The following is a 72,089-nucleotide window of genomic DNA, read 5'->3' as shown; positions in this document are numbered from 1 at the left end:
AACGAGTTACTTTTTCTCCAAAAGAAAACGAACATTCTTAGCGTCCGCCAAGAAAAGTAGTTTGTACATGGAGATTCCGTGTGTAATACAAGAGTTGAGTGATGAAACCTTCACGGAAGCCAGTATGCTCTCCTTCCAAGATATTGCAAGAAAGGTGATAATCAGCGCTTATGGAAGGGATCCTAATCAGTTTTCCCTCAGTGATTTACGAGTACACTTGTACACTCGTAAGAAGGAGCTGAAAGCGTTGCCTCCTGCAGAGGGGGCGTCTGTGGAACACTGTAAGTATTCTTACTATCAGCTTACAATCTGGAATGCCTCATTGATTGCAAAACCATGTCTGCCAAGCCCTTTGAGCTATGGATGGCAATTTTCTGCACAAGATGTTGTTCCTGCTCTTTCGAGCGCTTCCTCGCTTCCGTCAAAACATTCACAACTCTTTTGTGAGTGTAGGAAAAAGTGCCCCAAGAACTGTAAATGCCTTCCTCGATTTTGTGATGTTTCATCTGATTTGATGTTTCACCTCGAGAAGTTCATCTGATTTCCTTTAAATTTCGAGCTATCTTCGTGATATAGAGAATCAAACTCTGAAGTTTCATCCATATTAATAAGGTCATACAAAGTAGTCGAAACTGAGGCAACAAAAGGTAGAGTATTAATTCACTTTGCGACTGCTAGTTGGCTTGTTGTAACACCAACCAGACCAGAATTTCTTTTCGAATCAAGATTTATGGTGAATTTATCAGTATGATCCGGCGGCACAAGGTTAAACGAGCCTGGTCACCTTTTCATATTAAATAGGCCTCTTTCAAATAAGTCTTGCACCTCATCTGGCAGGTTCCTCATCTCCAAGATGTACTGTATCAGACATTTTGCATACTTGTGATGGCCTGCAGCACAGTGAAGGGTGGCATTAATTTGGCACCTAGAAGGTGGTCAGACCAACAGCCGGAGCGCTCACCATGATGGAACTGCCAGAAAACAATCATCATCTTCTCGTACTGCTTTCAAAACTTGAGATTTTGATTACTGTCACGAAAGCTTTCAAATTTTTCCAGCCATGGAGATAAAAGCTCTAGTTTCTCCTTGACTGCTTCAGCAACACCAGCAAAATTGTCAGAATTTTTAGATCTCTGAAGAACATTACTAAGCTCTTTAAGAATTCTTGTACAACCCTCATGTTCCTGACCTTCGCAAAAATTCTCAAATGCTTCCCAATATAGCTGGGTGATGGCTTCAAGCATATTGACATGTGCAGAAAAGGCAGGGTAATACGGCTTTCAGTCATAACTTTTCTAGCCGTTCCTTCTAAAAGGATTCCAGACTTAAACACAATTTTTTCAAATCCACTGCCCCTCATTACAATCAAACACATCACTCTCCTGCAGATGAACGCATACAAAGTACTGGAATCCTTACCTGTGTAGTGAAACTGCTGCAAAACCGAAATATCAGCTATTTCACTTAACAGTTAGTCAGTCCTTTGTTGGCTTTAAAATCTTCGATTATACAAAAAAGGTGATGATATTGATGTTCGTGCAATGAGATCGCGTTGCTAGGCAGCGCTCCCGTGAAATTTCCGCGAGGTGCATAAGTGTAGCGCAAAGAGGGTGTCTGAGCGTGGAAAGATCTGGGTCAAATCGGGGGAGTTAGGGTGGGAGAGAACTTGCAAAAATACTTAGTATTGCACAAAGTATAGCTATTTCTCGCTAATCTCGGTCAGTTGAGGAACTCGCGAATTCTTAATGCTTGCAACTGCAAATTAAGGCAAGGTTAATGTGAAAACTAGAATGGAAATATAATACTCTCCTTCTACTCTTGCAATCTTTCATTAGTGGAATTTGATAAGAAATTGCACTCATAGAGAGATATTCTACCTGACAGAATGTTCGAAAAAGCTCTCCATAATAAAAATATACTAAATCTTTGTTTTTTTCCTATTTCTGCAGATACGCCCTTTTTGCCATTGGCGCAGGGAATTTTGAATGCGCCACCAGATAGTCCTTTTCAGTGCTTGTTTCTGCCCTAGATTCTATATTCAAACATTCTTCAGCTCGTTGAAGCCTGGTAACTATTTTCTAGCAATCTTTCTTTATCGTGGGTCCTTGACTATGTCGAAGAAACTTCAGAAAGGCCTCATTCAATTGAAAATTCAAAGGGGTATTGCCCTTTTTAACGGGTGAAAGTAATTGAAGGGCAAGTAATCTCCCTCTCACGCCCACCTTTTCTCCACACCGATCCCAGCACAATTTTGAGCTAGCCATTTTGTTCAACGGGGTTTAAAGTTCAAGAAAGTCGGCCGTTGAGGATAACCCCCCCCCCCCCACAGCCCTCAGGGCAAGGATTGTAAGTTATGCCCTGGGGGCCCATAAAGTTTTTATAGAAAGCGTTGTCGTAGAAAGTTCAGAATGGGCTCATTCGATTGGAAATTTAAATGGCTAGTTCCCTTTTTTAAAGTCGAAAGGGATTGGAAGGCAACTAACACCCCTCCCACGCCCACCATTTCCCCAAACACATCCAATCAAAATTTTAATATAGCTATTTTGTTCAACGTAGTTGAAAGTCCTGAAAATTATATGTTTGAGCAGGACACTCCCCCCCCCCAGTCTTCAGGGGACGGTTTATAAGTTATGCCCTGGGGGCATATATTGTTCTTATGGAAGGAATGCCTGTATAAACTTCAGAGAGGGCCCATTTGATTGTAAATTGAAAGTTCTAGTTCACTTTCTAAGCGTCAAAAGATTTTTTCAAAATCTATCTTTTTAAAATTTTGAGATTGCTATTTTGTTCAAAATAGTTCAAAGATCATGTAGCGAAAATTCCGGTGTCAACACGACCCCCCAGGGCCCGGTGGCAGGCGTTATAAGTTATACCCTGGGGGCATATATGGGTCTTATGGAAAGGATGCTCGTATAAACTCCAAAGAGGCCTAATTTGATTGGAAATTGAAAGTTCTAGTTCACTTTTTAAGAGTCAAAAGAGATTGGAGGGCACCTATCCCCCCTCCACATCCTTTTTTCCTCAAACCCATCCAATAAGAACTTTGAGATAGCCTTTTTTTTTAAATAGTTCAAAGGCCATATAACGAAATCTCCAGGGTTGACACAGCCTTCAAGGGCCCGAGGGCAAGTGTTTTAAGTTATGCCCTGGGAGAATATATCGCTCTCATTGAAGGGATAATCGCAAAAACTTCAGAGGGGGCTCATTTGATTGGAAATTGAAAGTTCTAGTTCAGTTTTTTCGAATCAAAAAAGATTAGAGGGCAACTAGCCCCCCCCCCAACGCCCCTTTTTCCCCAAATGCACCCAATAAGAATTGAATATGCAAATCAAGCTTGAAACGAACAAAAATCACTACAAATAAGAGTTTGGGTATTACCTCCTCCTCTCACTGTAAAGTCTAAAACCTACTGCGTCATTGGCGCTTTACTGAAAACTATATGCGTCTTGAACAGTCTTGGAAAGTACAAACAACATCAAATTGAATATTTGATGTATTATGATATTAATTGTCGAAAGATCCATCAGTTCAAGAATTTATTTTACTGTAATTTTATGTTTATTGTCAATGCTATAAGACCTGGAAAAGAAAATATTTGTAAAATAATTTGTTTTCAGTTAAGTGCTAATGACGCAGTAGTCTTTTGGTTTTTATTTACAGTTAAGGAAGGAGGCAGTATGCTTGTTTGTAGTGAAATTATATTCGTCTTGAACAACTCTAGAAAGAACTAATAAATTAAACTGAATATTTGATGCATAATGATATAAGTTGCTGAAAGCTCATCAGTTCAAAATTTTACTATAATTTTAATATTTATTTTCAATATTAAGTAAAAAAGAAAATATTTGTTATAAAACTGGTTTTCAGTAAAGCGCCAATGACGCAGTAGGTTTTAGACTTACAGTGAGAGAAGGAGGTGATACCCACACTCTTGTTTGTAGTGATTTTTGTTCGTTTCAAGCTTGATTTGCATATTCAATTTAAGTTTGACTAGTTGATTTATTTATTAATTTACATCAATATCTATTGTATATTTGTTTGCATTGATTGTTTATTTAATTTCTGTTCGTTTTGGGTTTCATTTATTCTTTAATAGTAATTTCTGGTCGTTTTGAGTTTGAATTTTAACAGGTATTTGTAAATTCTTAGCTTAAGTTTAAAATGGCCTTTAATTTTCTTTTAAAAACTTATTTTTCGAAAAGTTTTTTTTAAATTAATTTCGGTTAAAAGACAGCTTTCTCTCCTGAAAAATGTCAAAGAAAATATCCTTTCCCTCATGGGTTTTAAAATGACGCGCTAGAACACATTTATCTCCAGAATTGTACTTAAAACAACACGCAAAAAGGCTAACTTAACAGGTTTTCAAGAAGATGCACTCCCGAAAGGCTTATCTTCTGCTCCACTTCCTCCCTGTCCTTTATGACAATCTGGAATTGCCTCACCGGTTTTACTGTTTGGATAAGATTATCCTTCGGCACCTACAGCTCCCTGCATAGTAGCAATGAGTTACAGATGTTGACACGGCCTTCATTTTTCCCATTTCGTATCTGTTATCTTTGGGCCCACTGACTATTTATCTGCAATCTGACATCACCTATTATTGATTTTTCCTCTAGAAAATTTTCTACGGGTTAAAATCCTAATATTAGCAATCCACTATTCAACAAAATGTAATCACAAAATATAAACCCCCCCCCCCTTCCCCGAAAGGCTCCATGGCCAGAGAAACAGGGAAGAAAGGAGAAAATCCATACGACTGAATCGGTCTGATTGCCGTCTTATATTTAAGTATTATTTGAAAAAAACTACGTTTTCTAAAGAGTTAAAGAGGCTGAGTTACAAGGTCGAACCTTAAAACGTACAGGGATTAGGAGGCACAGTTGGGGGGCTACCACCCCCAAACCCCCCGCTTTCGCAGCCTTTAAATATAAAAAAAAATTTCTTTAAACTGAAAGTAAGGAGCGACATTAAAACTTAAAAAGAACAGAAATTATTCCGTATATGAAAGAGGCTGTGCCCTCCTCAACGCCTCGCTCTTTACGCTAAAGTTTGACTTTCTCACAACTCTTTTTTTAAACAATAAAAACTTTAGCGTAAAGAGCGAGGCGTTGAGGAGGGCACAGCCTCTTTCATATACGGAATAATTTCTGTTCTTTTTAAGTTTTAATGTCGCTCCTTACTTTCAGTTTAAAGAAATTTTTTTTTATATTTAAAGGCTGCGAAAGCGGGGGTTTGGGGGTGGTAGCCCCCCAACTGTGCCTCCTAATCCCTGTACGTTTTAAGGTTCGACCTTGTAACTCAGCCTCTTTAACTCTTTAGAAAACGTAGTTTTTTTCAAATAATTTCTGCACGTTTTTGTACAGTTTATTACTTATTATTGCTTGACTAACTGTTAGCTGATCGTGTCAGGAGTTAAAGTTGGGGGCTGCCGCCCCCCAAACCCCCCGCTCTTGAACATTCTTGTGTTAAGGCTTTTAATTCCTGAATACTCAAATCACGTCGTACAGGGTGCCTCCTAATCCCTGTACGTTTTAAGGTTCGAACTTGTGACTCAGCCTCTTTAACAGCCCCCCGACTGTGCCTCCTAATCCCTGTACGTTTTAAGGGTCGACCTTGTAACTCAGCCTCTTTAACTCTTTAGAAAACGTAATTTTTTTCAAATAATTTAAAAAAGAAACTGAGTTTCTTTTCAAAGTATATAAAAAAGTTGCTCTGATGGTGAATCGAACCCGAGTTTTCCGCCTGAAAGTCTGAAGTCTCAGCCGCTGGACTATACAAACACAATAGTAATTGTTGTTTAGCAAATAGAAGGTATTTTCGACGCAAGCAAATTCCCAAAAATCTTGATATGTGGTTTTTGGAAAATAGGGAAGGAGTGATCAGATTGAGCTGAAATTTCGACGATAAGCTCCCAGGCCCCAGGAAAGCTTATCCTCTAAATTTCAGCCCGATCAGACAACGTTAAAGGGGGGTTGTGGAGGGAAAAATTAACATGGGCTAATATAGGAAAACGAGGTTTTTCGTAAATGTAAATTCGGGGGATAATTTTTTCGGTCTGAAAATATCAAAAGGCCCTAACAGGTCGAATTCTGCTTCGAATGAGTCCTCATTCAACCGGATCCGTTGCCAACTGTGGCCTGTAGGCGTGGCTAAGAAAAAAAAAAGAGATGAATTTTAAGTGGCTATATTTGGTTTTTTGAAAACAGGGAAGGAGTGATCGGATTGAGCTGAAATTTCGAGGATAAGCTCCCGGGCCCTAGGAAAGCTTGACCTCTAAATTTCAGCCCAATCGGACAACGTTAAAGGGGGGCTGTGGTGGGAGGGTCCAAACTTCCGGCCCAGTTTACCCCATGAAGATAAAGTCGGAGGAGGATGAAATTTTGCAAGTTTCTTAGTTTGAGCTTGGGCTACAAAATGCAATTACCGCCGTCTCTCTGCGACCTCTAGGACCTAAAATCGCTTAACATTGTGGTGGGTCTCCTCTTTATAGAGGCACAAGTGTGCCTCCTTGATATGATCTTATTAAGAGTCAAGCTATAGCTTTTTAACCAGCATTCGTTGAAATTCAATTAGGGATATATATAGCTTTTCGTGATTTTTTTTTTTCACAGCAGTGAGCTTTCGAATTCTGCCAGTGAACAATTATCATCTCCTAGGTAATACACCCTTTTTTCAGGGATAACGAGTGATCATACATTTTTAGAGCAAAGGGAACTTGTTATTTCCGCTTTTTGACAAATACTACTACTTCCCTCTTTTCAGAGCTAAACGTTGTCTATGTTTCTGTGAACAAATTGGGATTTCTTCGAGCATATGCTGTTCCAATTCAAACAGCGTTCTTAGATGCTATTCTATTAATAGGGATACTAGATCATCTGCACATGCCAGGCAGTATCCGGATCGCTGTTATAGCAAATTCAACAAACTATTTATGACCAGGCTGAACATATATAGGGACCTTAGCCTCCCACCCCCCACTGTGGATATCTTTTCTGAACAGTTTTTATTTCTCGATTCCCTTTGCTCTACAACTAGCTGTCGATTCCTGAGCACATGGGGATTCCATTTCTAAACAGTTTTATCTAGTATCCCTTCCTCCATGGTCAGTTCTATGGATTCAAAGGTGGTATTATCAGATGCTCCTTCTATGTCAAGGAGTATAACAAATGCGTAGTCTTTACATCCTAAGGCTTGCTAAATACGTCACATCAATTGGTGAACCTCTGCGTCTATAGAGCCTCCTTATCAGATATCATATTCTTGTGCTCCGGATTAATTATCAAGAACCAATGGATCAATCGTTCCATTACTTTTAATTGAAAGGAGGTTAACGTAATCATTCTATAAGACCATAGGTTTGAGTAATCCTCTTTCCTTGGCTTGGGTATGAAAACACTTTTGTCCTTGAGCCATATATGGAGGACATAGCCCAGAAGAAGCCATCTCTTAGCAATACCAATTTAATAGGTTTATATTTTTTCCTATCCTTTCTGGAGCATTATGAGGCAAGCCCTATTGGCTCCAGGGCCTTTACAAGGCTGAAAATCATCCACAGCTTTTTTGACCCAGTCCTCCCTCATAATCCGTGGCGCCAGCACCTCCCCCGTATTTGTGTTTAAAAAGTAAGCTGGCATAGGACTACTTTCTTCAGGGTGTTTGAAATGGATTTTAAGAATGTGGTTCAGGGTTTCCTCCGGGTCCACTGCGACGGTACCGTCTATTTTTGTCCCACTCCCCAAGCGTGCCCGGTGGTCTTTTTTTGGAGACTAAGTAATATACATCAAACAAAGAGAATGTCCTTGTCTGGTGTTTCAAAATCAATTTTATTTATCATTTAGAGTTAGGAAATAAAACAATGTGTGAATGGAGGGTGGAATTGGTCTGCTCTGTGCTTCATTTTATTTCTGCTGGCAGTAATCAACAATGACTCGATGAAGCTATCCTTTTGAGCAGAAATTTCATTAAATGTCAGGCGACTGACGCCACAGACCTGGACATTTGTAAAGTATTGTAGATTGTATTTGTAACATTGATACACCTTGCCATTATTGTCGTTGCTTCAGAAAATGTTCTTGTTTTTTCTGCTGATGTGAAGTAATGCAGACCTAATACAATTCTTAGCATATTATTTTGCAGTTTTTCCAGTTTGTCAAGTATTGTCTTGTCACATGAACCATAGGCAACTATTCCGTATTTGTGTACGGGAAGTTATTGGTTTCATGTGCCTTAGATAGAATTCCACCAATACCTTTGCAGACTTGGACCAATCTGTACTTCTAAGCCTTTTGAGAATTTATAGTCACGAAATCTAGCTCTTATTAGCCAATTAAGCGTAAGGTCTTCAGTTTAAACTGCTGTGTAGGGGGGGGCTCCAGGGAATTTAGACTTTTCGTTATGATACTAGCTGATATGTATAGAAAGACCTTTGGTATAGTTAAAGTTTTAGGTAAGGGATTATCGTCGCCGTTTGAAATTAGAAAAGGAGTAAAACAGGGTAGTAGTATTTCGCCTAGGTTGTTCACGTTGCATATAAATGATATTGTTGACCATTTTAAAAAGGAATGGGCCCCGACGGTGTCACTAGGGAACCTGGCGTTATCTCTGTTGCTTTTGCTGATGATGCGGTGTTGATAGGCAAGTCACCAGAGGAGCTCCAAATCTTATTGAGCATATTAGAAGAATATTTAGATAGAAAGAAACTAGTGTTGAATATCAAAAAGACTGAGACTGTGGTTTTTAGAGGAATTCGTGTGAATAATGATGATCAAAAAGTAGAATTTTATTATATAAAGGTGAAAAAGTAAAAGAGAGCGAAAATTTTAAATATTTGGGAGTAACACTTTCAGCAAAAGGAGGATGGAAAGAGCAAGCAAAAGAGATGATTAAGAGAGGGAAAGCAGTTTCAGCTGCCATTTTGCGTAATTCAAGGCTTTCAAGTATAAAAGATATAAAAATGCATAAATATGTTTTTAATTCTAGAGTTTTGCCTGCTATCCATTACGGACCTGAACTCTGGGGGCATGACACGGCACCACAATTGGAATCAGTTCAGCTGCAACACTTTAAGAGATTAATTGGTCTTCACGTAACGACCCACAATCAGGCAATAAAAAGTGACCTAGGTATATTTTCGCTGAGAATGAGTAGATTAGCACAGATGATCCGGTACTGGCTAAAAGTTCTAAGTCTGCCAGAAGATAGGTTAGCAAAAGCAGCTTATCTGGAGATGCTGAGGTCGAAACGTAAACAATCGTGGCCGTATCAAGTAAAAATGTTTTAGATGGAGTTGGAGTATCTTATGTTTGGAATGGGTGGCTAGGACCTTCAGATCAGGGTGAGTCGTTTTTGGCTATGATTATAGAAAGAATAAAAAGACCAGGAAGTCCAAATGTGGACCCAGACAGTTAAAACATCTGAAACATTGAAGTTTTATTCCCATGTAAAAGAGATATTTAGATTTGAATATTATTTTAAACTAGGATTACCGGGGGAGACATTGAGGACTTGGTTTCGGATCCGAGCGAATTGCCTGCCACTAAAAAAATAGAACACGAGTATTTGAAAGAAAAAGGGTGGCCCCAGATGCAGATTACTCTTGCCCCAGATGTAATCCGCATATATATATATATATATATATATATATATATATATATATATATATATATATATATATATATATATATATATATATATCAGCAAAAACTTTGCAACCCTATAATATGTAGCTCGAAGATTACGCCTATCACTCAGAGTAAAAATTTGCCAGCACGGACTCAAGTACAGCAAATGAGGGAGCACTATAGCGCTATAAAGTCGTGATTGAATATGGTGATCAAATTTCTGCTTATTTGCAACAATACGGCTATAGATGTAAGACACGCGTTTGTGGAAATGAACCATAAGGAGCCAAAGGGTTTCAGTAATTGAACTCCCGAACGGAAGACCTAGCTACACAATAAAATTAACTGGCTCAACTTCGGCATTATTTAATCGAACTGGCACGTGCTCACTTTCTTTTGAATTAAACAACAATACAGTAGATTTGTCAGCGTTAAACTAGAGGCCTGTTGTATGATTTTTCTTCCAGGCCAAGCAGAAAACGACTTAGATTAAAGACGTCGTCCGCGTAACCAATCAGGGAGATGTCGATCCCAAGAAGAATACATGTAGTCAGGGCATTAGACCGAGGTTTAACAATGCTATTGTTAAATGCCGTCGGTGAAGTAAGAGCACCCTGCCTTACTACTTTTTTACTGGCAACATAGGGTTGCCACATGGTGACGACTCATTGGCACTGTCAATTAATGGGATCTGTTCTGCGCCGATGGCCACAGGAAGTGAAAGCTCAGCTTATAAATGAACATTCATATCATACAGTTGCACCAAAAAACCAGGATCAATACCTCTGAGACCCATATCAAGTTTTATACCTTCATGTATCAACGAATCAGAAGCACGTCTGACGTCATGGGATGCTAGTGCTAGGATTTTAGACAGTTTTCTGCATCAATTAGACCCGAAATAAGAACACTAAGTGCATGTCCGCATCCAAGGCCAGTTTGAAAGCCAAACTGGTGGTCCTGGACATTGCACTTTGATTGTAACTCATCTATAATAAACAACTCAAAAAGCTTGCAAAAAGTAGATGCAACGGTAATCGGTTGGTATGAAAAGCACTCTGACGATGATTTACCCTTTTTCAAAGTCTTTGTCAGGGTACATATATAGAAAAATCAAGTACTGTTCCTACCTTAAAAACCATTTGAAAAAGTAGAACAAGGTGCTCAAAAAATAAATCGCTCCACATAAATAAATGCTTAGCCGAAATCTGATCAAATCCTCGCGATTTCTTTTCTTCAGCTTTTTAACAGCCAAATATATCAAACCTTCTTAATAATAACACCGGGACTTCTTGCATGCGAAAAAGAATCATCAAGACGAGTTTCAAAACCATCCTGAAGCTGTGGGTCTGGTAGCGAGAATTAATTTTGGTAATGTTCAATCCATGATAGTAGAGGAATTTGTGAAGGTGCATCTTTGTGGGAATCCTTAGATAATACCGACCAAAGCTTATTCGGATTTTAACGAACCGCTTCAGAATTTGCAGCAATTAAAGAACCATGATGCAAAGAAAGCTCCTTTGCAAATCGCCGTTTCGTACGAATCCGAATCTTATCCGAACCGGCTTCCTGCCTAAATGAAAGCCACAACTTAGCAGAATTACAAGCATTCCGTAAACTCTACATATATATATATATTTAGTGCCGGAGGCCCAGCGGCTTGGCCGCCGGGCCCTGGAACTCGGCAGGCCTCTACATATGTATTCTTATTGTCGCTTGTCTTCTAAACGCAGACAATTTGAACATTTTCTTGGTATCATGACGTCCAAATGGGCCTTAAGTTAGAAGTACTGCCTTTTTAAAATTACGTTTTTATTAGACCTTTGACGTTTGCCTCGGCTTGTCTTTTGTCATTATGAGAGACATATCGCCAAACTTTTGTTTCTTTTAATTGTTCAGGGGGTGGGGCAAAAACCTCTTTTTCTTCTAACAATTTATCTAGTCCAGGTTTTTGACTTTCAAAGGTACGGTAGGCATTGATGACCGACCACCTATGTTTCTTTTAATTGTTCAAAACTTTTTCTTTTGCCTAGGCTTCTCCTTTGTCATTATGAAAGACATATCGTCGAACCTTTAATTCTTTCAATTGTTCAGGTGGTGGGACAAAAAATATTTTGTCTTCCCACGATTAATTTGGTCCAGGTTTTGATTTTTAAAGGTATGGTAGAAATTAATAGCCTTATCCATGTCAAAATCCAAAACCGAATCATCATCGCTATCTTTTTCAATTCGTTTGGCTCGTTTTAGCTCGACTTGTCTTTCGTTATTATGAAATACACATCGCCGAACCTGTGTTTTTTTAAACCAAGGTATGGTAGGCATTGATGGCCTTATCCAGGTCAAAATTCCAAATCCAATCATCATCGCTATCATTTTCAATTTTGACACGTTTTGATTCTCGCTCTCAAGGTTGATTTTTATTGACTTGCTCACATATTCGTTATCGCTTGTCTTCTAACCAGGTGTGTCTTTGCTCTTCATCTTCATTTTAGACTTGCTCACATGCTCGGTGAAGCATGACTTCTAACCGCGCGTGTCTTTGCTCTTCATTTTCATTTTTGACACTACTACTTGCCTCACACTTTCATCCCTATTTTGCACATCCTATAATTTAAAATGAAACCATTGACCTTTGTCCATTTCAAGGTAATGGCCTAACGCCAAGACAGCATACCCTTCAAAATGATTTGTTGAAGTCCCTTAAGCACCAAAAACTACACTCTCAATTAAAGCATGGGTTGCCATGCAATACCCTCACAAGGAGTGGCATCAGATAGAAAAAAGCGATAGTGCTAGTCTGAGAAATACAGTTTTAACAGTCAATGTGAACAATAAGATGGTAGAGCACACTTAGTGGCTTCAGTGTAAAACAAGGAGCCCCTCTGCAAATGCAGGCGATTACTGCTTTGATGCTACCAGGATTTAATTATTAACAATGTTTGAAAAAAATTGGATCCCCTTCAAAATTTTTATGCACCAGCAGAGCTCAAATTAAGATTTTTTATTTTTTTTTCAAACTAGAGAAAGTATCCAAAACCCTTATTTCTATAAGCCACGCATATGAAATTACTTTTAAGGCAACTCTGGTCAATGAAATGCGCAGTCAATTTAAAAAAATTAAATAGATGTTTAGGTCTTGGAATGAAGTTCGTAGGCATTTGCTTATTTATCTGTTAACAGGCCATATAAGAAGTTTAATTTTGAAAAAAAGAAAATGTGAAGAATGGAAAAATTTTATTTCTCAAGAAATATGAACTTAGTTGAGTAAGTGTTTTGATTCAGGTTAGTCTAGGCTACTTTGTTTTTATATTTATTTAAAAAGAAAAACGGACTAAGCCATAGACTTGTCAGTAAATATGGAATAATTCACATAAATGACATACAACTACAGTGAACATGCCAATTGATGCCTTTTTACCTAATTACACTTGCTAGCAATAGGGTAAAAGACCACTTTTCTTTGGTATTCCAGAAAAATAGAAATAGGTTTTTGGACAACCCCTATTTTGCTACAGCATGATGCAATGTGAGGGTAGTACAAACCACCTTCTTGGAGAAATTTCACCAATTATTTTTCAGTATAAATTAAAATTGTGGTTTCTGTTTTGACTAGCAATTGAAAAGAAAAGGTTAGGTAAAATTCTACTTCAGCTAGGCCTACTTTTGGCTATCTTGGAAAGGGGTTAGAATAAGTAGCCTAGCCTAAATGAAACTTTCAGGGATAGATCCACAGGCTAAAATATGTCCTGGGAAGGTATTTTGAAGTAGGCTACCTATCTCTGTTCCTTCTCCCTCTAGAGAGTCCTAAAATTTGCCTGCATGACAGGTCTATATTGATTAAAATTTGTGAAGCAAAGTTGTGAAGCTGAAAATAATTTTGTTGTACTTCATTTAAGCGGAAAATCTATTTTGTAAAGTTCCAATTTTATAACACACAAATTTTTAAAGGTCATCAAAGGTCAGGACCCTCTAGAGAGAGAAGGAGTGGAGGTAGGTACTTCAAAATACCTTCCCCAGGCTTTAGCCTGTAGACCCATCCCTGAAAGTTTTATTTTCCTAACCTAACCCCTTTTGAAGATAGCCAAAAGTAGCTAAAGTTGAATTTTACCAAAAATTATATTTAATATTTGTGATTTCTAGAATAAATATAAAGCAATAAAAGTTATATTTTTAGAATCAGAAGAAAATCAGCTTTATGCTAATGTATCAGTAGAACTGAAGCACTGGAAGGATATATACAGGAGTGAAGCTCCAGCATTTTTATTGGGAAGGGGAGGGGGCAAGAAGGGTCCATATCTGGATAGTCAAAGGGCATGGAATGTATAATATTTTTTCTCTCCACATTATTGAGGGGGCAACTGCTCCCCTTGCCACCCCCAAATGACACCCCTGGATATATACATCAAAATAGGATGATTGGTATTTCCAAAAAGAGGTCCTTGTTGGTAAGTCAATAAACTAATAATTTTAATAGTAACCATATTGGCACATAGCTTAGATTTGTAGCTATTCATTGATATATAATTCTTCTCAAGTCCTCTTTGGTAACAAGGTGTGTGGGTTTTAGTTTTACATAACTAAAACCCACTTGATTATATACTGTTTTTTTACCCTATGAATGATAGGGCTACAGGACATCTGCTGCATCCCATTGTGTGAGCTATAGTTTTGCTGCCCAGTCCTTGTTGAGATTTGAAGCTGTTGATGGGTTTTTTTTCTGCTGTTGTCTCACTAAGACCATTCCACCAACTTAGGCTATCATGCAACTATAGAAGCAATGGTTTCTTTTGGGATAGCACCAGATGGCTAATAGAAAATAGTACAGTTAATAGAGAAAAAATCTTAGCCAAACACTACATATGGAAAAAATGTCTAGCCAACTAGGTGGCTAATATCAATGCCAGTTTATATATATATATATATATATATATATATATATATATATATATATATATATATATATATATATATATATATGTGTATATATATAATACACTTTTGGAATTAGCTAACTAGTTTGCTATTGAAGTCTCAGTTATATACACAAGTTTAGATTAGCCAAACAGTTGGCTATTGCTTAACACACAAACAGGGTATTACTTACAACCCTTGTCCTTAGGGCTATGGGGGAGGTTTGTCATCCTCAAAGACATAATTTCCAGACCTTTCAACTATGTTGAAAAAAAAAAAATGTAATTCTCAAAAACATAATTTCCAGAACCTTCAACAAAATGGTTATATCAAAATGTTGATCAGAAATGTTTGGGGAGATGATGGGTGTTGGGGGGGGGGGCAATTCTCCCTCTGATTACTTTCGACTATATAAAAAGGGAAATAGCCCTCTCAATTTTCAATTGAAAGAGCCCTTTTTGAAGTTTTTACAACAACACTTTCTATATGACATTATATGCCCCCAGGGCATAACATACAACCTTAGCCCTAAGGGTTGTTGGGTGTTGTCATACTCAAAAACATAATTTCCAGAACCTTCAACTATGTTCAACAAAATTGCTACATCAAAACATTGATCGGAAGCGTTTGGGGAAATGATGAGTATGGGGGGGGGGGGGGGAGTAATGGCCCTCTGACTGCTTTTGACTATTAATAAGGGCACTAGCCCTCTCAATTCCCAATTGAATGAGTCCTTTTTGAAGTTTCTTCAAAAACGCTGGCAAAGACCTAATTTCCAGAACTTTCAACTACATTGAACAAAACATCTATCTCAAAATTTTGATTGGATGTGTTTGGGAAAATGGGGGGTATGAGAGGTGTGTTAGTTGCCCTCCAATCCCTTTTGACTATTAAAAAGGGCACTAGTGCTTTCAATTTCCAATCAAATGAGCTCTTTTTGAAGTTTCTACAACAATGCTTTCTATAAAACCTTATATGCCCTCAGGGATAACTTACAACCCTTGTGCTGAGGGCTGTAGGGGCAGTGTCATCCTTAAATACATACTTTCCAGATTTTTCAACTATGTTGAACCAAATGGCTATCTCAAAATGTTTATTGTTTTTTTTGGGGAAGTGGTGGGCATGGGAGGGGTGCTAGTTTTCCTCCAATCAATTTTGACCATTAAAAAGGGCACTAGCCCTTCGAAGTTTCTATGACAACGCTCTCTATAAAAACCTTATATGCCCCCAGGGTATAACTTACAACCCTTGCCCTGAGGGGTGTGGTGGGGGAGGGGTATCATCCTCAAAGACATAATATCCAGAACTTTCAACTACGTTGAATAAAATGGCTATCTCAAAATTTTGATTAGATGTGTTTGGGGAAAAGGTGGGAACAAGAGGGAGGTTAGTTGCCCTCCAATCAGTTTCAACTAGACTATTAAAAAGGACACTAGCCCTTTCAATTTCCAATTGAATGAGCCTTTTTTGAAGTTTCTACAACAACATTTTCTATAAAAAACCTTATATGCCCCCAGGGCCTACCTTACAACCAATGTCTTAAGGCTGTGGGGGGGGGGGGTTGTTATCCTCAAAAACCTAGTTTCCAGAACTTTCATTGATGTTGAACAAACGCTTTCAATAAAAACTTTATATGCCCCAGGGCATAACTACAAAACCCGTGCTCTGAGGGCTGTGGGGGGAGGGGTTGTCATCCTTAAAGACCTAATTTCCAAAACTTACAACTACGTTGAATAAAATGCCTATCTCAAAATTTTGATTGGATGGGTTTGGGGAAATGGTGGGTGTGAAAAAGGGGGTTAGTTGCTCTCCAATCACTTTTGACTATTAAAAAGAGCACTAGCCCTTTGAATTTCCAATTGAATGAGCCCTTTTTCAAGTTTCTATGACAAAACTTTCAATAAAAACCTTGTATGCCCCCAGGGCATAACTTATAACCTTTACCTGGAAGACTGTGGGGAGAATGTCCTGCTCAAAGATATAATTTCCAGAACTTTCAACTGCTTTGAACAAAATGGCTATCTCAATAATTTTATTGGATGTGTCTGAGGAAATGGGGGGCGTGGAAGGGGTGTTAGCTGCCATGCAATCACTTTCGATTATTAAAAAGAGCACTAGCCATCAAATGAGCCTTTTTCAAAGTTTTTACATTAATGATTTCTCGAAAACCTTATATGCCCCCAGGGCATAACTTACAACCCTTGCCCTGAGGGCTGTTGGGGGGGGGGCGTTGTCATCCTCAAAGGCATAATTTCCAGAACTTTCAACTACGTTGAACAAAATGGCTATCTCAAAAGTTTGGTTGGATGTGTTTGGGGAAAATGTGGGCATGGGAGGGGGGGTGGCTGCCCTCCAGTCACTTTCAACTATTAAAAAGGGCACTAGCCTTTTGAATTTCCAATTGAATGAGCCCTTTTTTAAATTTCTACAAGAAAGCTTTCTATAAAAACCTTATGTGCCCCCAGGGCATAACTTACAGCCCTTGCCCTGAGGGCTGTGGGAGAGTATCCTTCTCAAAAACATAGTTTCTATCTGGAAATCAACTATGATGAACAAAATGGCTACCTCAAAATTTTGATTGGATGTGTTTGGGCGAATGGTGGGCGGGGAAGGGGTGTTAGTTGCCTTCCAATCACTTTTGACTGTTGAAAAGTGCACTAGCCATTCCAATTTCCAATCAAATGAGCCCTTTTGAAGTATCTATAACAACTCCTTTGATATGAAGTGCCCTGGTATGGAAAGTGCTATTATAGTCAGCACTATTGTGCTGTCTATGATGACCCCCAAATCTCTTCCTGAGATACTACTCTTGGAAATTGGTTGTCTCACACTGGCATTTGATGATATTGAGTATTGCCATTGTGGGTTATTTCTCCCTAAATGCAGAACCTTGCACTTTTCAACATTAAACTTGACCATCCGTAGATCTGGGTACTGATCCGTAGACTGATCCGTAGATCAGGATTGTTCTGGGTACCCGGCTGACTGACCGTATTTCAAACAATAGGCTATACGAAAAATGTGGTTCAATACCGCTTTCTAGGTCTATAATGAAAGAAAGGTTGAGGTGGTTAGGGCATGTTGTGCGGATGAAGGATGATAGATTGCCAAAGATTGTTCTTTTCGGCCAACCATCTAGGGCTAAACGGAAAGCAGGTCGCCCCCTTCTGGGGTGGGCGGACGTCATAAAGAAAGATTTAAAGGAAATGGGAACTTCGTGGGTGGATGTGAAAAGGGAGGCTTTGAATAGATTGGGGTGGAGGAGGAGCGTGCGTAGCTGTGTTGGCCTCAGGCGGCTTGGTGCTGCGATGAGTTGTTAGTAGTATCCGTAGATTGACCCATCTGCAAAAACTGTATAGATCTGACTGTATTGAGGCCATACCCTGCTGTGTTGACAGGACCAATAAGTTTCAAGTCATTGGAATACAGGCTTAGTTTATTTGTAATGTTTCTTGGAGAGTTGCTAATGTAGACATTAAAAAGAGAGAAATCTCAACAAAGAACAAATAAACAGGACTACAGCCAGTAGAAAGAAAAGATAAAAACTAAAGCTCATGGATATTTTGCCTGTACAAAGACAAAGCATCTTCAATGCTGAAACAAAGATAAAAACTAAAATAAATTAAAAACAAATAAAATCCCAAACCAAGAAATAAAAACAACTAAATCAATTTCTACAATTGTTCCAACAGTGACTGAGCTCCACAGAAGCTAATAGAGTTGCTTAATTACCTGTATCTCTATTTGTTGAAATATTAGCAAGGATGTCTTTTGTTTATTTCAATTGCCTCCCTAGCCCACTGTGTAAACTCTCTATCATTGGAAATGACCATGACATAGTCAAATTGTACATAATTATCAGGGTGATAGAAAATGTGTTCAGCCAAAACAAAGATTTCAGGAGACTTGCTCATTTTTAGAGCTCTGACTTAGCCACCTCTGTCAATTATTATTTCTCTCTTGTTAAAAAACATGCTAATCTGTAAAATCAAATAATTGTCTTAAAGATTGCAAGAAGGAATCAGTGACTCCGAAATCTTTCAGAATAAATATGGTACCCATTTTGGCATTCAAATGTTTTCTATCCTTGATTTTGTCTAGGTCCTGCTGTTAAGAATGTATCATCTAAACCTTTGACTAGTCAACAGGAAGCAATTTTGTCGAAAGGTTCTAAATTCTGTTTTCCAGCATTGATTTCATATTCAAAAATAATTTCTAAGGTAGAAACAGGTATTATGGATTCTATCAATAAAGCTGAGGCTCCTCAGGAGCTTAGAGTTAATATTATAAAGCAGCTAAAGACTTTTAATGGGAACAAAATTGAAATCGAAAACACAAAAAATGTCATTAAAACTCTTTCTCAATTAAAAAAGAAAAAATATCATATTATCATTAGGGCTGATAAAGGCAACACTATTGTAATTATGGACGATTGTGATTACAAATGGCAAAGAAAACCATTAGTTCTGATACCATTACTTATAGAAGACTGGATTTTGATACCATGGACATATATGTAATGTCAACAAGAACTGAATTGGAAGCACTGAAAGTTTTTTTTTACACATAACCCTGCAATTTTATAATAAGTTTTACTGAAGAACCTGTTCTGTGCCCAAAATCTATGGTTCACCCAAAGTTCATAATTTTTCCATCACCTGTTTCAAAATTAAGAAAATGGTTGTCAGTGGCATTCTGTCCCCTTTTAGGTACACACAAATTTTATTAAAAAAAACTCCACTCATCTCACTAATAAATTAAAAATTTTGCATTGGAGGAGAATTTGATTCTCTGCAGTTTGATGCTATTTCTAAATTTACTGTTAAACATTATGAAGACACCTTATAGAATGAATTACAAAAACACTTCAATTTGTTACTGGATGTAACCTTGGCAAGTTTGGATGTTGAGGTTATTATGAAATTAGTTACTCTGATAAATCAATTTTCTTTTTATTTTGGTTTTAGAGGAGAGTTTAAAAGCAGGTGTTTGGCTTGCTGATGGGAGCTGGTCTTAGTCCTCTGTTAGCAAACCTTTTCATGGATTTCATTGAATAATCTGCCTTATGTAGTTTTAGATTTTCTCCTTGTTTCTGGGGCAGATTCACAGATGACATAGTATGTATTTGGAAACACAGATTTGAATCATTAGACCTTTTTTTGTTAAAATTTAAATATTTTTGATGAAAATAAATTTACAGTTAAATTTGAAGAAAATAACAAGCTACCTTTTCCTGACATTTTAGTAACTAAAAGAGATTTCCATCTGCTTTTATCAATATCTAGAAAGCCTATGCACAACAACAGATATCTGGATTTTCACTCTTGCCAGTTTCAGAAAAAAGAGGGGTCATAATTTCATTAGTCGTTAGGGCTGTCAGAATTTGTCCCCAAGAATTTCTGGATTCAGAATTATCTTATTTAAGAGAATTTTCTTTTGTAAAGATTACCCAATTAAATTCACAAACAAAATAATAGAAAACAGACATATTATACATAATAATGAAATAAATGCAGTTCACTGTCTTCTGAACTGAATTTGTCTCATAAGTTATATTTCTTTACCATATGTACTGGGGGGAAAACTTAAACAGATTTTACACAAATAAAACATAGGTAGGCCTGCATATTTTCAGTCAATAAGACCATTAAGCAGTTTCCTAAATTATGGGAAAGATTTGGCTCATGGAAATTGGGTAGTGGGGTTTATAATATTCCTTGTTTGTGTGGAAAATTTTACATTGACCATACTCACCAGTAATATTTTAAACAATTTATTGGGCAATGTAACTCAATAGAAAAACTCTAAAATTGAGTTAGCCTCCTAAAACCTTTGTTTTGGCTGAACACATTTTCCACCAACCTGATCATTACATGCAATTTGATAATGCCATGGCCATTTCTAATGATAGAGGGTTTACATAGTGGGCTAGGAGGCTATTAAAAAAAAAACAAAAAAACATAGTCTTGCTAATATATCAATAAATAGAGATACAGGTAATTTGAGTATTGACCCGATTTATAACATTCTTCTTAAAAGTTAACCAGTTGTTTATGGGATTAATAAGGTTTTACAAAATCACCTGAAACAAGATTAAATACAAGACCTAGGAAAATTGCAGTAATAGTAGCAAACAGTAGGACTATTTCGCAACAGAAATAAAAAAAATATTATAGACATCCATGTTTTATCTGCTTTCCTAGGTATGTTTTACCTCTCTATAAGCTACATTAATCTTCAACTAGTTTTCAAAATGCTTTGTCTCTGTACAATAAGTATATTTTATTACTAGTAATATTCAGATTACTGAGTTACATATTATCTTCCATGTCAGCTTTAAAATTGATGCTGGGAAGGATTTATATGCGGTACATAACCTTCAGCAGCACCTCTTCCTTTAGAGCTCACAATTTCATGCCAGGAACAACTTTATTTGTAATAACATAGCTGAGAATATTGCATTATTTATAATTCCAGGAAAAATGCTATGTTTTGCCTTTTTGTGGGAATATTTTTTTTCAAGGATTGAAATTAGAAACTTATATAAATGTCACAAATGCATGGAAAGCACAAAAGATGTGTCTAGGATATTTAGCTCAAAAATATTCAGGTTAAATACCTGGGGGCTAAAGATTGTCCCTTGAGTTAAACCTCTACCATTGGCTGGCTAGCATGTTTTTGATTATTTATTTGGGCGTGGAATGACCTCTGCTAAAAAATTTTTGACAAACTTAATAAAGCCATCACAAAACTCAATATAATTTAAAACAAACAAGAGTATTACATGGAAAATATTACCATAAGTATTTGACTAGTCAAAAAGCATAGCTAATAGGACTCCTTTGTTAGATTAGTCAAAAAAACTTTTTGCACAAAATAAGTTTCTCAAAAGAAAAAGTAAAGAACTCCATTAAACCAAAAATGAACAAAAATAGAATCAAATAATTTACCAAGCATAGTTCTACCACAAATGAGTATCAATAAATAAATGAAACCAAAAACAAACAGATATTTAAATAAGTCAAACTCAAAACAAGCAGAGATTAATCTGAATAGGGTTCCAAACCCTATGATTTCTAAAAGCCAGAATATAATTTGTACTTTACTGACAAAAATTCAAATGAATTTCCTGAAAATAATGTGCACTGTAGATAACATAAGATATTTTTTTCAGTAAAGTAAAAATTATATTCTGGCTTTTAGAAAGCATAGAAAAATAAATAAACAATACATTGTGCCAACATCGTTGTTTACTTAGGGTGCGCGATCGTGCTTCCTATGATTATGATTTTGTAGCATCCAAGTCAAGCCTGGCTAGGTGATCTAGAGAACAGTGATCCCTTCCAAAGCTTGTCTGGACTCTAGGAACTAGGTAATTAAGTTAAACAAGCGATTCATCTCCCTTTTAAATTAATAATTTAAATGCTTTGCTAAGGTCTGGGAGAACAGAAATTGGTTCATATCAAGGAGGATCTGAGCTAGGCTAATTTGGCTTGAAAATGGGATAAATAATAGCTTTCTTCCATACACTATGAAAACTATGGTCTTGCTAATATTGGTTATTATAGCCTACTTAAATATAGCCTACTTAAATATAGACTACTACAATATAGCCTACTTAAAAGAACAAATTTGAAGAAAGAGGTTGACTCTTTGTCCTGTTACACACAAGTTTAACATTGGCTGAAGTCCATTTGAAAGTTAAATATGTTTCTGTTGTGGATTTTTTTTGAAAGGATCTTCTGGATTTCAGTTCCTTCATGATTTCTTTAGATCCCATAGCTTAGAAATTTAATAGAGCTCTTAACTTTTCTTTTAAAAACTTTGTTGCGGAAAAAGTATTTTAAATTAATCTAAAATGAGGCAAATGATAGTTTTATCCATGATAAAAGCACTATTGATCTGAAAATGAATCCTTTAACCAATTAGCTAACAGGCAGCGTATACTGGTAGCGTATATATACGCATACTGATGTTTATTCCTTGAGTTTTAATAATTTCTTATTTATTAAAGCCAAAAAAATGAAAACATTTAAAATGTACAGTAAATTGCAAATTATGTTCTGGTCTTGGGATACAGCAATAAGATGCAAACGTTTTCTTTTGGTTAGTTCCACATCCTCCACAACAAGCCATACTAGTTACAACTTCACACACCAAACTGCTGCTACGATATTGCTGTTATCCCCTTTTACAAACTGCATACAGACGGCACGTTGTGATTCAGTTCACTCTTCCCCTTAAAAATTTCTTGAAAATTTCACCTTCATACCCTTAGGCATAGTTGTAATAGTAGTCTACTACTACCAATAGGTAGTATTAAAATATTAATACTACTAGTAGTATTATTAATAGTAAATGGAGTATTACTAGTTTCAGCAGTAGTATTTAATGTATTTCCTTTTGGTTAGTTGAACATCTCTCTTGTAAAGAGCTCTATGTTCTTATACTCCTTGAGATTTTCATTTCAATGCTCTTAGCCTTATAAGTAGTTGCAATAGAAGTCGTAGTTGAAGTAGAACTAATAGAAGTTAACGCAGCTGTGGCAGTAGTATTAGCAGTAGGATGCGCGTATTGCCTTTTGGTCAGATGATATTCCCCTTTAAGCGTTCTCTGAAAGTTCCAACTTAATACCCAAATAAATTGAGATCCGCTTTTTTGACAATGCACACGCACATAGAGTCTTTTGATTTACTTGAAATTTCCCCTCAATATTGTAAATGGAGTAGTGGGATAGTAGTAGTAATGGTGTTAGTTGTAGTAGTAGTGGTAGCATGCAAATATTGCCTTTTTCGTCATCTCCCTCATCATTTCCTGAAAGTTCCAAATTAATATACTCAGTCGTCCCTGAGTTACGACTAGTCCCCGAAGCCGCGCCACGCCGACTTGACGGTGGCGAATGTGTGATTTAGTATCGGCGGCGGAACACTGCCAGGCGCGCCGAAATTTTTTGGCGGCGCTCCGCCGATTTTAGACCGGCGGCGCGCCACGGCGCGCCGATTTTTCTGATTAAAAATAATAATAAAAATTCCACTTCACCAAGCACGGTTAACCTCGATTTTAGTAAGGATTTTTAAATGGTTGGCTAAAAACATGCAAGAACAATATGACAAAACAGAAATTCGTTGGGCCGTGCGAAAAGTGTTTATATTCACCGTTGATCAGACCAAGTAGAATTCTCAGTTTTAGCCACTAGACCCAGGAAAACCTATGTTGTGTTTATGTTTAACATCGCATTGTTCCTATAAAATCCATTGTTTAGTCATTTCCTTCTTGTTAATGATTTGGGCTAATGTGTGTATAACTTTCAAAGTTTGAAGTTCAATCATCTCCTGTTCATCAAATACATACGAAAAGGAAGTGAAAAAAAAAACAAACAAATAACATCATCGAAAAAACATTGTATACAAGTCAGATTCCATGGCTTAACAACACCAACAATTTTAAATCAGCGGTTACATCACTTCAGTTACAATTGATGTAACAAAAGTGAGTTTGTTCACTCTGCCTGGAGCCATTGATCTTTTTGCAGTCACTATCAGTCTTGTTGTGCTAAAAAGCCGTTTAGCTGGGACACTTGTGGCCGGTACAGCCAGAACTTGACGAGCGTAAACTGCCACTCGCGGGATCTGATACTAGTATTGGACATTGGGGTCCCACAGAATGCCGCAAATAGGCTTCTTCTTTGTAACTGCTGAAATAAGTTGTTTTTATAAGGGAGAACACACCTGCATCTTTACCATAGGGCTCCTGCGCTCTACACTACAGGAGGAACTAAACTGCACCTTTACCCTCTTTTCTTATCAACACGGAATAACCCTCTAAAATTCTTTTCTGAAAGAAGTGGTCAAGTTATGACGTTTCAAGTCAAAGTTTAAGGCTACTTCAACTTCAGTGTGCTCTGCTAAGTGTGCAAAAAAAATGTAATTCATTTCTATATATATATTTCTATACTAGCTCTAGATAATCTACCAACTGTAAAACAACCACAATTCAGCATAGACAAATAAATGAAACCCCAAACGAACAGAAACTACAATAAATAATTGAATCAAACTCAAAACAAGCAGAAAGTAACACGAGTTGGGCTCAAAACCCCTATGCCTTCCCAAGGCCAGAACACAATTTGCACTTAACTAAAAAAATATAAATGTTTTTACTTTTAGAGTTTTAATGCATAAAAAAAAAATAGCGGTTTAATTACTAAACATCAGTATATGTTTGCTAAAGTTACAATGCACATTCATTTGTATTTTCTTCAGTGAAGTACATAATATGTTTTGGCTCCGAGAAGGATTAGAGGTTTTAAGCGCTATTTATGTTAATTTCTATTCGTTTTGAGTTTCACTTGGTTATTTATTGTAATTTCTGTTCGTTTTAGGTTTCATTTATTTATCAATGCTGATTTGTGGTAGTTTCCCGATTGGTAGATTATTTGATTTTAATTTTGCTCATTTTTTTTGTTTAATGAAATTCTTTACTTTTCTTTGAAAAACTTATTTTGTGGAAACAGTTTTTTTAATTAATTTCGTTTCGTGTTAAGTTGGCAAAGTCTTTTCAGAGAAAGAGGTAAAGAATAATTTAAATCTTTTAGTTTTTTTAGGAATGTATAGTTTCGCCTGCGAATTGCATCATGGAAAAAAAATTTCATCAATTTTTAACAACATAGACCCTTTTAAAAATCTGGAATCAAATAGTAGTGTTTAATTTAGTTTTATACCTCCTCTAGTTGATCTGAAATGGAAAAGTTGATAACATTCGCAAAAAAATTTGTTTACTTTCTTTGATAGCTTGGATACACTTACGCTATTTTGATTTGGTCCAATTTTAAGAGCCGAAGAAGCCCCGAAAGTTTGAACATAATACCCTCATTCGTTCTTGGGATACTGTTGAGATGCCTTATTGGGAATTAGCATTAACACAGTGCATTTTTATTTAATCTTAAAGCAACATTTACTTTTTAAACATAAAGGCAAATTGGAGGGTGGGCGGGGGAGGGGGATTAGTTTCAATTCAATCATTTTCGACTATTAAAAAGGACATCAGCCCTTTCTATTTTCAATCGAATGAGCCCTTTTCGAAGTTCCTATGACAACTCCTTCGATATGAATTGCCCTGGTCTAAACAGCAACAACAACAAAAAAATGATACAGTATACCCACATCGATCTTTATTATAAAAATGTCAAGCCTTCCAACCAATTGCGATTATTAAAAAGGGCACTAGGCTTTTCGATTTCCAATCGAATGATCCCTTTTTGAGTTTCTACGACAGCGCTTTCTATAAACACCGTATATGCCCCCAGGGCATAAAGTACAACCCTTACCGTAAGGGCTGTGAGGGTGGTTGTCATCCTCTAAGACCAAATTTCCAGAACTTTTAACTACGTTTAACAAAATGGCTATCTCAAAATTTTGATGGGATATGTTTTGGATATTAGTGGGCGTCGAAGGGATTTTGGTTGCGTTCCAATCATTTTAAATAATTAGGATGGGCACAAGCCATTGCAATTTCTAACGGAATGAGCCCTTGTGAATTTTTTACAATAACTTCTTTAACACGAAGTGTCCTGGTCTAAAAGAAAAAATGATAAATAATACATTGTGCCAACATCGTTCTTATATACCCCCAGGGCGTAACTTAAAACGCTTGCCCTAATGGTTGTGGGGGAGTAACCTCCTCAAAAAACATAATTTTTCTCTGGAAATCAGTTACTCTGAACAAAATGGCTATCTTAAAATTTTGATTGGATGTGTTTGGTGAAATGGAGGGCATAGAATGGGTGTTAGTTGCCCTCCAATCACTTTCGACTATCAAAAGGTGCACAAGCTATTCCAACTTCCAATCGAATGAGCTCTTTTTGAAGTTTCTACGACAACTCCTTCAATGCAAATTACCATGGTTTGGAAAAAAAAAAAAAAAAAAAAAAAAAAATACTACATTGTGCCAACATTGTTCTTTACTTAGGCAGCTCGATTGTGCTGCCTATGATAAAATTCTCAATTGCCTAATGCTCTTTTACCTACCTCTTTTCATCCGAAAAATCAGAAAGAAAAATGAACAGAATTTTAAAGTGGAAGGTATAATTTTTGTTTCAAGAAAAATTTCTTCTTCTCCTTCCTACGAACCGTAATACATGGCGAGCAGTATTTATCTTTAAGAAACAGATTAGCCGGGATGACGGTTGAAGCCCAGAGGTCGATAGCGATAACCGAAAAAGAGAGCAAAAAACAAGAGAAACACGGGGGCTGTTTAGTGACCCTGCCACCCCCATAAGCAGCGGTGGTGTCCTTATGCGAATGCAAGCTCGGCGGCGCGCCGCGGTTTTTTTTTCGGTGGCGCGCCACCGACTTTATGGCGCTGCTTCGGGGTCTACTTACGACCCTCTGACAATCTGAATACACATAATGTGTTTTGATTTAATTTAACACTTCCCTCAACATTTTCTGAAAGGCTCACCTGAATTCCCTTTTTCTCTTTGGAAAGTAAAATTCAAACATGCATTCCTTTCTCAATAACATAGTGTATGTAAATGATGAACGAATTGCTTAACTTACAGCTCTTGTTCTGTGGACTGTTGGGAGGTTGACATCCCCAAAGACATAATTACTAAACCTTTTAACAATGCTGAACAAAATAGCTCTCTTGCAGTTTTGATCGGACATGTTTTGAGGAATGACAGGCTTAGGGGGGCGGATGGCCCTCCATTCACTTTTGAGTCTTAAAAAGGGTACTAGAAATTTTGACTTCCAACCAATTAAGTCCCATCCAATACTAAGTTTATACGACCGCCTATTCTCATAAAAACCTTATATGCCCTGGGACATAAATTATAAATACTGTCCTTGGGCTCAGGGGGGTTTTGTCCTCCCTGAAGGTATTGTTATGTGCTATTTGGACTATTGTAAATAGAAGGGATATCTCACAATTTCCATCGGATGTGGTTGGGGAAAAATGGGTGTCAGGAAGGGGAGGTGGGCTGGGCTAGTTGCCCTCCGTCACTTTTGACTGTTAAAAGTGAACTAAAACTTTACATTCCAATCAAATAAGCCTCCTCTAAATTTCAACTGACCACCCCTTCCCTAAAAACTTTATATGCCCCTGGTGCATAACTTATAACCCTTGCCCCCAGACTTTCAGGGGTTATGTCAACCCTGAAGGCCTTGTTATGATCTTTGGACTATTTTTTGAACAAACGGATGTTTCAAATTTCTATTGGAATCATTTGGGAAAATAGGACTTGAGATAGGGGGGCTAGCTGCCTCCAATCACTTTGACTCTTGAAAAGGACGATAGAACCTCTGATTTCTAATCCAACGAGCCCCCTCTGAAGTTTACTTGACCACACTTTCCACAAAAACTTAATATGCCGCCAGGGAATAATTTACAACATTTGACCCGAGGGCTTTGGGGGGCGGGGGGACTGTCGTCCTCAAAGACATAATTACTGGACCTTGTAATTACGTTGAACAAAATGGCTATCCGCATTTCAAAATGTTGATTGTATATCTTTGGAGAAATAATGGGTGCGGTGGCCTGGTTGCCCTCCAATTACTTTTGACTGTTAAAAAAGACAGTAGAACTCGTAATTTTCAATCGAATGAGCCCCCCCCCTCGAAGTTTCTAAGACAATTCCTTCTATACGAAGTGGCCTGGTATAAAAAAGATAAAAAAAATAATACGCTGTGCCTACAGTGCTCTTTACTTAAGCAGTGCTATTGCACTGCCTATGATATCTTGAAATTTGGTTGTGAAAATAGTATGTTTTTTTTTGAAAGTTCAGACTGCCAAATAGTCTGTTGTAAGTTGATTAATTATTTGAAACTTAGGAATGATCAAGATGATGAGTATTAAGTTTGGTTTGAAGATTAAAAGGGATAATTATATAAAATATTGTCTCATCATATAAAATGTTATAGCTATCAGTGTCATCCCTAGGGTTATAGAAAAATTTAAGGTTATTGTCCTACTGAAAAGAGAAACAGACACCTACTTTATCTGCATAATTTTCGTAATATTTATTTAGAATTGAAAAACGACGGGTCTTGGCATTGATGAAAAGAGGGTTATATATTTAATCTATATATTTAAGTTTGCATGAATAAGTTTGTATCACAGACAACTTATTCAAACTTCTCGTTGCTGTAACCTAAAGTTAATTTAATTAAACCTTTTATGGTTAGGAGGGCAGCAGTGCTCAGAACTGTTTGTGTGCTTATAACTTGTTTATGTATTTAAAACTATTGTTTTCTTTTTTAGGTCCCCCCTTGTTGCTAGAAGATAAGTTTAGATGATCTTCAAAATGAGGTTTTACTGGAAGTTTGTTTTTGCAACAATCTCAGTTTTCATTATTTGTTTATTTCTGCTCTCCCTTGTTGGTTGCAAAGGACCACTTAAGGAGGATTTAGTATGTGGAAAAGCTGTACAAGTTGCCTCATCAAAGGTAGATATTGAAATATGCCAGCTTTCTTTAATTTCATTTTATTCACTGTCTTGAATTGAAATTTTATCCATTGTTTATATATAGCTACGGTATATTTTCATTTTATTTATAAATGGAAGGGCAGGTATGGTATACAAAATAATTAACTCTTATAGATCTTGTTTAAGACTACTGCACAAATTATTATTTAGAGTAGAAATCTTCCTTTTATTCCTTCTTGTCTTTCCATATTTGGTAACCACATACTGCCATGCTTAGTGTTAAAGATGTACTTTTATAACCCTGGGTTGTCTGTAATTAAACTTTTAATGTAACTGTTCCTTTTGTGTTCTAGCAAACCTTTCCAAAGATATCAACATGCTATTGAAATCGTCAGGGACCTTCAAGAAGAAGCTACAAATGTTTAAATTTTTGAAAACTAATTGTTTGTTCTGGCACCACTGTACTGGATGCCTTGGGGCTACCATTTATTTGATGTGATATCATTTATGCTACCACTCTTTGATCTTTAACGCCACAGTGCCACCACTGGCGTTACCGTTAGAGTCTAGCAACATGATCAAGCGATTAAAAGGGTTCTATAATTTCTTTGCGTACTGGGGTTGCAACTAGTATGTGTTTGAAAAGTGTACTGCCTTTTCGAGAACCACACTATTGGGCCCAAGGTGCCACAATCTGTGGCACCTCTGAAAAATCTCTAGCTGTCTCTTTAGAGGTTAAACGGACCCTCCTGGCGATATATTAACGACGGTACTTCTCGAATACTCTTTTCCTACCATGTCTGGGTCCGGGGAAAAATAATCTCACACATCAGGAGAAAACAACTCATTTTTATTCCTCCAAGCGCAAACTCCAACAAAACATGAACTCTGAACTCTATAACGTAGACATTGCAGTCTAGAAATGAACTAACTAAGAAATCACTTTATTCACACGCAAAAACCTGGTGTAGGGTTGGACCCTAAATTGACCCTGGTGAATCTGATAAATGAGGGCTTCAAAAACACAAACTTTTGCGACACTACTGACTTAGCAACGAGAATTTAGCCTGTCCTTAAAATTTATACTATAAGCAAATGTAATTAAGAAAAGGAAACGGGTCAGTTATCTGAAGAACACAAAGGGGTGCCAGAACAAATATAAACAGCCAATGCTTATATTTAATAAATATCTGCAAGGAGAGAATTGTACAAAAGAAACTAATTCCTTTAGTAAAATAATATTGCTTTAGTTTTGATAATTTCTTTTTTATTACCCTTAGTAACCATATTCGAAGTTTCACTATGGTTTCATGTGCTACCATTATTGCCTTCTTCTCAAAAAGGCCCCCTAAATTGGGGTAGGATATTGAATGCGCGACGCTTATTCTCCTCGTGAAAAACTCCCCCCACATGCAAAATTGAGCAGCCAAAGAGACAGTATGACAAATAAAGCTAATAAAGAAAAGAAGGAAAGTCTTATATTATTTATTTTTAGATTTATATTTTGTGTTAATTCTTTTTCGTGTTTCTGAGGGTTAGAATTATCATAGCAGGGTAAGATAAAGTCCAATATTGGGCTATGGGGTTGATATCAACCCTGAAGGCAAAGCTATTAGACCTTTCAAAGTTTTTGGATAAAGCGGGTATCTCAAAATCTGATTAATATCATATTGGTTAGAAGAGGGCTGGATAGTAGAAAAGGAACCGAGAGGGAGGCTGATTTCTCTCTAGTAGCTTTTGATCTATAAAAAAGACACATAAACTTTCGACTTACAGTCAAATGATCCCCTGCCTAATTTCTAAAATAGTCCAATAGCCCCTTCAATTCAAAATGGGTGGAAAAGAGTTTTTAACAGTTTTCAGACCCTTATTTGGGCAAAATACATTCTAAGACCACACTGGGGATACATGGCGTATGAAGCAAAGAAAAAAAAATTAACAAATGAAAAAAAAAAATCAAATAGGCAAGGAAAACGAGGGTACTGTCAATAAGTGCAAAAATACGAGACGACAATAAGCATATATTTCGACAAGGAACTCCGCCAATTCGTCTTCAGTGCTCAAAAAAAAAAAAAAAAAAAAAATACCCAACCTTTTGAAGCAGACCTCACGAGAGGAGAAAAGACACTGAATTAAAACCAGCCAGATTAAAGTTTTTGGGCTGTATTTTGAATGGAAGTAATTTTTTCCCTTCTGCATTCGGGCCTCTTCTTGAGCCAATTGAAAAATTTGGTGTCTTTTTGAGCCCCTTTTGTTAGAGGAGGGACCAATTGAATACTTTTTTGTATGTTAGTCCTGTTGGTCCAATGACTTGAGGCCGTAAGTTTCAAATTGGTCAGGAAATTTTTGGGGCCTAATTCCTGGCCCCTAGTCCATCCCTCCCCACAGCAAATGTTGATTGTTTTTATATGAAAATAATCCTTCAAGATTTCACGCCACTGAACTCCCAAGATCAAACATGCTCCCTTTTTTTCCACTATAAAATGTATCTGTAAAGAATTGACACTAAGAACAATTTACGACCCCTGTCCTAGGGGCTCTGGTGGTTGTGTTATCCTTGGATGCAAATTTATTGATATTTTCAACTAGTCTGAATAAAATGGACATTTCGAAATGTTGGTCAGGTGTCCTAAGGGATTACAAAAGGACCAGATGTAAAAACAGGTTCTAGGACAGGGGCTTGTTGCTCTTTAATCACTCTTAAAAAAGGCACTAGAACTCCTGATTTCCGATCGAATTTAGCATCCTCCGAAGTTTTTACGGCCAGGGGGGGGAGGGGGGGGGGTAGCCCCCTACTATATGGAATAAATTCATCTCGTTTTAGGGTTTAATAATGCTCTCTCCTTTCATAATAAAGGCGCAGAGGAGAAATATTCCCGGTAACCAAGAGGGGCTAAATATCAATTCCCCCCCCCTTTGTCTGGAACTAATTCTGTATTTATCTAAAGTCTCAATGAGAGTGAGTATGTTTTGGAATTCACGAAAATAAACGACAAACTAGAGCTCCGTTGTTACCTTGCTGAAAACTACAAATTGATTAAATTGAAATTTTATTTAGCCAGTTGCGTTTTATTTCTATTAATTTGAAAGGAATGAATGTAAAAGAAAAATAACATTGGCGAAAATAATTTTTTTGAAACAGCAAAACTAAATTATTTATCACGAATGTTTTATATCGAGAAAATTGTTACAAATAAGTCAATAAATCCCGTGATATGTCTTTTATACCCTCATAAAAGACTATTTTGGCTTTTGTTCGTCGATGTTTAACTATATAAATAGCTTCGATTCAAATTTAATTTAGCCAGGTGGTTCTTTGTACACTTGAAAAGAATGGATTAAAAGGGAAAAAAATATTCATGTAATTTAACAAATATTAAACTAATAAAACAAAGTTAATTATCATAAATTCTCTGATATTTAAAGTCTTCCTGGAAGTTTTTGGAAGAAAAAAGCCAAAAATTTTTTTTTGTATTGAGTAAGCTGCAGGAAAACTTTAGCCCTTAGGGAGATTCATCGGTCAGTTTAATGTCTGCTTAGGTTAGGTTTTAATCCACCAATTATAGCAATATTTTTTCTCTTTAAGTTAGGTATCTTATATGCTCAACTCAGTTTGGTGAATCCGCCCATTATGACTATAGTAATAGACTCATCCTAACTTTGGTTATAAGTCAAACACTATAAATCAAATATATACTCAGTGTGTTTTCATTTTGGGTTCCTGCATTGATTTATTAGCCCCAGTTTTGTAATCCACAATATCATGGATCTTTAAATGCCAACTGAAGATGTTGAAAGGCACGGGCTCAAAAGCCAAATATTTGGTCCTAAATACAAACAACAAGGGAGAAACAGTAGAAACAACTGGGAATTTTTTTCTTAAAACACTGGAAACTATGGTCATCGTCGCTATTTATATTTGGTCCTCCAGTAAAACCCATTGAAATTATATACATGACTCATTTCAGTTTGCACATTTCACATTTCAGTATGTGCAATGTGGGAGCTTGATATGTAACCTCCAAGTCATAACAGGTATTCCATTTCTATGTGTGCGAGGTTGCTGGAGGAGGCGTGGGCCTAAGTAGCTGACGTAAGGCCCTCCTATCGTGCAGATTGAAAATCATTGCGTCACCTTAATTTCAAAAAGGTTTGAATATGTTCATATGTGCAAAATTGCGAGGGAGGATGGTTTGGTCCTTCAATCGTATCAATAGAAATTCATTGCGTAACTCAGATATCAGCATGATATGAAATGACCACTATTTGTCAAATTTATACTTAAAATGTTTAGATTTTGAAATATGCATTTGAACATCAGTCTCAGATGAATAGTCAGCAAATTCAGGTCTGTAACTTAATCTGCAAGTCAAAAGTGTCTATATATGCTAAGAAGAGGAAATGGGCGTTGGATGATTACTGGGCCCCAAAAGTGTACGTAGGGCTTTCCAATCTTGTAGATTAAAAATCCTTGCATCTCTCTCATTCTAGCAAGGTTTGACATTTCCACTCCAGCAGGTACTTAGTCCATTGATTATTATGTAAAATTCCGTATTTATTATTTTTAAATCATTAAAAGTGATAACCTTTTTCAGCAGTTCAAAAAATTGCTTCAAAGATTAAAACTGAAAAATCATCCGATTTTTTTTAGAAAAGTAAATATGGATATTTAGTTTATGAATACTTCAGATATTTAATAGGATAACAATGTTTAAAGCCATCTTGATTCCTAGAAATATCAGACATTTGTTAATAAAAGCCTGACTTGTACAACGCATTCTGCAATGTAACATTGTAGACTGTTACAGGACTAGGCACTTAAGGCCACATTAAATGAAAAACGTCATTTCAATGAAGACTAGCATTGTCAATATTAAATATCCTTTACAGTCACAGACCAATCACTTTTTACAGGGACGCATGCTTGGTACTTTATGTCATAAATGTTCATGAATGACCTAAAAATTCATGTTTCTGACTATTCTCCTTACCAAAATCCTTTAACCCTGTTCCAAATTGTCGGACCTGTGGACACCTATGTTTCGAATAGAAATAGAATTTTAAAAGCAGTTTTGTCAAATGGAAGTAAAAAGCGATATCAAAACTTAAAACAAACTGAAATTATTCGGTATGTGGGGATTGGAACCTCTCCTCAATTCTCTGCTCTTTATGCTAACGTTTGACTTGTTGTCCTATAATCCTTTAAAAACGACTGCTCAAACACAGGGGTAATTGGATCAGAATTACGTGTATAGCTCAATAAAACTTTATCGTAAGGAGCAGGGGAATGAGGAGGGGCACCACCTTCATATACGGAATAATTTTTGTTAGTTTTAAGTTTTAACGCGGCTCTTTATTCTAATTTGAAAAGTTTTCTTTTTTTTTAATTTTAATTGGTTTAATTTTAATATGGCATTAATTTTAATGCCATATTCAAAGTTACTCTAAAAATGAGGAGGGTTACCACCCTCTCAAACCCCATTGCTTACATCAAAATTTAGCTTTTACGGAACAATGTTTCGAGAAAAAGAGCTCATTGCTGCACTTGCTTTTTGACCAAAATAAACTATTGTCTCTGCAGTAAGAGGAGAATTTACACCCCCTAAGCCCCGTACTGCACGGGTCTTTAAAGTTTTATTCGAATAAATCTTCTTTCAATTATCTAGGACCACTGGCTTGATAGGATCAACCCCTGGGATTAAGCAAACACGCATGCGTGACCCCCCCCCCCCCCAACAAAAAATCATTTTCATGTTTTTGACGATGCTTGAGGGTCCTCTTACATGTTCGATTTCATTGAATAAATTTGCTTTAAGCCTTTCTCTTTGGGGAAGTTTAATCCCTGTCTCTAAAATTATGCAGATCTTGATTTGTTAATAGGTTTCGGTGAGCAACCTTAAAATAAATAAGTTTTGCGTATCTCGAATCAGTATAAGTACTAAATTTTGTGGCTACATATAAGTAGTAACCATCTATTGAATTTGAGGACGCCCCCGTACCAAACAGGTTTTTCTGGTAGTCCTATTCTACAGGTCATTACACCTTTGCCAAGAGGAACGAGTATAACTTGATTGGTGATTAGGATTTGAATAAAAGGAATATTTTTCTTTACAATTCATATTATCAAGAGAATTGAATTCAAAGAGAATAGTTTTTATTTGCAAGGATATTAGTAGAGGAAAAAAATGAGTGGTGCATTTACACTATTGGAGATTAATGATGGAACCGACAGCAGTGATGCACGAGTACCTAATGTAGCTGTGGAAATAACTGCTGGTTGTAGACTATGTCTTGAATGGGACACTATGTATGCTAGATACGTGATATCATTAAGCAAATTTAAGCAGGAGGAGCAGCTGTGTTTTGCTGGAAAAGTAAATATACTACATATAAATAAACTTCGGTCAGCATTAGATGTCCTATCGAAATATATTGATGAGAACAAAATGCATCAGTGAATATTATTATTGTAATTATGATCAATAAAACTGTTTCTAAATCATTGATATTTTTTCTTTCTATAGTAGACTAACGTATATTTTCTAGAGTAGAAAAAAGAAATTCTGTTTAGTCTGAACTTGGTTGTGAGAGAATTAGTACTCAAAACAATGAATAGTTTCGAGAAAGTTCGAATCATGAGGAATCTAGTTCTTATGTACAAACGTTTAGTTCTAGACCATGATTTTCTAGACTTGTATAGTTAAAAGAAGATATTTTCTCGAGGAATTCTTGTAAATATAATCAAAACTGATTCTCCATCATTAGAATATTGTATGAAGCTTCTATATTGTGGTCCAAATGCATTTACGCAATTTATTGATATATTGATCACGAAACGGCAAAATTATATTGTGGATATGCTTTTAAACATTAGTTTAGAAATTGAGGGCTTTTTTTCATGAGAAAGATGGTGCTCACGGATGATTTACTCCTCTCTCTCTCTCTCAGACAATTTTTTTTGTTGCTAGCTCAGTTTCATTGTGGTAGTGAGAGTGTCAACACATGACAAAATGTTTCATACATGTCCGTTATGTATGTACTCACTGGGCATCTGGTCTTCATGTGAGAACTCCACAATGATTGATGAGTATCATGAAAAGTGTAGATTATGCAACCTATGCAAATTGCTTAGAGGATATGCTGAGCACATTCAAAGCGGTAATTACTGTCTTTAAGAAGTGTGTGACTCTCATCCTAGAGGCCACCTATGCTCCAATTGTCATTATGATAAATGTAATCAGGGGGAGAACACATATCCCGGTATGATTGGAAAGAATCCTACCAGTGATTTTAGATTATTGCTACGAGATTGGTATGGTCACGGTTTTAGATTGTTCTGGGAGTAGGAACAGGGTCAGTGATTCAACTGTTGGAACAACAAAAGAATATGGTTTCTTAGTCATCGATGTGAATACACTGGGTGTTATGATTATAAGCCCACTGATTTTTATTTGGCTGTGACGGAATGTGATTCGACACTTGAGGACACTGTTTGAGAAATTGCTTCAAATAAGCAAATTGAAACATGTGAATTCTAAAGAATGAATGAGAATAGTATCATTGACTATACAAGGAGATACGACAAGATTGAAGCCACACTCTACTGTAGAAAATGTGAGCCTTACATTGCAGTACATCAGGATTAGTACACTTTTAATTTAGATAATATACCTGCTCTAGTTGTTGTCGACAAATACCTTGTAGTGGACTAAATCTAAAGAATAGAAAAGTTGTTTTATCATTTATATAAAATTGTTTTATTAATAAACAATTTCACCTACATCTTTATAACAATTTATTCTTAGGGCACTAAAATCAATATTAAATACACTTGGAAGTATATTCTCCACTAGAAAGTCATTCAATTGAGATAAGTCAACGTAGATGTCGAGAAACTAGTTGTAGGTGTAGCCACGACATCTGAACATGAAAAAGAGTAGCGAATGAAAGCCACATGTCTTAGTCGCTAAATCCTGTACTCTTCTTTTATTTTGAATAATGATTTTCCCTTTGCTTTTAATGAAGTTGCTGATGTATGGAGCACAGAATTTATACAATAGGCCAAAAGGATAAAAAAATTCAATATTCGTTGATGTTTGAAAGATTCATAGCCAATGACCAGTCTTCAAAGTCAATGTACTGCTATTAAAAATGATAAGTGTGTTGTCAGCATGTGGAATTTTTTCAATAAAGTCTGAAGGCCTGCAATAGAACCTGTATCGGGATGTATCTGGATTCATAATAAATGAGGCGATTATTGGATTTGTTCTTATGGTGCTAGGTCTAGCAGAGCACTGCCGTCGGGTGTGGTTTCCCAATAGGTTTCAAATTGACTTAGTGATATTAGTGTGATACTCTCAGTCAGAGCATTGGCAAATGTACACTCTAAACGTACATTCCCTGTTCGTACTATGGTCATATCTTGCGTGCCTGACAAATCCAAAACAATTACCCCATGATTTTTTGAAAACATTGAATTGGTTATTCCATTTTCAAATAGTTGAGAGTAGTGATCTAGGGATTGCTTGGTCAACTCGTACAGAGTTCTATAGGATTTTTTGTCAAATGAAAGACTGTACAGTGGAATACCATTTACTTTGCACACGAGGCTAGATAGACCGAAAAAAATAAAATCATGGGGGGATTCAGTCCAGGATCCAACGGCACTGCCGCTCTTCACAAAGGCCAAAGCCAATATTGATGGGATTTCTCCATTGATAAATGATGAACCGCTATAGCTACGAGAGCCGGTGGCAATGTGACATTGATTGGTGATTGTATGGGGGACAAGAAGTTTAATGTTGTTACTACTGGCTCTTAGCTTCTTCACTGCCAATGCAACAGAGCTCATAACTTGTTGTTTTCGGACGTGGAGAATTGCCGATGTGATAATAACATTTGCATCGGGTGCTGCAGGAAGTGTTTTTCTCAAAATGAAATTCGATGGGGCCATCTGTAACTTTATGTCAATCTTGACATTGGGGGGTAGCCATTGGGATATATTGAATATCTCATGATTTACTTTTCCAACTAGATGATACTCCTGGGTCACTGCAGGAGTCAACTCACCGTCAGTATCAACACCTGTTCGATATTCATAGCCGAATGATCGCCCTCTCCTCTCCCTGAACGCCTTTGGCGTCATCATCCTAAATTGTATGTAGCTATCACAGTTTGATAAATTATTGCTGGTGCTCACCAATGTTCCATTAATAAATATATTAATTTGTTTGAATATGCTGTGTAGAATACAGTTTTTATAGGAGAGACCATCGCCGGCATTTGGAGTTGTATAATCTGACTTTTTCTTCACCACAACATTTCAATCAATAAATGTTGACGACAAATCAATGAAATAGTCTTCATTGGAAAATATTTTATAGTTTATATTGTCCTAGAGGGGCTGTTGGGGGTGAAATTGTTCATAGTAGACATCCTTGAGACTGAAATCAAAATTTTCAGCATTAAATAAATTCAATGAAGACCTAATTGATTAATGTCATTACCTGTAGGGGAGATAAGTCATTTTAAGAGAAGAAATCCTTCTTTGATCTAACAATCTTTTTCTTTGTCTTCTTCTGCTTATTGGCCTTCGTTGTTCTATTTCTCAAAGTCCTTGTTGATGTCCTTTGCTTCTTGCCGGGAAAAAGATTGATGAGTGAATGAAGGGAACGCATCCTTTTCAATCCCTCCCCATTTTGTCAAGATTTTAATTGTTCACCAACGGCTCTTGCTGAAGATCTAAAATTTTACTTAAAACTATCCTTGAAATTCTTGCCCAACCCCCAGTCCTGTAGTGTGGAGGCAGCAAAATTTGATGCAGCAGGTACAAGATATTTTCTGGCAAGGGGTAGTGCAGAACGAAATAGCCTAGCAAACCAGCTACCAAGACCATAGCCAGACATTGTAGTACACCCCTTGTAATAGTCCAATCCATTGCTTATTTGATGTGGACTCAAAGCATCAACATAGCAATCGATATCGGGACAGAGAAATGGAATTCTTCTATTGTTCATTTTAGGTGATTGTACTGTCGTTGACAATGGGTCGAAAATGACATGTAATCACTGCTAAGCCTTTTGAAAGTGCTAGGGAATCACCTAATTCAGTTCTTAGCGTTAACTAACAGAGTTACAAATAGGAAGTGTTTCCAGGGATATACTGAAGATGCTTTATATTGTAGTTGTGAATATGTTCTCGATTGGTTTTTCGTCCAAGAACTCGTAGGAGGGGAACATTTGAATCACCGACTCGAGATGTTTCCACAAATGAAGCGTAAAGAAATATACAAGTGTGCGTGGAGAAGGCAGGCGGGTAGTCAGCAAATATGAAATTAGTGTTTCCGGCACTTCTACCATTGATTATATTGAGCTTAAAGCCAAGAACGTCCTTTAGGTTATCATTGAGAATAACCTTTTCATTGGCAATAGGGGAACTAATGTAGATCTTGCCCTCCTCCTTTGAATAGTTGAAATGAAAAGCTCCTTTTTTACGAGCAGAAATTCTTTTATTGATAGTACGACATAAATCATTCATGCAGGTGAGCTCCTCGTAGGGTAATTCAATATATGGGTAATCCAACCAATTGATTTTTTGAATTTGTTCTTGATCACCTGGTGGTGGCGGCCAATCATAGGGTCTAATTTTTATTTCATATTTACGATCCTTTCTCAGGATGTCATAGGTATTTTTGAGAATACAGTCGACAAGAGCCACTTCATATGCACCGTCAAATTTGACGGCGGGGGAGAGTTTTGTCCAAAAATCACTTGTCGTATTCTAGTCATTGTAGAGAGGATCGGAAACGTTGGACATGAAAGTTACATAGAAATCATTGGGCATTGTCAATATCTTCAACACCAATCCAAGAATCAAAATCAGAGTTGTATCCTAGCCACCGAACAAGTAACTGTTTCTTACCCCTGCGACTACGTCTCTTTAATACCTTTTCAATTTGATATATTTCTCTAGAATTTTTAACTTTTTGCAATTCAAAGTCATAAAAGCCGCCGAGAATCTCTTCATCTTTGGTATCACGCAGGCGATAAGTTATAGGTTTAGTGTCTAGGATTTTTGCCACTTTAAAAAGTTCAGTGGACCACAATTAAGTCCCCTTTTCAAAAACATTAGTTGTTCTATTAATTCGAACAGTATCACCAACATTGAATTAATTTTTATTCTTCTTGAATTTTGATTCATTTGAATATTGTTTAAGAAAGGTGTCAATTGTATTATGATCCGAATGATGAACTTCCGTTGGTGTAGAGTTGGACAATGATCGATGAGGTCGTTGATTATAAATCAACATGATTTTATCCAGATCATGAATAAAAGCCGGCGTATTTTTCAATGTACAATATCTTGAAATTAAAAGTCGAACAGTTCTTATCAATCGTTCGACCAATGCAGCCTTTTTAGGACTGTGACTATGATAGAGCAGCGTAATATATTTGTCTAGTACTTTTGCAACATGAAGATTAAAAAAGTCACTGCCATGATCTGTTTAAATTTTTTATATGAATCCTGTTCGAGAATACTTTCAAGAGCCTGAGCAACTTCAACACCTCTCTTTGATCGCAATGAAATTGCATATGCATAGTGACTAAAAACACTGATTGCAAGTAGAAGGCACTTGTACGGTGGATTGTGACCTCTTTGAAGCTGATCTAGAGTCAGGAGATCTGCTTGCATTATATCCAATGGGTAAAAGGCTTTATTTTTTTAATATTGATTGGCACGAAGTCTATGATTTCTATGCAGAGTGTAACTTGGTTCATTTTGTAGATAGTCTTGTATACTTTTAATGCGAACCCCCCTTAATTTGGAGAGAGTTCTGGGGGAACTTAAACTCCCCGCCTCGCCAATATTTTCATAAACACCTTTCAGAACTTCAGCCTTTTTGAACGTAAACACGTTGTGTAATGTCCGCTACCCTTTTGTATACTGGCTGCTGGTGACGTTGACTTTGATACGTCTTCGCTTTTGTCTAGCCACCAGCGGCGTGCTAGTATTTTCCAAAATTGATTTAAAATCTTTTTCTTCAAGTTCATATTTCAATGTTGATGATGGTGATAGACGTTCATTTAATTTTTTTTAGAATTTGTCTATTGCCAATAAGACTTTTGGGGAAGTTTAATGTATTTAGAAAGTTGTATAGACGAGTGTCAAATGATAATAGTCCTTTACGATTTGTAACCATGTCATACATTAAATCAAGTAGATTATAGCTCTTGCCCTGAATTATAATCCTTTCACCATTGCTCTCAACTTGAATTTGACCATTTTCCAGGAGATAGGTTAAGAGTCGTTTACTTTGTTCAGGATATTAAACAGGCCTCGGAATTAAAATTTTCAATGCAATCGAATCAGATTTCTCCTTATTTAGTTGGTTTCCAGCAGCAGCAGATTCTTGAAAAGATTATTCTTTTTTAGGATCAGCAGCAGCAGTATGCTTTGATCGATAATATCATTCCACTTAACAACGTACAATTTGAAGTAAAAGCAGTTTTTATCATCTTCAATATATACATTGTCGTCAAATTTGCTCAGATCGTTCTTATAATGATCCAAGGGTGAGAGAGCGAGTTCTATTTGATTCGGTTTGTAGGATTTTGCCTTTTTCTAGACAAATCTGTTTACAAGTCCTGCAATTCTTGGTAGTAAAAGTGAGAAAAAGCTACCGCCTGTCTGAAGAAGTCGTTTCCTTTTAAAATTCTTTCCTTTCTTTTTAGAGGCCAATATAAGTACAAAGGAATGATGTTGCTTTGCCTGCTGCTTAACTACTTATGGTAGTTGAACATTACCCTTGGTCAAATTTAAACAAAGTTCAGATATTAGATTAATGAAATTATTGTCAATATCGTGTTTGAGTATTGCTTTTCTAATCTGAGGTTTTGAAATGATTAGAATTGAAAAAAAGTGTCTATTTTCATGTAGTTTCTTCAGTTTCATGATAGCGACTTATAAGTCTTGTTAGTGTCCACAGCGAGATATACTGTAATTTCATTGTCGAAAATATCTGTGACTACACGCAGATCCTCGGAATTATTTTTATTAATATCAAACAGTATGTAATATTATTTTTTATTAGATGACTGATTGTTTGCCTAGATCATATTTTTTTGGGCTCACTTATTTTTCTTTTTTTTTTTGGTTATTATCTAGATAGAATCACTTACAACTCTGTAGATTATGTTATAGGTGCAGTTCAATGCAAGTGTTCGCATACATTTGCTCTGATGAAAGAGATTTTGTAGAAACAGAGTAATCTTCAGTGTCATGATAGCGACTAATAGGTCTTTTTAGCGTTCACAGGGAGATATACTGTAATTTCATTGTCGAAAATATCTGTGACTACACGCAGATCCTCGGGTGTATTTTGATTAAGATCCAATAGGATATAACCGTTGGGTTTACTAGTTGCCTGATTGTATGCTGAGAGCAGAAATTTAGGGGCACCTGGATAGATTTGTTTATTGAGTGTTATTAGGGAGATAGAATCACGAACATCTCGTTAGATGATATATTAGGTAAAGATAAAATAAAGTTTTCGAATACATTTGCTCTGATGAAAGAGATTGTGTATAACCAGAGTATCGGAAATCTGTTAATGATGAGAGCGAGCAGTGAATAATTGCAGCATTTGCTGAGACCATTGTTCAATAGATTCAGCCAGATCGTCAATGATCAACCAAGAGTTTGGTTCAATAATGTTGAAAACATCAAGTCCCTGTATGAACTGCATCTGCACCGATCCCATGGTGGTGGCAGCAATTGCTTTTATTTTATTGTATGACTCCTGCCAAATACTATAGCAATATTAGATTTTTTTCGGCTTTTCAACAAAAATTTTATCACAATTTTTAATTATTTTATTTAAGAGTTTTGTTTTGTCCGACATTGAGGACCCACACAGAAACGATCTGAATGGTGTTTTAAATTGATACATGTTCCTTTCAACAGTTCACCTGGACAACTAAATGTAGACCCTAATTGTCTAATGACTAAATAATTTTTCCCTACTACTACTCTGTTCTTCAAGAAGAAGACAAAGACGAATAAAGAATCATATTTTTTTTCTTTTATTATATGCACATAAAAAAGTAACAATACATTGAAAAAAAAACACTTTTTAAAATTTATTCATAATAAAAAAATACAACATTTACATGGGTACACACAGAGAGAAAAAACACTTTTTTTGTTTATTTATAGATAAAAAAACATTAAATTAGAGAGAGCACTTGAAAAAAAATCTGCTCTAACTAAAAAAAAATAACTTTGATATTGTGGCGGTGCGCCCCCGCGCGGGCGGCGGCCACCCCCCCCCCCACCTGGGCCGCGAGGCCCCCCCCCCCCCAAAGGTTTTTAGGAAACTATTTACAAGACTTTATTTAAACCGAGACTTTCCCTATGGGCAATAAATTCGATCCGGTCTGAAGTTAAATAGTCTCCAAGGGGGAGAGTGGTCACACTATCTTAACAAACATAGAACATGTCGGAAATGGGACTCATGGCAATTTTTTCTACATTTACAGTAAAGATCCTGTAGTTGTGGGAACTAATTGCCAACAATTTGGCTTATGGATTTGCATTTTCAACAATACAATTCCTATAATTGTTCATGTCGAAATTTTTGTTCACATAGTGCGTGGCTACTCCTTTGCAACGTTTCTTGATTTCCTCGTCGTATGTCTGTATAAAGTACACCTTCGGACCTACAAACATACCACGGGAAATCAAGTCGCTCACTGTTTCTGATTTAAAAAATAAAATCTGATTGGGCACCCGACGTTTTAATATCTCAGGGTAAAGGCCGCTACTCCAAATTGTGTAGTTCATCCGGGAACTAATAATTTCACTGTGTGCCAAATCATCAATTAGATTCGAGGTTTTTACTTGTAACAGTAGAGAATCCGTGTCGCCGTAGCAGACCTCTACTTGCCCCTTTTCAGGCAATTGTACCCTAGCCACATTTTAGTAAAATTCCAACATGAGCTTTTTTGAGATTTCCAAGATAGCACTGCCTGCAACAATATTTTTATTCAAGACAATGCGTCTTTTTTTCCTATTCAAAAGTACCATGTCCGGGCCCATGATTGTAAAGGAAGTGTAATTGGGATCGGCAATAATTCGAGCACATTGTTCTGGATCGGTCACAACGATTCCTATTGCGAACACTCTCACACATTTTGCCGAAAGCCAAATTTAAAATGAGTTTATAAATTTCATTTTCAGCCTTTGTCTCTGCTTCGGAACGTTTGCTAACAAAAGTGTCAACAAACGCTTTCAAATAGGGTTTTTGACTAAACTGGAGTGCTCGGTGAACCTTTGTGACATTGAAACCGTTGTTGCACATCCATTTTAAAGCTACATGATGTACAACTATGTTTTTTTTCGGCAGAAGGTCAGCAGTAAGTTTTTGTTTTGAAGGTGACCAATGCAATCCGTCCACCTCGACTAAACGCCTATTGTGGGGGCTCAAAGAGTCCTTAGTCACAGGTCTATTGATGCACAGGAAAACAAAATCCTTTACTGAATCGTGAAGCTCGACTGGTATCTCTCCATCAATTTCAAAAAACCACCCAACTGGTCCATTCTCCTCAACACTGTCGCTAATGTTGGGGAAATGGCTAGCTTGAGGGTCATTGAGCCATTTATAGTCACCGCAAGGTAGTGCATAATGAGACATGGTTGAGGGGTAGAGATGATTTATATTGAGTACAACTGCATCAAATTCTGTCCTTGTCGGCCCTCCTATTTGACCGGTTTCTATTATAAGATCGCTAAGACCAATACCACCCCCCCCTCATTAACCTTGCGAGGCCTCGGTAATAGGCTATAGCGGGGATGGGCTAGGTTTTTTAACCCCAAATTTTTGGGAGACGGCCCATCACGCGATAAGGTAAAGACAAGAAATAGCACAGATTAAGATTAAACTCTCTATAGATATTATCCGTATTTTTAAACATAATGTCTAACAGGGTTAACACGTCACTCGACAAATACAGCTTGCAGTAGTCAAACCTATTTTTACACCCTTCCTCTGCCCAAACTTTTGTAGCAAAACTGTATTCCTCGGGGGTGCAACTAAGATCGTGAAGACTGTCGTCATATGATTCAATTGGAGGAATAGTCTCCTCGGCGAATCTCGACATGGAACAATAATGGTCATAAGGATAAATGCCCTTGACCGTAAACAAATCATATAAATCATTTGGAAATTGTTGCTTGAGAAGGGGAAAGCATTGCTGCCGTCATCGTTTTTCTGCACTTGAATTAATTCGCTCAATGATTTAGGGAAAAAACTGTAGGAATCTAAAAAGCGAATTTTATTCGTGTACTCAACGCCGGCTTCAACAAATTTCCACATAAATTCCAAAACAAGCAACTTTTCCGATAATTTAGGTATGATTTTGTACGTAAAGCTGTCTATCACCCATGCATCATCATCTATTGTTACATTTCTTTGAAGATGTGCCAATGCAGGTAGTACACACTTCAGATCATAGTTAGAGTTATGTATAAAAACCGGTAGAAAAAGTTGTTGTTTAATTTTTAAATTACACAATTTGTGAGGCCACCCTCGAAAGTTACTTTTTCCCGTTGAATTGGGGTCAATAAGGTGATTGTGGTCCTGAACCGCGTCTTTTGGGGCAAGGGCCTCCCTACACACCCAGCAAATTGTCCCCTTTTCCAGCGCCCGTTGCTCTTTATCCGACAATGTCATTGGATAATTGGTATGACGTAATCGTGAAATTGCCTTGTTTGTCGTTTTTATTAAAGAAATCAATAGCTTTTCCATACTGCCCTCCTCGTCCATAGTAAAAAAAAAACTTCCAATTGCATTTTATTGTTGGCGTCGCGACGGGCGTGTGCGTAGGAACACGCAACTAGTTTGTGTTCCTTGACTATATTTGACCTTAATGGGTCCGATAACTCAATCAGTCTTGTTTTACAGCCCAAACACTCTTTATCAGCTTGTAGAAGGGAATTTTGGAAATTTTTCAATTGTAAAGTGTCTTTGCCTTCTGCCGGCATTTCTCTTCTTTGATCTCCATGAATTTTGCAAGGCTCCATGTGGTCTGAAAGTGTTCCCTCAGAACTAAACGAGGAAAGGCACATGGGACAATAGAAACGTTCCCCTTTCTTCTTGCCTTGGGATAGGATTCGACTTATCGCCGTGACGGGGAAAAAATGACCATAGGAATTTACATCTTTGGGATGCTTGTAAATAACCCATACAAAATTTTTAACATTATCTACTGACGGTGTCCTCACTGAATACAAAACTCCTTTTTTATTTGGTTTTTTTCCCCCATCTACAAATTCAGTGTCATACTGAAGAACAGCCCCCCCCACCCCACGATTTTCAATTGGGTTCTAGAAAATTGATAATTATTTAAAGGACACCGGATACTTTCCCACTAAACAATCAAAATTTACTTTGTGGAAATTTTTTCCACTGTTACGTGCAAGTTTGTCGAGATTTTTCATTGTTGAATCATCTTTTAATATCTTATGGGCTGCTGCTAAAAACGCATATTTAAAGCATTGCAGTGCCTTTTCAAATCTGAAACCATGAACCCCTCCTGTAGCCGACAAATCTGGGTGGCATTTTATTCCTTTACCCCTCCCACCCCTTAAAATAAAGTTTTTTTTAAATCTACTGAGATTCAGATCCATGCGTTCAATGTATAAAATGATGGACCATTTCCCCTCTCGCTAAACGTGTCCAAAGTTGAAATTAGTTTATTCACCCAGTTGAAAAAATTTTCTTCAAATTCGTTTAGACCCGGATAAAACGTCTGGTTGCCTGTTAAAAGTGAAAATAAAAAATGTCCCCGGATGTCCCCTTTTGTAAGTAAACTTTTTGATTCACCGACACTTTAATTCCCCCCCGACCTCCCCAATTCTGGATCTGAATCTCAATTTTTGCTCGTATTCTGTCGATACAGCTATGGATAACTTTCAAGGGGTAAGTTAGAATAATGCCAGTGTTTTCCTTGGGGGAGCTAAAATTTATCCTGTATGTTCGTAAATGACCTGAGTAGATTCTATCAAATAAAATTCACGCAATTCCGAGGACATAGCACTATTTTCATATCCTGTCCCTGTTTGTTCAGGACTCAATTCACTAATAGTAAAGTTGTCATTAAAAATGTCCCCTGAAGAAGTAGACCCAACAATTTGCATAAAACTGTCCACTTCTTCAGCTATAAATTAAAAATGCCGAGGGATATCAAATAACGTACTTTCACTAACATCATCTAGGGAGAGAGGGCAATTACCAATGATACTTTAAAGTCCTGGACCAGGGAAGGCAGAAGTTTTCACAGCCTCCCCCTGAAACTAGAAAATGAATAGATTAAGTTTTTGTTTTTTTTGTTTTTTTGACGAAAGTTTTATCACAATTATAGCACACTTTTCTTTTTTCTTTTTTTTATCAAAAAATTTTTTTTTTTTAATAAAAAGTTACCCCCCCGCAACCCCTCCCCGGGAGGACCCTTGGGAACCGGGAGCTTCCTTTGTGGTAGGAGGATCGATGCCCTTTCGAGTTGAGATATCGGACTTCACAACACTGTTCAAATAGAACAGCCTCAAATTCTTTCTCGAAAGCATCTTTCAATGAAAATAATTGCTTGAAAATGAGTTCGCTCAAAATAATGTTTCTTGACATCATTGTGAAAGACATAATTGGAGATTATTAAAAAAAAGACCTTCTTATCGCAAATACACATCCTGCCACATGAAACCCTACTTAAAATTCAAAGCGGATTAAGTAGCGATGGGAATAATTTGATAAACATCGGATATGGACAAGGGCTTAGTGCAAAATATACAGTAGTTTGAGAATGATTTGTCAACTGTGAAACAGTGAATTGTTTGTTTTTCAAATAGTTAGTTTTTGTTTAAAAGGAATATTGGAATTTTTGCATTATAATGCATATTGGTTAGAATTTAAAATGTAAGGTTTTTTTTTTTTTTTTTTTAATAGAAATGCGGGATAATATATTTAGTAGTTATAATCATTCCTTTAAATAACGCTAATTTGGTTAATTAATTAAAATGAAAAAGGATTATTATTATAGAAAAAATTTTAAGTTTTACTCGTCAAAAGCTATGCGCCTGAGAAAATTTTGTCTTATTTTTGAAAAAATAAGGGAAAAAAATATATACATTTACAATTTCTGGCTGCAGATCAGAAGTCCCTGGCATGGCTTGAAGAGGAGTGTCCCCCCTATCTTCATCTGATGAGGCTGAGACATAATGCAAAGCAGCCCATTCCCTTTTCAACTTCCTTCCAGTTTGCGTGGAGCTAACACTGGTGCCAGAGGTCCCTGGGATTAAAAGATTCGCGGCCATTGGCTGGTCCAGGTCATGTGTAATTTTACCAGCGCATTTGATAATAGATGACCTTGTTGCTTGCATTAATGCAGGTTCGCCCCATATCGCGTTCTTTTCCAGAGGAGCATTATTTCACAGATCTTCATACATTAAAAAAAAGGCCAAAATTGATAGTGAAAAAAAAATGCATGGTGGTTTTTTGGGATAATTCATTTTATTTTATACTTATTTATTATTGTAAAAAACATCTTGATTTAAGATCCAAGTGTTTTCAGTTACTTTTTTTAGCGATTGAATCTGAATTTTACAAAAACTGAGTTTGCCCACGAAATTTTACAAAACCTTACTTGAGCCTTTTTTTTTCTACTTCGAAAAAGTTGCAAGATGCTTATCTTTCTGCTAAAAAGCCGATAGGAGGAATGGGTCAATTTTGGTCCTTGGTTCATAAAGATTAAGAATCCACAGATTATTCTGATTTAAACAGGGTGCAATATGTGCCTATTTTTGCATTAAAAAACTGGTGTTAAATAGGGGGAGCTGGAATTTTTTTTTTTTTTTATTCAATTAAATAAATATTTATATTTTCCTTTATTATAAAAATAAAATAATCATTGTTACAAATTTAGATTTTTTATAATTATTTTCAGCTCTTAAATTAAGGTAAGCAGCGTAGATTCTAAATTGTTTTGGTTCTTCTTCTAAAGACCAAAAACACCATTACACTAGTATGATCTAAAATATAACTGAAATACATTTTCCAACAGTACATGGTAACGAACTATAAGTAAGGAGCAAATCAGGCTAATAGTAACCGAAACTCTAAAAAGGAAGCTTTTGTAACAATTAATACATTAAAAGAATCAAACATTTTATTCTAATCCCAAATTACCGATCGAAAGCTAAGCGCTTTTTTTAAAAAATTTTCTGATTTTCAAATAACATCCCTAAAAAAGGCCACAGATCTTGATAAAAATCGCACCGTAATAAAAAGGAAGCTATTGTAATAATTAATACGTTAAAAGAATTTGCGTAAATCTCTTTGAAAGGTGTAATGCCCCTGTAGAATAGGACTGCCAGAAAAACCTGTTTGGTACGGGGGCGTCCTCAAATTCAATAGATGGTTACTACTCATATATTGTTATCTACTCTTACGATTGTCTGTGGATTCTTTTAAAAGGGCCGCCCTTTACTTACAATTTGTTACTACCATCTGTTTGATCCAAGGCCCTTTTAAGTATGAAGAAGAATATCACTTCCTTCTTCGACCATCCCCCTTTTTCTTACAATAAGGTTTCGTATTCGTGTAAAAATGCTTCGAAACTGGTAGTCATTCGTGAAAAGAAAAGCCTCCTATTTTTTTTCAGAATGAGGCGGAGGGAGGGGTTTGAAATTTTAAACAAATCATAGGGCTGTCATTACACGGTTTTCAATGGAAGCTTTTTGAAAAAAAATCATTTCACAGAAAAATCCCCGAGAAACGCTGGAAAGGGCCAGTGCCCCCCCCCCAGGACATAAGAAGATATAAAAGATGTATGTAAATAGAACAAAAAGAAATATTTCAAATCATGGTAAAACCAAAATATTTTTGGAGCACTTGACCCTCATTTTCAGCCCTGGAAAATTTGCTGGATGTGCTCATAATGCGCTCCCCCTCTCTCACTCCCTTTTGTGCCGGTATACGTATGATTGTAATCTTTTGTTACACATAAAAATATTTCTGGAATAATGGGAGCTATCACTCCACAGTACCCATATTGCAGGCTTAGTCCAAAAATATTGCTTGGAATGAAGAGAGATTTGAGATTACTCCATCCCCTGCCAAACATCCACCTTTATTTATCTGAAGGTTTACGGAGAGTTAGAAAAGTTAAAGCAAAAAAAACATTCTTTGAGGCTTCAAGCGCAACCCTTCCATCTGCACAAAGATCCACTGGCTCTCCTCCGTAAAAGCTAATGCGCATTTATACACCACTGTACATAATTCTATCAAACCTCAAATGAATCAAATTAGTTAAATGAAGCTTTAAAATAATCATCTATATCAACCATTTTTTTTTGTATAGACATGGTTTATATTTTGGAACGAATATGCCACGTTGCGGCACTGCTGCCTCTAATACAGTGAAGCTCACTATACTATTTTTCAATAATTTTAAAATCGATTTGCTTTCTTAGAATTTTACTCGAAAGTTGTATCCCCAAAAATGGTAGAAAACGAAACTGCTGTAATAACGAAACTGTGTAAATAAACCTTCTTCTGTTATTCTAGGACCATTATTTTGATAAGGCTATCCACGGGAAAAACCCCAAAAGAACACGAATCCTTGATCATCCTTCTTGAGAGGCCTGAAATCTCTGTGATAGTGTTCTCTAATCATAGGCAGCGCGCTAGCGCTGCCTAAGTAAAGAACGATGTGGGCACAATGTGTTTTTTCTCCATACCCGGGCACTTCGTATCGAAGGAGTTGTCTTAGAAACTTTGAAAAGGGCTCATTCGATTTTAAATTAGAGTGGCTAGTGCCCTTTTTAATAGTCTAAAGTGATTGGATGGCAACTAGCCCCCCCCCCCCGCCCCTCATTCTCCCAAACACATCCAATCAAAATTTTGAGATAGCCATTTTGTTCAGCGTAGTTGATTTCCAGATAGAAAATATGTTTTTGAGGAGGTCACTCGACCACAGCCCTCAAGGAAAGGTTTTTAAGTTATGCCCTGGGAGCATATAAGGTTTCTGTAGAAGGCGTTGTCGTAGAAACTTCAAAAAAGGCTCATTCGATTGAAAATTCAAAGGGCTAGTGCCCATTTTAATAGTCGAAAGTGATTGGAGGGCAATCAGAACTTTCAGAACTTTGTTCTTTCCCAATAAAATCATTCAATGTGAAAGGAAAGGGACTCCGCACATAACTGGTTTTAAATAAAAACAACAAGTTTATTCAATTGAAAGTAAGGAGCAACGCTAAAACTCAAAATCAATGAAAATTATTCCAGATATGAAGGGGTTGCCCCCCCCCCCTCCCTCCTCAATACCTTGCTCATCACGCTAAGGTTCTTAGCACTTTTAAGAAAGCTTCATATTCTAGTTAAATTGGAGGGCAATTACAGAACTTTCAATTTTCGTGTAAATAAGCCCTCCTCTGTTATTCTAGGACCATTATTTCAATAAGGCTATCAACGGGAAAAACCCCAAAGGAACACAGATCCATGATCATCCTTATTGAGAGGCTAGAAATCTCTGTGATAGTGTTCTCTAATCATAGGCAACGCGCTAGCGCTGCCTAAGTAAAGAACGATGTGGGCACAATGTGTTTTTTTTTCCATATCCGGGCACTTCGTATCGAAGGATTTGTCGTAGAAACTTTGAAAGGGGCTCATTCGATTTGAAATTAGGCTAGTCCCCTTTTTAAGATTCTAATGTTTTTGGGGGTATATTGCCCCCCCCCCCCACTCCCATCATTCTCCGAAATATATCCAATAAAAATTTTGGAATAGCCATTTTGTTCAGCGTAGAGGATTTCCACATAGAAGATATGTTTTTGAGGAGGGCACTCCCCCACAACCCTCGGGGCAAGGGTTTTAAGTTATGCCCTTGGGGCGTGTAAGGTTTTTACAGAAGGCCTTGTCTTAGAAACTTCAAAACAGGCTCATTCGATTTGAAATTTGAAGGACTAGTACTCTTTTTAATAGTCGAAAGTGATTACAGGGCAACTAGCCCCCCCCCCCCACGCCCATCATTCCCCCAAACACATCCAATCAGAATTTTGAGATAGCCATTTTGTTCAGCGGTGTTGATTTCCAGATAGAAAATATGTTTTCGAGGAGGAAACTCTCTCACAACCCTCGGGGAAAGGGTTGCAAGTTATGACCTGGGGGCATATAAGGTTTTTACAGAAGGCGTTGTAGTAGAAACTTCAAAATAGGCTCATTCGATTGGACATACAAAGGGCTAGTGCCCTTTTTAATAATCGAAAGTGATTGGAGGGCAACTAGCCCAACGCCTCCCCCCCCCGCCACGCACATCATTCCCCCAAATACATCCAATCAAAATCTTGAGATAGCCATTTTGTTCAGCGTAGTTGATTTCCAGAGAGAGAATATGTTTTTGAGGATGAAACTCCCCCACAACCCTTGGGGTAAGGGTTTTAAGTTTAACACTACTGAAATATTCCAACTCTTGCATTTCAACGAAAGAAATTCAAAATGAACTTTGAAAAATCAAGAAAATGTAACTGTGACAATGTAAACCACAACCAAACACTTCTGAAATATTCCAACATATTGCATTTCAACGAAAGAAATTCAAAATGAACTTTGAAAAAACAAGAAAATGTAACTTTGACAATGTAAACCATAACCAGACACTGCTGAAATATTCCAACTCTTGCATTTCAACGAAAGAAATTCAAATTAAATTTGAAAAATCAAGAAAATGTAACTTAGAAAAGGTAAACCACTACCAAACACCACTGAAATATTCCAACTCTTGCTTTTCAACGAAAGAAATTCAAAAATGAACTTTGAAAAATCAAGAAAATGTAAATGTGACAAGGTAAACCACAACCAAACGCTACTGAAATATTCCAACTCTTGCATTTCAAAGACAGAAATTCAAAATGAACTTTGAAAAATCAAGAAAATGTAAGTTTGACAAGGTAAACCAAAACCAAACACTACTGAAATATTCCCACTCTTGCATTTCAACGACAGAAATTCACAATGAACTTTGAACAATCAAGAAAATGTAAGTGTGACAAGTTAAACCACAACCACACTCTACTGGAATATTCCAACTCGTGCTTTGCCAAGACCGAAATTCACAATGAACTTTGAAAAATCAAGAAAATGTAACTATGATAAGGTAAACCACGACCAAACACTACTGAAATATTCCAACTCTTGCATTTCAACGAAAGAAATTCAAAATGAACTTTGAAAAATCAAGAAAATGTAATTGTGACAAGGTAAACCACAACCAAACACTGCTGAAATATTTCAACTCTTGCATTTCAATGAAAGAAATTCAAAATGAACTTTGAAAAATCATGAAAATGTAACTATGACAAGGTAAACCACAACCAAACACTACTGAAATATTCCAACTCTTGCATTTCAACGAATGAAATTCAAAAAGAACTTTGAAAAAACAAGAATCTTAATATTTGAAAAGGTAAACCAAAACAAAACAATACTGAAATATTCAAACTCTTGCATTTCAACGAAAGAAATTCAAAATGAACTTTTAAAAATCAAGAAAATTTAACTGTGACAAGTTAAACCACAACCACACACTACTGAAATATTCCAACTCTTGCATTTCAACGAAAGAAATTCAAAATGAACTTTGAAAAATCAAGAAAATGTAACTTAGACAAGGTATAGGCCTAAACGAACCATACACTACTGAAATATTCCAACTCTTGCATTTCAACGAAATATATTAAAAATTAACTTTTAAAAATCAAGAAAATGTAACTGTGACAAGGTAAACCACAACCAAACACTACTGAAATATTCCAACTCTTGCATTTCAATGAAAGAAATTCAAAATTAACTTTAAACAATCAAAAAAAGTTAAGTGTGACAAGGTAACCCAAAAACAGACACTACTGAAATATTCCAACTCTTGCAATTCAACTAAAGAAATTCAAAATAACAATTGAAAAAAAAATAAAATATAACTGTGACAAGGTATATCATAACCATACACTACTGAAATATTCCAACTCTTGCATTTCAAAGAAAGAACTTAAAAATGATAATTGAAAAATCTAGATAATGTAACTTTGACATGGTAAACCAAGACAAAACACCACTAAAATAGTCCAACTCTTGCATTTCAACGAAAGAAATTCAAAATGAACTTGGAAAAATCAGGAAAATGTAAGTGTGACAAGGTAAACCACCACCAAACACTACTGAAATAATCCAACTCTTGTATTTCAATGAAAGAAATTCAAAATGAACTTTGAAAAATCAGGAAAATGTAATTGAGACACTTTATACAACAAAAGACCAAGTGTGAAAGAGTAAAACTACGTCAAGTAAACGAAGGATGTTAAAAATGATATTAGAAAAAAAAATAAACTGTAACAGCTATATGGTGAACCATGATCAAACACTTTTGAAAAAATTAAACTATAGCTTTTCAAGGAAAGAACATCACAAACACAAATGACCTTTCAGTAAACTTAAAAGGTGACAAGGACCTCAAAGACCACACACAACTGACCTATTCCAACTCTTGCATTTCAATGAAAAAAATTCAAAATGAACTTTGAAAAAGCAGGAAAATGTAACTGTGACAAGGTAAACCACAACCAAACACTACTGAAATATTCCAACTCTTGCATTTCAACGAAAGAAATTTAAAATGAACTTTCAAAAATCAAGAAAATGTAACTGTGACATGGTAAACCACAACCAAACACTACTGAAATATTCCAACTCTTGCATATCAATGAAAGAAATTCAAAATGAACTTTGAAAAAACAAGAAAATGTAACTGTGACACTGTAAACCACATCGAACACTACTGAAATATTCCAACTCTTGCATTTCAACGAAAGAAATTCAAAATGAACTTTGAAAAATCAAGAAAATGTAACTGTGACAAGGTAAACCACAACCAAACACTACTGAAATATTCCAACTCTTGCATTTCAACGAAAGAAATTCAAAATGAACTTTGAAAAATCAAGAAAATGTAACTGTGACATGGTAAACGACAACCAAACACTACTGAAATATTCCAACTCTTGCATTTCAACGATAGAAATTCAAAATTAATTTGAAAAATCAAGAAAATGTAACTGTGACAAGGTAAACCATAACCAAACACTACTGAAATATTCCAACTCTTACATTTCATCGAAAGAAATTCAAAATGAACTTTGATAAATCATGAAAATGTAACTGTGACAAGGTAAACCATAACCAACCACTAGTGAAATATTCCAACTCTTGCGTTTCAAAGAAATAAATTCAAATAAACTATAAAAAATCAAGAAAATGTAAATGTGACAAGGTAAACCACAAGCAAACACGACTGAAATATTCCAACTCTTGCATTTCAAGAAAAGAAAATCAAAATGAACTTTGAAAAATCAAGAAAATGTAACTGTGACAAGGTAAACCACAACCAAACACTACTGAAATATTCCAACTCTTTCATTTCAAAGAAAGAAATTCAAAATGAAGTTTGAAAAATCAGGCCTTTGGGGTGTCGGGGGACCTTTTTTTTGGGGGTGGGGGCCGGGGGGAGGGTCGTTCTGTGTCTCAATGCACAAAAAAATATTAAAAAATGGGGAAGGGGAGGGGAGGAGGGGGAGGGGGTGGGCGGGAGGGGGGGAAGGGGATGGGAAGGAGGGGGGAGATGGAGGGAGAGGGAGGGGGGCCCTTTGGGGACCAAAGGGGGGAGGGGCTCTTTGGGGGTCCGGTGGCCCATTGGGAGCCTGGGGGACCTTTGAGGACCCGGGGAGGGCCTTTGGGGGTCCGGTGGCCCATTGGGAGCCTGGGGGACCTTTGAGGATCGGGGTAGGGGGAGCGGGGCCCTTTGGGGCTTGGGGGACCGGGTTAGGGCCTTTGGGAAGCCGGGGGCCCTTGGGGAGCCCTGGGACGCTGTGGGGACGGGGGGGTTCCTTCTGGTTTGGGGTATGGGGATTAGAACGGTTTGGATTGGGGTAGGGTGATCGGGGTCCTTTGGGGTTGGGTAGGGGACCTCACAACACTGTTAATATACAACTTGTGTATTATAACGACCACACTCAAAACCTCTTCTAAAATCATCTTTTAAATCATCTTTTAAAATGTCTCTAACTGTTTCGCCGAAATAATTCCATAAACTGTCTAAAACGCTTTCGCCCAAATAATCCCCTAAAAGTAATTTCTATGTGTTCCTTTTGTTTTTTGGCATCTCTGTGCTTTCACATTTCAAATTTCTAGGAAACCCTTTCCTACGTTAATCTCTTCATCTCATAAATTTTCCTAGGTAAACTATTAAGGTTTCGTTAGAATATCAATTTATCTCTCCGACTTAAAGCTCAGTGAAGCCGTATTTAAAAATAGAATTTCTATCTCTTTAAACTCCCGCATAATTCCGAGATACCAAGTGATGTCATTTATAATTCCTGACACTAAAGATCAATGAAGCCCTATTTAAAAATAGAATATGAATTTTTCTCTCTGACCTAAAGAACGGTTATCCCACAGACCTAAGATTAAAGAAGCCGTAATGTTTCATAAAATTCCACCATTCGTGAATCAATAATTTCCCTTAGCGATTATGTAGATCAAGTTTTCAGGTCTTGCTAGCCAAACAACAATGAAGAAATGTTTGTTTCTTAATTCCCCCTTCGTGAACCAATAATTCCCCCATCGATTATGTAAATCACCCCAATGTCATTACACCTGGACAAACAACAGCAAATAAATCGACCTTGACCCCCATTAGACTCGATCGATATTCCTTGAATAAATTATGTCCCGTCAGCATTAAACTAAATTGTAGATGGCAGCAGGGGTGAGGGATGGGGCTGGTACCCCCCTTTCTACTAACTCCCCTACAGCCCTCTGGACAAGGGTTTTAAGTTATGCCCTGGGGGCATATAACGTTTTTAAGGAAGGCGTTGTCGTAGAAACTTCAAAAAAACTCATTCGATTGGAAATTCAAAGGGCTAGTGCCCTTTTTAATAATCGAAAGTGATTGGAGGGCAACTAGCCCCTCCCCACACGCCCATCATTCCCTCTAACACTTCAAATCAAAATTTTCAGATAGTCATTTTGTTCAGCGTAGTTGATTTCCAGACAGAAAATATATTTTTGAGGAGGACACTCTCCCAAAACCCTCAGGGCAAGGATTATAAGTTATGCCCTGGGGGCATATAAGGTTTTTATTGAAATCTTTGTCGTAGAAACTTGAAAAAAGGCTCATTCGATTTGAAATTCAAAGGGATAGTACCCTTTTTAATAGTCGAAAGTGATTTGAGGGCAACTAACCCCCCTTTCGCACCCACCATTTCCCCAAACCCATCCAATCAAAATTTTTAGATAGCCATTTTATTCAACGCAGTTGAACGTTTTGGAAATTAGATCTTTAAGGATGAAATCCCTTCCCCCCTCAACCTTCAAAGCAAGGGTTGTAAGTTATGGCCTGGGGGCATATAAAGTTTTTATTGAAAGCGTCGTTGTAGAAACTTCAACTGGGCTCATTGAGTTGGAGATTTAAAGGGTTATGGTCTTTTTTAATAGTTGATAAGTGATTGGAGAGTGACTAGTGCCCCTCTCACGCCCACCATTTTCCCAAACACGTCCAATCAAAATTTTGAGATATCCATTGTGTTCAACGTAGTTGAACGTTCTGGAAAATAGGTGTTTAAGGATGATAACCCCCTCAGAGCCCTCAGTGCAAGGGTTGTAAGTTATGCCCTGGGGGCATATAAGGTTTATATAGAAAGTTGCTGCATAAATCATAGGCAGCAGGATCGCGCTGCCTAAGTAAAGAACGGGGACACTCGAGAACGAGACAAGAAACGGGGACTAAGTAAAGAGGAGGACACTCCCCCACAACCCTCAGGGCAAGGGCTTTAAGTTATCTCCTGGGGTATATAAGAACTTTGTTGGCACAATGTATTATTTATTAATTTTTTTCTTTAGAGCAGGGCACTTCGTATCGAAAAAGTTGTCTTAGAAACTTCGAAAAGCGCTCATTCAATTGGAAATTGGAGTGGCTTGTGTCCTTTTTAATAGTCGAAAGTGATTGGAAGGCGACTAACGCCCCTTCCACGCCCACCATTTCCCGAAACACATCCAATCAAAATTTTGAGATAGCCATTTTGCTCAGCGTAGTTGATTTACAGATAGAAATTATGTTTTTGAGGACAGTTCCCCACAGCCCTTAGGGTAAGGGTTGTAAGTTATGCCCTGGTGGCATATAAGGTTTTTTTTATAGAAGGCGTTGTCCTTGAAACTTTAAAAAGGCTCATTCGATTGGAAATTCAAAGGGTTAGTACCCTTTTTAATAGTCGAAAGTGATTAGAGCGCAACTAAACCGCCTTTCACGCCCACCTTTTCCCTAAACACATCTAATCAAAACTTTGAGATAGCCATTTTTTTCCACGTTATTTTAAGTTCTTGAAATTAGGACTTTGAGATGACAACCTCTCACCCCCCCCCCCCCCACAGCCCTCAGGGCAGCGGTTGTAAATTATGTCCATGGGGCATATAAGATTTTTATATAACGCGTTGTTGTAAAGATTCAAAAAGGGCTCATTCGATTGGAAATTGAAATGGCTAATCCCCTTTTTAATAATTAAAAGTGATTGGAAAGCAACTAACATCCCTTTCATACGCACCCTTTCCTCTAGCCCATCCAATAAAGATTTTGAGATGACCATTGTGTTCCATGCAGTTCAAAGTTCAAAAAATTATATATTTGATCTGGACACTCCCCCACAGTCTTAAGGGCAAAGTCTATAAGTTATGCCCTGGGGGCATATAAGGTTTTTATTGAAATCTTTGTCGTAGAATTGGGGGTTAGTTGAAAGTTTTGGAAATTATGTCTTTAAGGATGATAACCCCTCCCCCCCACAACGCTCAGGACAAGGGTTGTAAGTTATGCCTTTTTATTGAAAGCATAGAAACTTCAAGAGGGCTCATTCAATTGGAAATTGAAAGGGCTAGTGCTTTTGTTAATAGTTGAAAGTGATTGGAGAGCGACTAACGCCCCTCTGACGCCCACCTTTTCCCCAAACACATCCAATCAAAATTTTTAGATATCCATTTTGTTCAACGTAGTTGAAGGTTCTTGAAATTAGGTCATTGAGGATGATAACCCCCTCAGAGCCCTCGGGGCACGGATTATAAATTAGGCCCTGGGGGAATAAAGTTTATATGGAAAGTTGTTATAGAAATTTCAAAAAGGGCTCATTTGATTGGAAATTAATAGTCGAAAGGGAGTGGAAAGTAATAAACCCCCCTCTTACGCCCAACATTTCACCAAAAACATTCAATCAAAGTTTAGAGATAGCCATTTTGTTCAACGTAGTTAAAACTTCTGGAAATCATGTATTTAAGGATGACAAACCCCCAAGAGCCCTAAGAGCAAAGGTTGTAAGTTCTGCCCTGGGGGCATATAAGGTTTTTATAGGTAGAGTTGTCGTAAAACTTCAAAAGGGGCTCATTCAATTCGAAATTGAGAGGGCTAGTGACCTTTGTAATAGTCGAAAGTGATTAGAGGGTAACTAACCCCCGTCGCACGCCCACCATTCCTCCAAACACGTCCAATCAAAATTTTCAGATAGCCATTTTGTTCAACGTAGTAGAAAGTCTGGGAAATTAGGTGTTTGAGAATGACACCCCCCCCCCAGCACTCAGGGCAAGGATTGTAAGTTATGCCCTGGGGGCATATAAGATTTTTATTAAAAGTTTCGTCGAAAAAATTTCAAAAGGGCCCATTTGACTGGTAATTGAAAGGGCTAGGGCCATTTTTAATATTTGAAAGTGATTGGAAGGTGACTAACACCTCTTCCACGCCCACTATTTCTCGAAACACATCCAATCAAAATTTTAAGATAGCCATTTTATTCAGCGTAGTTGATTTCCAGATAGAAATTAGATTTTTGAGGACATTCCCCCACAACCCTTAGAGCAAGGGTTGTAAGTTATGCCCTTGGTGCTTATAAGGTCTTATAGAAGGTTTTGTCGTAGAAACTTTAAAAAAGGCTCATTTGATCGGAATTTCAAAGGGCTAGTCCCATTTTTAATAGTCGAAAGTGATTATAGGGCAACTATCCCGCCTCTCACGCCCACCTTTTCCCCAAACACATCTAATCAATACTTAGTGATAGCCATTTTATTCAACGTCGTTTTAAGTTCTGGAAATTAGGTATTTGAGTATGACAATACCCCGCCCCCCCCCAGCCCACAGGGCAAGGGTTGTAAATTATTCCCCGGGGGCATGTAAGGTTTTTATATAACGCGTTGTAATAGAAACTTCAAAAAGGGCTCATTCGATTGGAAATTGAAATGGCTAGTGCCCTTTTTAATAGTCGAAAGTGATTGGAAAGTGATTGGTAATTAATGCCCTGGTGGCATATAAGGTGTTTATAGGAAGCGTTGTCGTTTTCAAAAGGACTCATTCGATTGGAAGTCGAAAGGCTTAGTGCGCTTTTTAATAGTCGAAAGTGATTGGAAGGCTTTACGTTTTCATAGTAAAGATCGAAGTGGGTGTAATGTATTATTTTTTGATGTTGTTGTTGTTTAGACCAGGGCTTGTCGTATCGACGGAGTTGTCGTGGGAACTTCGAAAAGGGTTCCTTTGGTTGAAAATGGAAAGGGCTGATGCCCTTTTTAATAGTCGAAAGTAATTTGAGGACAACTAATCCCCCTTCCACTCTCAACCTATCACGCCAACCCTCCCATTTCTGCTCTTAAAATTTAACCAAATCAAAATAGCATAAGTGTATCGAAGCTATCAAAGAAAGTAAACAGATTTTTTTGCGAATGGTACCAAGTTTTCCGTTTCAGGTCAACTAGAGGAGGTATGAAACTAAATTAAATAGTACTATTTGTGTCCAGATTTTTAAAAGGGTGTATGCTGTTAAAAATTGCTGAAAAATTTTCTCCAGCATAAAAATAGCAGGCCAAACTATAAAGTCTTAAAAAACCGAAAAGATTTAAAGTATTATTTTCTTTTTCCCTGAAAAGACTATTTCAATATAAAACGAACAGAAATTAATTTAAAAAATTTTTTCCACAAAATAATTTTTTCAAAGAAAAGTTAAGAACTCCGTTAAACAAAAAATGAGCAAAAATAAAATCAAATAATCTACCAAGCGTGAAACTACCACAAATCAGCATCAATAAATAAATGAAGCCCAAAACGAACAGAAATTACAATAAACAACTGAGCCAAACTCAAAACGAGCAGAAATTAACATAAGTTGGGCTCAAAACCCCTATGCCTTCCCAGGGCCAGAACATAATTTGCACTTTACTGAAAAAAATATAGATGTTTTTACTTTTATAACTTTAATAAATCAAATAATATTAACATTTTGATTACTAAATATCAGTATATGTATATTAAACTGACAATGCACATTCATTTGTATTTTTTCAGTAAAGTGCTAATTATATATACAGGGGTGGTTAAGAAGAGCCGTGACCTTGAAAGGAAATAGGAATATTTTTCCAAATGAAGTCTTTGTCTGATGCAAAACAAAGAGAGTAAAACCAGCCTTATTGCTGTGTACTGGGACATTTCTCATAGTTCTCCGTACATTTTATTTTTTTAAAGCAGTTTATGTTTTTTATGTTATTTTTTATTGAATTTCTTTTTGGGAAGGGGTGGGGTATACTCATTTCAAGAGGGAAGATTCAGCCCCTATCTCACTGTCTGATATATATTTCTCTCGACTTCTTCGTTTATTCCTATGCCAATTCCAGTTTCTCGTTAAAAAAGAGAACTTAAAAACCTTAAAATTTACTTGTTTTTTTACATGCTTATTATTAGACGATATGTAATCTTATAGGCTATATACTAGGGTATAATTAAATAATTTTTGACTCTCTAGAAAAAATCTTAATTTATTTTTGATATTCTATTACTTCTTCATGATCGATACAGGGCTGAATTGCGTGATGCCGAGACATCACACTCTACTTTTATCCAATTTTGCTGAAAATCTCTAGTTTGGCGACCTTCCAAGAAATTCCCCCACATTCATTGTCTTAAAAAATCCAGCTTAATTTTTAGCGTTCTTTTTTTCTTGCCTCTTCGTTGAGCGTTTAGTAATGATATTATTTGGATTCAACCTTTGAGCTGTTGAATTTTTCTAAATAATTTGATCTTTATATTTTCAGGTTTTAAACATGAGCTTTTGAGTTAAGCGTATCTTATAATATTTAGTCTGATTCTCTAAGAGGGTTTAAATGTTATCTTTGTTTTATTTTTTGCTAATTGTTGTTCTACTTTGCGTCGTATCTTCCTGATCGCCATTAAGTTCTTATTTTCTGCAAATGGATCCCGCAAAGCCTAAAAACACCATCTTTATATTTTATTTTATCTAATAATATCAGAGAGTTTTACTTCTAATATGGTAGCTCTTAGGTTGTTAATATATTGCCTTACACACTGGGCAACAACCGTCATCTTAATTACTTTTCTTCCCATTTCCAATAGATCTTTATTTGTCCTCGGAGAAAAATAACTACCTTGGCTGGATTGAAATCTTATTACGGAATCTTGGTAGTTATGTATCAATAATGATGTTTTTTTTTGCTTTAGGAAAACAGAATGAGAAAAGATGGTCGACATTCTCCAGAAGGTTTTGATTGTGTGATTAATGGGGAATATCAAGTCTCGTGTCTCAGGGATGGATCTGAAGTTTATTTTCCATTTTCTTTCCTAAAGAACTACTTTGAAGTAAGTGTAGCTTCTTCTCTTAAGCTTTCTGCTGTGATGCATTAGATAACTCTATAGATTTATCATTAAAAGAGAAAAAAAAAATACTGGAATGAGAAAAACCTATACAATGTAAAAAGGAAGACTCAGCGCCGCACTATGGTCAGCCTTTGCGCAAAAGACTTATCTCAGTTTTGGTGTTGCATTTTTTTATATCATATAATGGGTCCAGCAGTGTCTGCAATCCTAGTAAAGAGCGAACCTTACTGCACTACAACAGCAAATAAAAAAATGGATTTTTAAATAAATTTAAGAAATGTAATTAATGGCAAGGAGTCGTTCATTCCTATTCCTGAATAGAATAAACGTGCCACATAAACATTGATAAACATAAACTGCTGAAGAACAACCCGGTGCAGCGCGACACATCCTGAAACAAACACATGTATACCCTCTACTCCTCCACCCTACCCAAAGTGTTTCTGTTGATTTCTTCCCGTGGTTGGCCCCTAACCCCCCATTGCACATCCTGGCTGAAGGGCCAAGAAACCGAGATCAGCACCGCCGGTAGGGACTGTAAAGTCCAATGCCGTATTCTTTACATTTACCTTCCCGTGAAACTCCAGCTTCTTATAACTATTCCCTTAACCCCTCCCTGGCCCACTCAAGGACATCCTGATTTTGTTTGGTCACATCTGGGCTACTAAAAGCCTCATTTTTTGGCAGTCTTTCATCCATAAAACCTGACCCTACTATTGTATCTTTTCTTTCCTTCTGTAGGTGAATAGTGGGACAAAACTATATTTTTCATATTCAACTTTTTAAAGTAGCCACGTTTCGGAACCATGATTTACCATTGCCATTACCTTAGCTTCTAGTGTTCTAATTTTAGTTCCAAGACTGGCTTTCCAAATTTTCTGAGCTTTTTCTTAAAACAATTCCCTGAGCCTTGGCTGTTCTACTTTTTGCATCTGCACTGTACCCGCCTTTCTTAATAATAACATGATTAAAAAACGTTCCTCCAGTGAAAGTAGAGTGTATTTAAATCTTAAAACCAGCAGAAATTAGGTTAGGTAAGGTATCGGAGTAAAGCAAAGAGAAATTACTATGAATTAAGAAATGGAAACTAAAAACACAAACACGACTCCCAAAAAACAATATGCTCTCTTAGGAGCAGATAATTCCGTAAGTGTTCTGCAGAAAATAAAAGACTAATTTATTAGGATCTCAATGGTCTTTACTGCTCATGAAATTAATAAATTTTAGCATACATTAACAATTCTCAAAAAAAAAAAAAAAAATCAGGGAACTGGTAAACGACCACTCCTGGTGAAAAAAAGAAGAAAAAGAGGAGACACATCCGTTCTACTCATCAGTTAGTGTCACTTGAAGCCCCAAACCACAGTTTATATAATTATCCAGTTTGATCTTTCCCTATCTCACCCATTATAAAAACCCGGACCGAGGTGCGAGTGCTCCAGAAAACGTTTTCGCAGATATAAACATAAACGGCATTAGATCTTTTCACGGGTAGACAAAGAATAATGACCTACGGAACAAGTACTGACAAAACCACTTGGCTGGCTCAACCAATAAGTGGACAATAAGTGCACAAATAAGTGGGAGGAGCTTTTTGTTCGCACCGAGAATGAAGACCCAGGAATCATCTGCGGTAAACTTACTGGTATATTATATAAACTGTGCCCCAAACAAAAACTCCCATTTTTAAAGGAAAAGGAAAAATTTGTTACGCGAATCAACACAGAATCTAAAGGGATTGCAGGGGTATTTTGAATCGGAGTATGCTGTTGAAATCGGGTAGAAGCATTCTTAAGCAGAGCGCCCTCTCTGTAATTTTAAACCCGAAGACTGAAGAGATCTGGAGAGCATACAAATAATGTTGAAACATTATTCATTTATTTAATACGGTAACAATGTGAGGAACAAATCTGGTTGTATTGGTTCGTAACGTCCTATTTTGTAGTTACCGAAATTTAACTATTTCGGTTGTATTGAAGTACAACACGAAAAGATTCGTGTAATAAAACGGTGGACTAAGTGATGAATAAAAATTGATATGAATAACGGTTGAGTTCTGGACGTTTACCCCCCCCCCCCGCCCGCGGAAAATACCGCCCGGAAAATTCCCCCCCCTTCCCCCATGGAAAGTAAGGTTTTAAAAATTTGAGAGTTTTATTTGAGTTGTGTTTTTTTTTTTTTAGTTTCGTAAGAAGATCTAATGAAACTGAAAAAGAGGAATTTACACACCATAAGTATCTTGAAAACCTAGAACAAAAAAAAAGTAATCGCAAATCCATTTTTGTTGAAAAGGCTTCTATATCAATTTATGCGACTTTTGGCAGTAGCGGGTGCCAAATTAAAAAAAGAAAAATAAATGTAGGCCAAAAGTAATCGACTAAAAACATGTGGCACCATAAAGTTTTAAAAAGTTTAGTTTTCCTTTGAAAGGATAGTTGGCTTTGGGAACCAACACATTATTATTGTTTAAGTTTTTACGAACGAAGCGTTGTCAACTTCTACGAGTTAGTTTTTCTTATCTTCCGAGAATAAAACTACCACAAACACCATTAATAAGTAAATGAAACCCAAGACGAATAGAAATTACTACAGATAACCTAGTCAAACTCAAAACGTGCAAAAATTAAAAGATTGGGCTCACAATCCCCATGTCTTTTCAAGACCAGTGCATAATTTGAACTTTATTTAAAAAAAAATCGTGCATTGTCAGTTTAATATACATATTCTTATATTGATTCCTCTAAGTCTTAATACTTCTTTATTTGTTATAAGTCAAAAAAGTGAAAATATTTAAAATGTATTTTGTTTTCAGTAAAGTGCACATTATGTTCTGGTCTTGAGAAGGTGTGGGTCAGCCATACTCATGTTAATTTTTACTGTTTTTGAGTTTTACTTGGTTATTTATTGTAATTTCTGTTCGTCTTGGGTTTAATTCATTTTTTGATGGTAATTTGTGGTAGTTTTACCTTAGATAATTATCTGAATTTATTTCTCACTCCTTTTTGGGTTAGCGAAGCTCATTACTTTTTAACAAACTTGTTTTGTTGAAAAGTTTTTTAAATTAAAGAGATTCCAATTCATCCAGACAGTTTCATTCTAGCTGAAAATTCCACCCAGAAAATTTCTTGTGGATTATCTCGGATGAAAAATTTTTCTTAGCGCATTTTTATTTCAAATAGACTTTAATTTCTGATTATTTTTTTTAAATAGTGCTGGTAATCCCCTCCACCGTAGAAGTTTCCCGCAAAAAGCCACCCATCCCCTAGTTGAAAGTTTCTCCCGCACAAAGTTCCCTCTGGAAAATATATCCCATAAAAATCTCCCCCCACCTATAGAAAGACACTATACAATTCCAACGCAGTAACTGGACGATTCCTCTTAACATCTCCACATCTAAAATTGAGTCGGTAAGACAAAAATAGTTTCGTATAGGAATTCTGGCAAATTTCATGCAGTGTAAAATTTCCCCTGAAAACTTCAGTCCCTAGGAACTTACCTCCCCACGGAGAGATCTCCCTGTGGAAAATCCCCATAGCTGAAAATTCACCTCCCTCTGCTTTTGGAAAAGTGTCTGTATACTTCCCAATAACAAGCTATACGTAAACATTGGACAAACTTCATGACTTACAGACCTCTCTCCAAGGGTAGTGAGGGATCATGCTATCCCCATTCATAACAATCCATCTGCCCATTCACCTAAAATTATATAGCAACATTTTTGTTAAACATTTATTGTAAAAAAACAACTATTGCTGTTCGAAAAATTTGAATATTCAAATTTTTTCCAAAATTTCAGCTACAATCCAATAGCTTAATTCTTAAGTAGAAAAATTCAAATCCCCTTTAAAAGTAGGCTACTCCTAATACTAACCAAGACTATAGCTATGTCATACGAAATAGAACTGTAACTAACTTAAAAAAACGTTTTCCATAACGGAAGTTTGCAAAGAAAAATAAAGTCCCATTAAAGCCTAACACTAGCACAAGTCATATAATAATTCAAACTTAAAACAAATAAAAAACACTACCAATTTTTCTTCTAAGACAGATGAGATTCCTTTATTGACAAATTCACAAAACAACAAAATCAAGTTAAATAAACATAGCCATACTAGAAGGTCAAAAAACCTGTGTGTAGTGGCTCAATTAATTAATTAATTCGCATAATCAATAACACATAAATAAATGAACTAAAAAAAAACAATAATAAGAGCAAGAAAGAAAAAAGAAAAGAAAAACCCTCACAAGAGATTGCCAGGTACCTTTCATATCACCAGCATTTTCACTAAACTTTCCAGAATAATAATTTCTGACAGCGGATCTCCTCAGATAATTCACCACGTTCCTTGCTCGCTTGAATCTTTCCAAGTCTTCCTTCTTTTAGATTCCAGATACATATGGTAAAGCTTGTTTCTTTCTTCAATTTTCTCTATTATTGCAGCATTAATCCATGGTTTTCTAGGCTATTTTTTCCTTTTCTTCAGAATTTTTATCGGGCAACAAGAATCATAAACCGGTAAAAGTATATTTAAAAACTTATCGAAACTCTCAAAGAACTCCTCAGGAACAGCACCAGGAGGCAGGTACATCAGGCAAAACAAAATCTTTTTGTTTTCTAGCTGCACCTCTATTGTAACAGTTTCAATTTTACCTTCGATCTAACATGTCAAATCATCCCCCTCTCTTTATGTAGTCGATCTTTCAGTATGAGAGCAAGTCCACCCCGCTGCATTTCAATTCTAGTTTTTGAAATCAATGAATAACCTGGAAAAGAATACGAGGAGAAAAGACTGTCCAGGGTAAGAAAATACTCACACACGCCAAGGATATCAATTCGACCATCACAAGATTCTAGAAAACTCGACACCTTTAAATACGATGACGTAATATGGCAATTCTACTGTGAACGACACAGTGATAATTCCTCTAATACATCTATTTCCCCACTCATAAAATCTGCATATTTACTATATCGCAATGGTTTGACATTTCTATCTGTGACATCATTCGCAATATTCGATACCAAAAATATGGGTTTTCAATACATAAAGCACAACCATATGATAAAATAGTTCATAAAAGAAACTTTTCAAATTTTATGACATTAACATAGACCGGAAAAGGGAAACAAGAAAAAAGAAAAACAAGGAGAAAAAAGAAAAAGAAATTAATAAATACTAAAACATGTTCTCAATTTACCAAAGTCTACGTGGAGTATCCTCATTGGGAAGGCGGAAAAATACACGCCCTTGATCAGACCGAACACATTTGTTGCCATTTTTACCACTTTTTGAGAGTTTCTTTTTAGCTGCATAAACACTTTTCAACATCTCTTTTTCACGGAATATAATCAGTACAGGGGCAATTTTATCAGGCCGAACAGAAATTCCAAAGGCGAATCGTCCACTTTGCTTATGGTAGCATCAGTTATTTTGGTGTGTTCCATCTTTCCCCGGAAGCTATTAAACATGGTAGTTTTCAGGTCCGAATTTGGGTTTTGTTTAACGCCATTGAACATGAGCGAATCTAGTCTCGAGTCTGGGTCGATATCATCAATACACCACTCAATCTGAAGTATTCTATCATCAAGAGATTCAAGGTGATTGTTCATAGACTTCAGTTGTTTTTCAGTTCCAGTAAATTTCGGGGTATATTCCATAATAATAGATTGACAGACTACCAAAACAATGTTTTCAACAGAGAATTTCGTTGTATCAATCGTAGCTAACCTGTGTTTCAATGCCCTTTCTCAAGTTATCCTTAGCGTGAGCAATTTCTATTTCTGTCGCCGTTAATCGTGCTATTGCTTCATTAGTCTCACTAACAGCACTTGCGCCCTAAACGGCTACAGTTTTTGGAACCATGGAAATGGACTGATCAATCTTTTTTGTCTTCTCAAATTTTTCAAGGTAGATATCAGGTATTAGATTTACTTCATCAAAAGCTTTTTTGACATTTTTCGCATTTTTTTTTGAAGCTTAATTCTTATTTGGTTCAAAATTAAGTAGGCTAATCTCCGCTACCGTCTGCTGATCTTGAGACCCATAACAATATATCAAATATTTCCAACTGCCTGAAGCGGGCCCAGGGGGTACGCTTTGTAAGTGTTGTCCTGAGGGCGTGTATGGTTCTTCTGAAAGGGATACTCGTATAAACTTCAGAGAGGGCTCATTTGATTGGAAATTGAAAGTTATAGTTCAATTTTTAAGAGTCAAAAGATTTCCGAGGGTAACTTGCCCCCCCCCCCCGACACACACCCATTTTTCCCCAAGCCCATCCGATAAGATTTCTATAATAACCATTTCATTAAAATAGTTTAAAGGTCAGATAAGAAAAATTCCTGTGTCGACGCAACCTGCCAGGGTCCGGAGGCAGGCGTTATGAGTTATACTCTAGGGGCATATATAGTTCTTATGGAAGGGATGCTCGTATAAACTTCAGAGTGGGCTCATTTGATTGGAAATTGAAAGTTCTTGTTCACTTTTTAAGAGTCAAAAGAGATCGGAGGGCAATTAGCCCCCCTCATCCACGCCCTAAATGCATCAGATAAAAATTTGAGATAGACATTATGTTAAAAATAGTTCAAAGTTCAAATAACAAAAAAACTCCGGTGTCGACACAACCCCCCAGGGCCCGGGGTACAGGTGTTGTAAGTTATATCCTGGGAACATATACGGTTGTTATGGAAGGGATGCTCGTATAAACGTCCAAGAGGGGTCATTTAATCGGAAATTGAAAGTTGTAATTCACTTTTTAAGAGTAAAAAGTTATTAGAGGGTAGCTAGCCTCTCCCCACACTCCTTTTTTTCCCAGAGGCACTTCATATAGAAGGGGTGTTTGTATAAACTTAGAAAGGGGCTCATTTGATTAAAAATCGGGTGTTCTAGTGCCCTTTTTAAGAGTCAAAAGTGATCGGAAGGTAACTAGCCCCCCCAAGCTCTTTTTCCCAAATACATCTGATAAAAATTTTTAGGCAGCCATTTTGTTAAAAACAGTTCATAGATCATATATCAAAAACTCTTTTACGTATGGCCATTTCGTTAAAAATAGTTCAAAGGTCAGATAAGAAAAACATCTCTGTCGACACAAACCCCCAGGGCCCGGGGAAGGCGTGGTAGGTATTACTCTGGGGGCATATATGATTCTTATGGAAGGTATGCTCGTATAAACTGCGGAGAGGGCTCATATGATGGATAATTGAAAGTTCTCGTTCACTTTTTAAGAGCCAAAAGAGATCGGAGGGCAACTAGCTCCCCTCTCCATGCCCTATTTTCCTCAAACCCATCCGATAAGAACTTTGAGAGAGCCATTTTTTCCAAAATAGTTCAAAGGTCAGATAACAAAAACTCCGGTGTCGATACATCCTCCCAGGACCCGGGGGGCAGGCATTGTAAGCTGTGTCCTGGGGCCGTATGTGGTTCTTATGAAAGGGATTCTTGTATAAACTTCAGAGAGGGTTCATTTGAATGGAAATTAAAAGTTGCAGTTCATTTGGTCAGAGTGAAAAAAATCGGAGGGCAACTAGCCCCTCCCGCCCTCCACGCCTTTGGGTTTATCGAATGGACAAACCAATCCGATAATAATTTGAGGTGACCATTTCGTTAAAAATAGTTCAGCCATCAGACAATAAAACTCCGGGATCGAAACAACCTCCTCAGGGCCCAGGGACAGGCGTTGTTAGTTATACTCTGGGGATAGATATGGCTCTTACAGAAGGTATACTTGTATAAACTTCAGACAGGGCTCATTTTATTGAAAATAGAAAGTTCTAGATTATTTTTAAAGAGTGAAAAGAGACCGAAGGTTAATTAGTCCCCCCCCCCCATGCCCTTTTTTCCCAAACCGATCCGATAAAAATTTTGAGATAGCAATTTTGTTAAAAATAGTTAAAAACATCAGATAATAAAAACTCCGAGGTTGACACATACCCATTTTTTTTACTTTGATATTGTTACTTTGATAACAGTTTTGATACTTTGATGAATATTTTTTTTTTAAGAAGTTTGATTTTGAAATAAGAAATTCTTAAGAGCTTGAAACTTTTTGCAATCAAAAACGAACAAAAATTAATTAAAAAAAAAAACTGTCCGAAAAATAAGTTTTTCAAAGAAAAGTAAAGGCCATTTTAGACTTAACCTCAGCAGATACAAATACCTTTTAAAATTCAAACTCAAAACGACCAGAAATTACTACTAAGAATAAATGAAACCCAAAACGAACAGAATTTAAATAAACAATCAATGCAAACAAACATACAATAGATATTAATGTAAATTAATAAATAAATGTTAAAACGAGTGAAACTTAAATTGAATATGCAAATCAATCTTAAAACGAACAAAAATCACTACAAGCAAGAGCTTGGATATGACCTCCTTCTCTCACTGTAAAAGTCTAAAACCTACTGCGTCATTGGCGCTTTACTCAAAACTATATGCGTCTTGAACAGTCTTAAAAAGTATAAACAAAAACAAATTGAACATTTGATATATAATGATATTAACTATTGAAAGATACATCAGTTTGACATTTGATTTCACTGTAATTTTATTTTCGTCTTTAATACTGTAAGAACTCGAAAAGAAAATATTTGTAATATAATTTGTTTTCAGTTAAGCGCTAATGACGCAGTAGGCTTTTGGTTTTTATTTACAGTTAGGAAACGGGGCAGTATCCAAACACTTGTTTGTAGTGAAACTATATTCGTCTTGAACAACTTTAAAATGAGCTAATAAATTAAACCGAATGTTTGATGTATAATGATATTAATTACTGAAAGCTCATCAGTTCAAAATGTTACTATAGTTTTAATGTTAATTTTCAATATTAAGTACAAAAGAAAATATTTGTCATAAAATTGGTTTTCAGTAAAGCGGCAATGACGCAGTAGGTCTTAAGACTTTTACAGTGAGAGAAGGAGGTCATACCCAAATTCTTTTTTGTAGTGATTTTTGTTCGTTTCAAGCTTGATTTGCATATTCAATTTAAGTTTCACTCGTTTTATGATTTATTTACTCATTTACATTGATATCTATTGTATGTTTTTTTGCATTGATTGTTTATCTAATTTCTGTTCGTTTTAAACTTCATCTATACTTCAATAGCAATTTTTTTTTTCGTTTTAAGCTTGATTTTCATATTCAATCTAAGAATTAATCGCTTTAAGATCTATTTATTGATTTATATTATTACTTGCTATATGTTTTTGCTATGATTGTTTATTTAATTTCTGTTTGTTTTGGGTTTCATTTATTCTTTAATAGTAATTTCTGGTCGTTTTGAGTTTGAATTTAAAAAGGTATATGTATCTGCTGAGCTTAAGTCCAAAATGGCCTTTACTTTTCTTTGAAAA

At 36.5% G+C, this 72,089-nt stretch overlaps 1 long non-coding RNA gene across 1 annotated transcript; it reads left to right on the top strand.

The window, feature by feature from the left end:
* The first annotated feature begins 12,746 nt into the window (after positions 1–12,746).
* On the top strand, positions 12,747–62,716 carry LOC148949465 (uncharacterized). The gene is made up of 3 exons (XR_016142084.1): positions 12,747–12,884; positions 28,791–28,974; positions 62,582–62,716. It is a non-coding gene; the product is annotated as an uncharacterized LOC148949465 (long non-coding RNA).
* Positions 62,717–72,089: the final 9,373 nt, after the last annotated feature.

Source organism: Artemia sp. Qi Xiang Cuo, chromosome 8, assembly GCF_049724085.1.
Source record: "Artemia sp. Qi Xiang Cuo chromosome 8, ASM4972408v1, whole genome shotgun sequence".
NCBI classification, from domain to species: Eukaryota; Metazoa; Arthropoda; class Branchiopoda; order Anostraca; family Artemiidae; genus Artemia; species Artemia sp. Qi Xiang Cuo.
This window is presented reverse-complemented; position numbering and strand designations above follow the sequence as displayed.